Source organism: Lissotriton vulgaris, chromosome 8, assembly GCF_964263255.1.
Source record: "Lissotriton vulgaris chromosome 8, aLisVul1.2, whole genome shotgun sequence".
NCBI lineage: Eukaryota > Metazoa > Chordata > Amphibia > Caudata > Salamandridae > Lissotriton > Lissotriton vulgaris.
In genome coordinates this window covers 586,885,706-586,957,794 of record NC_141696.1, presented here as the reverse complement: position 1 = coordinate 586,957,794, position 72,089 = coordinate 586,885,706, and positions in this window count along the sequence as shown.

Genomic DNA, 72,089 nt, shown 5'->3' with positions numbered 1-72,089 from the left:
AGGAAACCCTGGATATAGATAATTCTCTAAGAAGATTCATGTTCGAAATAACAGTGCTTTGGACTGACCCAAGTAGGTCTGCTATTCGTTTAACCCTTTCTACGAATGGGAGCAGTAAGGATTTCAGCAGATGCTCTATGTTTCTGAGGAGATCCTCTGAAAGTGGGACGTTCAGAGGATTGTGATCGATTTTACCTTGTGTAACAGTGCTAAGAGTTTTGGTGGGCGTTGGGAGTTTTAAGGGTTTAGGGTTTTTTGCTCTTGGGTCTTTTTGTTTATTTCGTCCCCTTTTTCTTTTTACGCAAAGGATGGCATAGGTGTTCGAGCACTAGCAGTTCTAACTGGGAGATAGTCTTCAAGAGAGCTATCCGTGGGGGAATCGATTATGATGTTAGTAGAATTACAAACCCCCAAGTTGGTCGAAGATAGATCTTGAAGTTGGGACGGGATACCAATGTCCGTTAGTAAGACAGAGACAGAGTGTGGCAAGGATGGTGATACGGCTTTCTGAATGGCACCTAAGGAAGAACGTTTGTTGTGCCATTCAGATGAAATACGCCGTTCAGCCTGCTCTATTTCTCTTTCTACAACAGAAACAGCCCTAGTGATATAATTATCTAGGGTCCCTTTAAAGGAAATGCTAAAGTCTTTCCACCCAGGCTAGCTTTGGCAGTCATGTTGAATAAGGGACATACAGTGTTAAATGCAAAAGGTTAAACAGAATTTTTCACAACAGGTCTTACTTCAAAGTCCAAGGTGGGGATAATAGTTGGCTAAACGAAAGGGGGGTGGCCCAGCCCAGCCTGGCCAGCCCCGGACGGCCACAGATGGCCTGCCCTTTGCCTGGGCATAGCCCGGCGTGACCTCGTGGGGCGGGGGACCAGGCGTGCTCTTATGCGCCTCCTGGCGTGCGATGACCACTCGTCCTGCCCCAAAGGATCGTGGTACTTGCTGTCCTCAGCGGAGCCAAGCCCGGCCGGACAGCAAAATGGAGCAGGGATGTCGTCAAGGGGTGGAGGGGCGGAGCCAAGCCCAGCTGCCGTGAACGGGTAGAAGGTTCAGAGGGGCCCAGCAGCAAAAGTCGACAGGTAGGGAGTGCTCAGTTTCGAAGGGTTTTGCATAGGGCTCAGCACCAGGCGTGCTCTTATGTGCCTCCTGGCGCGCAATTATCACTCGTCCTGCCCCAAAGGATCGTGGTACTTGCTGTCCTTAGCGGAGCCAAGCCCGGCCGGATAGCAAACTGGAGCAGGAATGTCGTCAACGGGTGGAGGGGCGGAGCCAAGCCCGGCCGTGGTGAAGAGGTAGAAGGTTCAGAGGGGCCCAGCAGCAAAAGTCGACAGGTAGGGGGTGCTAGTTTTTAAGGGTTTTGCATTGGGCTCAGCTCCAGGCGTGCTCTTATGCGCCTCTTGGCGCGCAATGATCACTCGTCCTGCCCCAAAGGATCGTGGTACTTGCTGTCCTTAGCGGAGCCAAGCCCGGCCGGACAGCAAACTGGAGCAGGGATGTCGTCAAGGGATGGAGGGGCGGAGCCAAGCCCGCCCGCCGTGAAGGGGTAGAAGGTTCAGAGGGGCCCAGCAGCAAAAGTCGACAGGTAGGGAGTGCTCAGTTTCAAAGGGTAGCATCCTTGTTACATCGCAGCTATGTGTAAGGACATGTACTTACCATGGTTTTCCTAATTGTGTATACTCATGCGATTTCAGTATTCACAAATGTGTCCCCATAGTTCTGTACCACAGACACTGTCTACGAACTCTGTGGGGATAGGCCCAGTCAAACTAGGAAGGTTGCTGCCGCTGATGCTTCCTCCATTCTGTAATTGCCTGATTTGTTTATCTGTACAGTATCACACATCCCTCAACTCAACCCCATTCGCTTGTACCTGTACATGACTCCTCTAGTGGACTTTCTGTCACATTGGGATGGTAAACAGATGATCATTTGACTCTCATTCGACGCCAACACCCCAATGTGAGTCACCATTTGCAATTGTCCAACATGGCTGCCTATATCTGAGGGCTATGGCTGAAGCTGGGGCTACCATCTAGTAGTTATGATATTTTTTGACATGTACCCACCCAGGTTGTCCACACAAATAGGCCTATACACATCACCCTTTAAAACATCACTAAGACCTGCCCATCATCATGGAAACATATCTCATCTATTCACTTCACAATTCCCTGTTTGACATCCTCCTTCTTTGACATATGTGGCATAGTCAGACATTCTTTGGGGGGGGGCATTATATAGTGCAAACTAGACACAAAGGTGTCAGAGAGCTTTAAATGTAATGACAAGTAACAACCCCAGGCAAACCAAAATTCCAAAGTGCAATGAAAACCAGCAAATTAAAAATGACACTTTACTAAAAAACGATTTTTATAAAAAATCATCAGAGTATTTAATAATTTTCTTAATACAAATTACACAAAAAATGCATATATTTTCTAAAATACCATATACATAATAATTAAAACAGACATGAACATAAAATTTAAAAATGATGGTAAGGTAGAAGTAGTGACGGTTTCTTCAACGCTTTTCAACACCAAGTGTCTTCGTCAGGAAAGTACCATCATATAATTAATCTGAAAAATTGAGCTTACGGCACTGCACCGTCAGGTTCTGATTTGTCTTAGTGATATTTGTGGTAATAGGGCAAGTGTGTCAATCACTATGAAAACGCTAAAAATATTAGTACGGAGATTCCGCTGTTAACGGGGCTTGTCGAACATTCAACTGTGCAGCACTCTGGCTGTCGTTTTAAAAGACGGTCACGAATGTCTAATAGGCCAAATAGACCTTTGGAGCTTTTATATATTGCCAAAATATTAAGGAACTGCGCGGTGATGAATCGCGGTCAGCTTTACTGTTGGCAATTTCAAAGCAATCTACAAGGGGCAATGATGGCCTTCTGGTGATTCCTCTTCTCTGGTCAGTGCCGGTTCGAAAAAAAAAAAACCCGGGTTTGTTTTTTTGGGGTTTTTTTCCGGCACTGACCAGAGAAGAGGAGTCACCAGGAGGCCATCATTGCCCCTTGAAGATACACTTTGAAATTGCCAACAGTGAGTGCTTTGTGTGTGCCAAAGCAGCCTAGTGTCACTTTGGCTGCACTTGTGTCAATTTTCTCTGCGGCAGCAGTCTCAAGGAAAAGTCATTGTTTTTGACGCACCATGGGACCTTACGCCATGGTACGCCGTACCGTAAATATGGCACATCCATGGCATATCAAAATGTCGTACCACATCGTAACTTTTTCTGAAGCATTGCAGCCTCGCAGCAGTGATGTCTCAGTTCTCATAAATGAGGACCCAGGTGTAGAGTCATTTCTTCCCCTACCTAAAATGAATACTGAAAAAAAGTCATCAGCCCCATTTAAAGAACTTTTTGGTTCCAAAAAGCAGATATTAATTGATTTATTTTTGATTTTATTTTTTATGTTTTATAGAGCGCAAACTTAACCTGTGAGTGTATCAGAGCGCTTCACACGGTATACAGTGTTGAACAAACAAAAGGTTTAAAGTGCAGAAACAAACAATATCAACATGTATTGTTACAATCACCGTCCGAGTCAGTAACAAAACAAAGGGCCATATTATCAAGCCTGGGCGATAAAATTATCGCCACTTTATCGGCAGGAAACTGCCAATACAGTGGCGATAATGGGCTTGATAATATGCTCTATGGAATTCCAATCGAAGCTCATGTTAGATGTGAAGGACATTTAACATGAACTTCGATTGGAATTCCATAGAGCCTATTATCAAGCCCATTATCGCCACTTTATCGGCAGTTTCCTGCCGATAAAGTGGCGATAATTTTATCACCCAGGTTTGATAATATGGCCCGAAGTTCCTATATGTTCTCGTCATGGGGAGTTGGTGATCTGGGAAAGCGGTCTTAGAATAGTCTGGCACAATGTGTACATTTGTTTAGCAGACCTAAAGAATATTTTTGAACACTAAGGTCTTTTTAACAAAAATGCTCTAACATAGAGCTACCTCAACAGATATTACCAGGCGAAATTTGTCCTGGGAAATTACCCCATGACTTGTGATCCTGCTTCAGGTGCCAGCTTCTATTGACACACAAAAAAGAATAGCAGAGTAGAATGACTGCCTAACTATTCATGTGCGGAGAACCAAACAGAAAAACGTGACCACAGACGAAGCTGTATTTGAAGCGAATTAATCACTGTCATAGTAAGTAATATTTTGCAGTGACACATATAATCTCTCGCATTGATTTGATTGATCCTGGTTAATTGGTTACTCTGATCAGGACAAGTGGAGAAAAGATTCATATTTGTCTTTCGTTTAAAATAAGGCTCCCAAAAATAAATATGTATGTTAAAGCTTTGTATGAATCTCTACAGATAAATTGGTAGTAGTTGGTTAAGGAATTGATTTTGAACGAAATGCGTTTTTACAGCTAGGCGGTATAGTTAACAATATATTTTCTGAGTTATTTTGGTTTTAGTAATCTATACTACTATTATAAAGAGAGAACTTGCACCTTTAGGCAAGGTAAACTCGGGAACCACAGCGCCAATCTACACACCTGATACACCGTTGAAATCGGCAGGGTGTGTAGATGGTCATAGGCTTTAAAAATTTTAAAAATAAACGTTATATAAAAAGTTAAATTTTTACAAAAAGTAGTTCCCCCAAAGTAGCGCCGGGCGCGACTGTGCGTCGTCACGTCAGGAGCAGGGGAGGAGCAGCGTCCCAGGAGCGGCGGACATGGCGCGCAGGGGAGGAGCGGTGAAGTGAGGCCAGCGGCGGAGTGGAGAGGCGGATATGGCGCGGGGAGGAGCGGTGGCAGACAGGTGGTGAGTGGCAGAGCGGCGGAGCGGAGAAATATGGACCAGCGGTGTGAGCAGCAGAGGCAAGGTAAGAATCCGGGGCAGCCAGGGTCTGGGCGGGCGGGCGGGCGGGGCACGGGCTGCTGGGGAATGTCAGGGCAGGCGGGGTAGGGGAAGCCAGCATTTCAGGTTTGCGTGCTCTCCCACCCCGGCCCCAGCCCGCCACAACATTGTCCGGGACACAGACAATGTCGTGGCGGGCGGGGGCCTGGGCGGGAGAGCAGGCAAACCTGAAATGCAGCCCCCAAACCCTTTCTACCCCAGGCAACGCTGGGGCGGGCTGCTAGTTTTAGGAAATAAAGTTAGAAACAAAGGATTTATTGCAATTGACTAAATAGTTGGATCATGAAGTCAATAGTTGATCTAGACAGTAGTTACCAGTCCCATCGGGATTAAAAAATCAGTAAGAACATCGCAAATCAGGAGTTTTTCACCAGGACACAGAGGCCCTCGTCACTACTGGGCCAAAAAAATCTGTTATGTGTGGCAACGCCTGTTACTGCTCATATCAGAATAATGAATTTAAGAATAATTAATAGCAGCTCGAATCCCCCGATGGAACATGTGGATGGATTTGGTACGGTAAGGACCATAATCTGCATGTTATTTACCAAATACTTGTGACAGGTGATCATTATCAAGATCAATAAATATCGAGTCACTTAGATGTTATGCACAAGCAGGAAAAGTTCATTTTGCAGTAGCCCATCCAATGCCAGATTTCAGGTTTGCACAGGAAGAGATAGGTAGTGGGCGTGGCCTGACTCAACGGGTCAAATAACTCTTTAAGCACCCCCACATCTCAATCCTACCTGCGCCCAAATATTCCAATCAAGCCTGAAGCAGAGCATGTGTATTATTATGAAAGCATATGCATATAATTTACTTTACCGGCCCAAATTAATTTTAGCACTACCGTCTCAGATCTACTATGAGCAAAAATATGTTATTTAAGCAGAGGATGTGGCCTTGTAGTACTGTCACACACTGTGAATATTACTCATGCGGTATTTCCTTCTGAGTACCTCAGAGCAATAGGGTGTTTGTGCAACACATGGTATTCATTTCATAAACCTGTGTTTCACAATAATGTCGAGATATTTTAGAATAGCATGTGTGACAAAATGAGATTTCACTGAGCTCGAGATGTTAGAGCTTACATCTATTATCAATTAGAAATCAGACCCCATACACACCCACATCTACACACACACATATATATATATAGATATATGTATATATAAGTATGTGTGTGTGTGTGTGTATATATATATATATATTATATATATATATATATATATATATATATATATATATATATATATATATATATATATATATATATATATATATACACATATTTATTTATATATATACATATAATCATTCTTGAGAGATATATGTATATCTCTCAAGAATGATTAATCCAAATGGCTTAAATCAATATGAGCAACCTGGCAAAATATCCATCTGATTATTATTTACTCCCGGCAGAGCTGTTTGTCAAAAAGTATGGCGAGCATGTTAGCGAAATTAATTACTTATGTGTAGACCACAGAACCTATGGGAACCAGGTCTTCAAATATTGTGTAATTTTGACGGGATTAGTGCAACATGTTGTGGACTGTAAGAATTATGGTTTAATTCCATTTTTCAAACCAAGTTAATTGAAGTGCTTAACTTGGCAGAGCGGTTACCCCAAATCCTGTTATGAAACCTCTCAGTGTTCTTCATAAAGCTTTGACGCCGCTTCGTTTCTAAAACTCATTTTCATGTGAAAATACTATAAAATATACTTATAAAACAACCGCATTTGGAAATAGCGTGAGAAAATTGGCTCTTCAAGAGGATACAAATGGATAATTGATGAAAATGCTGTCATCCTAAAGAACTGCTTTGCAAGCAGGAGAGGCGGTGGACATTTTGCAAATGTTATCCATCCAAGCTCTGTGCAAAAGACAGATACATTGATGTTTAGGAAAATGAAATGCCCTTGCTTGTCACAAAACATTACTTCATAATTAAATTAAATAAAGTGCATTTTTAGTCTTCAAATTAATTAGTTTGTGAATTAATGAATGCTGTACAACATACATCTAAAATCACTGCAATTTGTAACAGACACTTTTATGTATAGTCATCAATTATTACACATTAAAATAATGACTCCTTTGGCCATTAATTTGCAGAGTACAGTGTTTTTGAGGTGCTTAGTAGAATTCTTTATTTATTTTTTGTTCGACTAAGTTGAACTTGGGAAAAATCATTTACCTTCAATTCATTTTACCTACGCTACAGGAATGGTTTGTTTAATGTTTGGTGCGTTTGTTTTGCCAGAAACGTTTTTTGTATTTGGGAATTAATAGGTTTGGGGATCATTGATAAGTGCTTGTCAGAGTACTTTTGTAGGTTGAAGTAAGCAGGGACTCTTTCTATGCGAAGCACTTCAAGAGGTGCTACCAGATAATCAATTTATCCCATCAGCCTTATATTGAAAGTAAAAATTCAAGGAGATTTGAATTGCCATAAGTCCACTTATAAATAATTACATTCTGCAAAAATAATGCCTTCCAATCGATATTGGATCAATCAGGGTTGTATAACCTCTCATTAAGTTTGCATCACCTCATATTCATGTTTCTCTCATTTGTATATGTTTTTTGGGAACTCATAGTTTATGTTTTTCCTCACTGTTTATGTTTTTTTAAAAACATTGTTTATGTTTTTGGGAAAGAGTGTAAACATTCCCCCATGGACGTCTTGTTTCTTTAGCATAAAAAGAGGTAGATGAGCTGACAAACGTGCCTACATAATTATGGAAAGACATAGGGGCATATTTATGAGAGGCTTGCACCTGCGTTGCATCACACATTTTTAAACGACGGAGGTGCAAGCAGTACTTTATAGCTGCAAGATGACGCATGTGGCTGAATGCATCTGTTTTGGAACTCCTGCATCGGAAACGAATCTGCACCTAAACCAGATGCAGCACGCACACTGTAAAATATGCACGGTAGGAGTTCCCCGGCAAAATCTATTGCCAAGTGAATGCAGTGATATTTATGGTTTCATCAAGGTGTGCTTCATCTTTGGAAAGTGTGTGCACAGCCTGAAATGCATCATATTTCCTGCGAATCTGTAGCCCAGGCATAGGAAATGGCGCAGTGGCTGAGACATAAAAAGACAAACCATACAAAACAATTAGGCAAGTTCAACTACACCATGGAGCTGGTTATACTGCAGCTGGTAGTCGCAGGGAGACCACCAACACTGCCACCACCACCACGTAGTTAGCGAATGAGAAGGGAGCATGTGTTAAGATAATGGATTTCCCTCATTGACTGCAGGGAGGATGAGGTCATCATATTTTACAGACTCAGGAGGAAGTCCATCATTAAATTGTTGCAAAAGATTGGGCAAACGCTTCAGCCGCCAACTGCCAGGCCCAATAACATCCCTCCACAGGTAAAGCTGTTGGCAGTCCTCCACATGCTGTCATCTGGTTCTTTCAAAATCACAAAAGCTAGAATGGCAGGAACATCTCAGCGATTATTTTCTTCTTTTCTACCCTCTGTCCTGGATGCCATCATCCTGCTCACCCCCGAGTACCTCCTCTTTCCCAACTTGCACTATGCATCATGGTACATGTGTAATGCAAACTCCTAAGTCAGATATGTGAAGACACCCAAAGATACTTTGCATGGCTTTGAATTGTGTAAAAAGTTGGAGTAATGCAGCACTGCTCAAAATGCTGTGTTGCATTAGTGTGCAAGGGACGTGTCCCATGGATGTTGTGTGGGAGTTACCACGCAACTTCCATAGTTTATGACACATGTCATGAATACCAAATCACTTAAACTTGAGAATGCACCAAGTAAACAGGCCTCCCCAGGGAATGCATAACAAGGATTAATATTTAATTTGTCCAAGTCACTACTGCTTCTTATGTGTGCTGTATTCTGTGGCAAACATACATAGAGGAATATGCCTCTGTTAGAAATGGGGCTTCTGGTTGGCTGGGTTATGCACCTAAGCAAGACATAACCCACCACTCTAGTCATAGATAAGGTACACTCATAAGATAACCCCTGCTCACACCCTTGGTAGCATGGCACAAAGCAGTCAGGCTTATCCCAGAGGCTCTGTGTAAAGTATTTGAATACACACACACACACCCACACATACACACACAGTAACACTGTGAAAACACTACAAAACGACTCCACGCCAGTTTAGATAAATAGTCAATATTTATCTTAATTAAACAAGACCGAAATGACAAAAATCCATGCACAATTCAAGATATAAATTTCCAAACACTGAATACTGTTCAGTTCTTAAATATCAATGGATGTGCTTGATCAGGACAGAGCACCTTAGGTGAGCTAAAAATCAAAGATGATGCGAGGTGCAGGGTAGGTGAGGTACCGAAAAACCAGCCATTGCATTGGTTTCTTACTGCTACAGGGAAGGTGATGCATCACTTCCTGACTGCTAGGTAGGAGAGGTGATGCATTGGTTCCTTACTGCCACAGAGGAGGTACAGAGTTATTTTTGAACACGCTGACTCGGTTCCTTACTGAGGTGTGGAGTAGATGAAGAAATCGGCGCCCAGGGACGATGCATCGAAAGTAAAGTCACGCTTGATCGATTCCACAGCAATGAAGCAGGCACTGTATCACAGTCAGAGCAGTGCTTCATGGACTTCGGTGATAGGGTGCTAAAAACTCATGAAGTGGCATTTCTTCTGTCATGCTTGAACCGAAAGCCAGGGCCTGCATTGTAAGCCGCGATCATTGTATCAAGTAGGGACCATGCTCCGGTGCAGGTACCGGTGTGTCGAGTTGTGAAGTGATGTATAGGTTCGAAATGAAGCTGAGAATAGATGCGTGGATCTTTCTTCTTGTTGCACCAAAACTCACTTCCAAGGACCCAGGAAATGGATTTGGCACCGCTTGGCAAGACAGGACTCTCAGCAAGAGAGCTCAGGTGTAGGTAGGTGAATTATTTGATGGAAGGAAACCTAGGGCGAACAAAGCAAACACAGGGAGATGATGGAAAAAGCGCTGACATTTCTCAGACACCCACCACCAGTCACAGATCTGGGTTGAATCCATTATCGTTTTTTAGCTCACTTCGCCATCCCAGTTCAGACATAGCTATATGTAATTCAGTCTTCACCCTGTGCCTCTTGGGAAAATTCCAGCAAAAACAGCCAAGCTATGTCTTCCGTGGACTGGAAACAATCATCCTGGGACTGGTTTCAGGCTAACAGCCCTCATCAGCCAGGCTAGCTTGAATCGAGTGGCAAAGTGAGAAAGGGACCCACTTCTGGGCATGCCCTGCCAAATTAGGGCAAACAAAGCAAACACAAGGAGATGATGGACGGGCCACTGAAACTATTCAGACACTCACCCCCAGTCATTCTTTGATGGCCCTGAGAATTCTTAAGAAGAGCAAGCTCAACTCAAGCCCTTGGAGATCCTTGGAAGCTGGATGTAGAAAGCAAAGAGTCCTTTCACTCCCAAGACAGAATCATCAGCAGCAGGCCAGCACAGCAAAGCAAACAGCAAAGTGGCACTCTCTACTGACGGCAATCCAGCTCTTCTTCCTGGCAGATTGTTCCGAACCCAGAAGTGTTCTGAGTATTGGGTGTCAGAGGTCCAGTATGTATACCCATTTCAGCCTTTGAAGTAGCCAAACTTCAAAGAATAGTCTTTGAAGTGCACAAAACCCTTCCATTCTCTGTCCTGATTGCAGGCACACTATAGGGGGTGGGTGGAGACTGCTTTGTGAGAGAACAGGCATAGCCCTATTCAGGTGTCAATGTCAACTCCTTCCACTACTCTAGCTCAGGAAGACCCATCAGCCTGTTGATGGGCCATCAGGATATGTAGGGCAACCTCAGCTCCCTTTGTGTGACTGTCTAGAGTGAATGCACAAACCGCCAGCAGAGGCATTTTCAGAATTGCAATTTAAAAACAAACCTCACTAAAATATGTGTTTTTATATTGTGAGTCCAGGGACACCAAACTCCAATTTTCTATCAGCTCCCAATTGGTAGATACACTTGTAATATGTTACATGGCAGCAATGTGAACCCATGGGAAAGATAGGCCTTGCCGGAGTGAAGAATAAGATTGGCAGCATTTCGCTACCAGCACATGTAAAACACAACAGTACATGTCCTACCTTTCAGGTACACTGCCCACTGCCCATGGGGCTAACTTGTGCCTTCCTTAAGGATACCTTAAATGTAATAAAAAGGAAATTTGGGGCCTGACAAGTGGGTACACTTGCCAGGTTGAAATATCAGTTTAAAATGCACACACAGACACTGCAGTGGCAGGTGTGAGACATGTCTGCAGGGCTACTCAAGTGGGTGGCACAATCAATGCTGCAGGCCCACTAGTAGCATTTTATTTACAGTCCCTGGGCATGCAAAGTGCACTGTACTAGGGACTCACTAGTAAATCAAATATGCCAATCATGGAGAAACCAAATACCATTACATGTTAGACAGGGAGCACTTGCACTTTAGCACTGGTCAGCAGTGGTAATTACCCCAGAGACCTAACAGCAGCAAAAACAAAATGCAGCTCACTGTCAAAAACAGGAGGTTAGAGGCAAAAAGACAGGGGAAACTACACCAAAAGATGCAAGGTTTAACATGTGTCTACCAGAGCTGAAAGTGGGGAGAGATACCCAACCTATTGGGAGTTCCCATCACTAAGGTGGAAGATCCTGGAAAGACCCTCAGCATTGGTGTGTTCTGTTCCAGGGTAGTGTTCCAAAGTAAAGTCCCTTCCCTGTAGGGAGAAGGACCACCTCAACAGTTTTGGATTCTCACCCCTCATCTGTATTAACCATCTAGAGGGGCTGTGGTCTCTCTGAACCCGAAAGTGAGGCCCAAACAAGTAGGTCCTTAGCTTCTTCAGCTCCCAGACCACAGAAAAACCTTTCCTTTCTATTGCACTCCATCTCTGTTCCTGGGGAAGTAACCTTCGACTAATGAAGGTTAAAGGTTGATCTTGGCCCACTTCATTTACCTGTGAATGCACAACTCCCACACCATGCTCTGAGGTCTGCACCATCAATTCCTTGGAGAAACCAGGAATCAGGCACATAGCCTCCTTTAGGGTACCAAAAGCGGTCTGGCATGCCTCTGTCCATATCACCTGATGTGGCTGCTTCATGGAAGTCAGCCCTGGCATGGGGACAGCAATGGTGCCATACCTCGTGACAAATTTCCTATAGTTCCCAGTGAGGTCTAAACCGGCTCTCGCTCCTGTGTGGGTCTTAGGGGGTGCCCAAGCCAGAATGGTATCAATCTATGGCTGTAGGGTATGCACCTTGCCACTCTCTGTCTGGTGTCCTGAGTACACCACAGACCCCTGCCATATCTGGCACTTACTACCCTTGATAGTGAGGCTTGTACTCTACAGGGCATTCAACTCCTCCTGAAAATGGGGCAACTGGTACTCCCAAGTGGAGGTGAAGACTGCAATGTTGTCAAAGTAGGCGGCACTGAAGTTCTTCAATGCAGCTAGAACCCGGTTGACCAACCTCTGGTTAGTGGCAGAGGCATTCTTCAACCTAAAAGATATGACATTGAACTGGTAGCAGCCGTCTGGCATTGACAACACTGACCTCTCCTGTGCCCCCTCGGCCAAGGCAATTTGCCAGTACCCAGATGTTAGATCAAACATGCTGAGGAACTTGAAAGCTCCAAGTCGATCAATGAAATCATCAGCTCGGGGGATGGGGTGTGTGTTACTATTAGTGACTGCATTGAGCCCACTGTAGTAAACACAGAACTACAGTTCAGATGTGACTCCGGGTGGGCAGCTCTCGGGACCAAAATCACTGGGCTGCACCAAGGACTGTTGGAGGGCTCAATCATCCCTAACTCCAGCATTTTTTAGACTTCCTCCTTAATGCTGCTTCTCATTTTACCAGACAACTTGTAGGACTTGTGCTTAAGAGGTAGGCTGTCCCCAGCGTAACAAATGTGGGTGCACTATTGGATGACTCCAGGGATGAGTGAGAACAGAGAAGCAAACTATCCCAGCACCTGGTGACAGTCTCTCTGCTGTGCTAGGGTCAGATTAGGGGAGAGGATCACACCCTCTACTGACTCATCCCAAGACAGGAAGTAGGGCAGAGGTTTACTCTTCTCTTCCATCCCATTATCTGTGACCAAGAGCATGGTCAACTCAGACCTCTCAAAATGTGGCTTGATGCTGTTCACATGTAGGACCCCCAAAGGGTTCCTGGGAGTCTTCAAGTCCAACAGGTAGGTGACACTACTTTTGCACTCCTTCACCTCAAAGGGCCCAGATCAGCGGTCTTCCAGAGCACTGTGCTTTACTGGAGCCATCACCCACATTGTCTGGCCAGGCTGAAATTCAACAAGAGTGGTATTCTGGTCATACCAACATTTCATTTCCCCCTGGCTAGCTTCCAGATTCTCCGGGGTGAGTTTCTGGTAGCGGCCTGCCTGGTCTGGAAGGCAGGCATGTAACTGAATACATTCTGAGGTGGCTTCCTACAAGCTTTCTCCCAGCCCTTCTTTACCAGACTGAGAGGTCCTTTCACAGTGTGCCCATACAGAAGTTCACAATTGCTGAAGAAAACCCCCTTTCTGTGGTACCTCCCTGTAAGCAAATAGAAGACATGACAAGAGGATGTCCCACTTACACCTCATGGGTTCTGAGATACCCATAATCATGCTCTTCAGGGTACGGTTGAACCTTTCAACCAACCCATTGCCCTGGGGGTAGTAAAGAGTGGTAAACTTGTAACACTGCATGCCTTCCACATGGCCTTCATGTACTGAGATATGATGTTGATATCCCGGTCAGGTACCACCTCCTTGGGGAAAGATCCCCATCAGTTAACTGGACATGGTGGGCACAATTACTGTTCTCAGAGGGATAGCTTCCAAGAACTGAGTGGCATGGTTCACTAAGACCAGGATGAACCTGTTGCTCATTGCTTTCTTGGGACCCAGAGTCTCTACAATGTTGATGCCCACCCACTCAAAAGGGGTGCTTACAACAGGAAACGGTTGGAGAGGAGCTTTGCACTTCTGCCAAGATTTGCCACTCACCTGGCAGGTGTGACAGCACCTGGAGAACTCATCTGCGGATTTCCTCATTTGAGGCCAATACAAGTGGGTGACAGGCCTGTCAAAGGTCTTGTCCTGCCCCACATGACCTGTTGGAGGCACATCAAGAGCCAAACCCTGTAGGAAGGCTCTGAAGCACTGGGGTACCACCAACACATGGGATGCCCCATGCTCAGCAACCTTAGGCTCGTAATACAGGAGATCATTCTCCCAATAGATGCTAAGGCGTTACCAACTGGCTGATTCTCGGCCTATTTCCAAAGACCCACAAGAGTGGGGCACTCTTTCTGCTCTGCACAGAATTATTCCCTAGTGGGACCTCCTTCCTGCTGTCAATGGGTCAGCTCAGGCAGGTCCCCTGGTACACTAAATCATGCAAAGGGAGAGATCAATCACATAAGTGGGCCCACACCAGCCCTTACTCACATGGAATAACACAATAATGGTGTGACACCCTGGGACTTCACTCATTGCCTAGTTGGCGTGTGGTGAAAGTGCACAAGCTTTTGTGAAGCAATCTCTGCCGTCTATCCGAACTACCTTATTATTTTCCTGTATCAAGGCAATTCCAAGAATTGGATAAGGATGGCTCACTCACCTAATGTGACATGCTTCATCATTTGTAGCCTCGTTCTACCCTGGTAAGATGGTACTAGTACGGCAGATTCAACCTCAGGAGGGGGCTGGACTGAGCAAGGTCTTAGAGATTACTTATCTTTTCTGGATGATGCTCATATCCAGTACTTTTATTAAAAGAGACTTAGGAGAAACCGTGAGTAAGCCATCCTCGCACAATTCTTGGAATTGACGTGATACCGAAAAATAATAAGGTAGTTCGGTTGGACAGCAGGAATTGCTGCACGCTTAGCCTGTGTACTTTCGCAACAAGCCAACTAGGCATCAAGTGATGTCCCAGGGTTTCACACCATTTTTGTGTTTTGATAGGTCCCCTAGTTCAGCCACACCATCCCCTGTAGTTTCCATGGAGCCCCCACTCAGGCTCAGCCTCCTCTTGGATTTGGGGATTTCAAGAGTGGGTTTCCAATGTCTCTCCTCTTCCTGGCAAGCACCTGGGCCACTGTTTCAGTCTCCAGTTCCTTCTGATCACCCTTTCTGACTGCCATGGACTCTCTCAGGCACACCCATTCTGGTAATCCCAACATCTCCAACCGTGACCTGAGCTGCACTATGCTCCAGCTCATTGCCCAGCAGACAATAAACAGGCATGGATGGACTCACAGCTACGTGCAAGGATTCTGAACCCCCCACTCAAAGAAAACCTGAGCCACCACACATTGAGCGCACTGTTGTATACAGCATATTGGACCATATGTCAGTGCATATGTGCACTGACATATGGTCCAATATTGGTGGACCACATCAGGGACTACCTGCTCTTCAGACACCAGATGACAGCGGTTGTCATACTGGTACCTGTGTCTCACAGAGCCTCCACCTGCCTCCCAATTGATGGTCACCCACTGTCTGTACTTCTTAGTGTTATCCGGTATGAGGTTTCTCTGGACCCCTCGTCCTCAGCCAAGGAGACTAGGGTCCTCTCAGCTGGCTCCCCACACTACCGGGTATCAACTCCTCCCCAAGTTTTACACTGGCCATTTCCTGTGATTGGCCACTGGTGGGGGCCATCGTCCACTTAGGACACCCTCTAAAGTGTCCTTCCTGACTACAATCAAAACACTTCGAGTGTCCCTTCCCTCTAGGCTTTCCTGGCAGGAACCAAATCTTCTTCTCAACAGGTGATTGGGAATTGTTACCCTGGGAACTATTTTGTGGCCCTTTAGAGAACTCCCTCTTTTTATTCCTGCCCCCCTCCTCCTTATTCTGTTGGGGACCCAGCCCACCTTTGGCTGAGTGTCCAACTTACAGCTTCTTTTGGACCCTTGTGCTGAGCCAGTGGTCTGCCTCCTGAGCAAGCTTCCTGGGGCCAATAAGCTTATTGTTAATCAAGCATTGGCGCTGCTCTGGAGAACAATGGCTAGACAAGTGCTCCAATGCAATCAAATTGTACAGCCCTTGATAGTCTGTTACCTCACTGCCCTTCACCAAACCATCCCGTGCTCTGCAGTAGAAATCATCACACTTAACCCAAGTTTGAGAACAAAGTTTAGTACTCTTTCTTGACTTCAACCTGTAACTCTCTGGTGTGAGGCCATTCCTTCTAACTAGGGCTTACTTCATGGCAGGGTACCCCGTCTGGTTTTCTGGCACTAGCACCAACAGGGAGTACCTCCTCTCTACAGTGAAATGCTTCCACAGGCCTGTCCCCCAAGCTATCTTTGGTACTCTCTGCATCTTTAAAGCTACTTCATAGCCCTTAAACAACTTATCAAAATCTTTTCCCCCACATAATTATTCACCAAATCCTTGGGTATTTTTACCTTTCCCTCTTAGTGCACCAAAAAAAATGCTGCCACCATATGTGCTGGACTTGGCCTTCAATTCCAAATCCTTTAAGCTTAGCTCTTGAGCTAAGATCAGTTTTTTCTCCTCCATGGCCAGTTTATCCTTCTCTGCTTCCTTGCAAGTTCTAACATGAACTTTCTTTTTTCCCACCTGTACTCCAGCTTCTCTGGGGACAGACATTTTGAAGAAATACTGCTGCTTGCCCTGGTGGGTACTCTCCCCCTGGCAGATCCTGATTCACAAAATCACCATGTAGGCTCTGTTCCTCATATCAACATTATCATTTCCATCCTCTGTGGACCCACCAGTCTCATTGGCTGCCAACCTGGCCCTCAGCGCCTTTTGCAGCTCCTCCTTCCTAGTGAGACATTTAAAAGGATATTTGAGCTCCTTGCACAATTTTCTGAGCTTAGGCACCATATAGGATTGCAGCCTCTCCTACTCAAACCATAAACCTGAAGAACCCCCAACTGGCCAGTGGACAAGGTGACCCAAACAAGGAGGGATTAAAAGTAAAATTCCAAAAGTTAGTAAGGTTAAAAAATACAGGAAATGGTCAGGGGGTGGTATGGGATTGCGCTCCAGAAATATCTTGACAACAACAAAATCTTAAGGGGTTTGAGAATTTTGATCTTCCCCACTTTTGAAGATCTCAATGAGGAATCGTTGAAGGAGTGAGAAGCCCATTTTCTAAATGCGTCTTCAACCATGACGCACATATTGATTAAATATGCTGATAAAAAAGTCAATAAACTTCAAGTAGAAATAGAGAAGATGGAGAAGGAAATTGAGGCCTCTGACTTGAAAGAAGAAGTAAAAAAGAACTATGAAATCCTAGACACAATAGTTGAAGACCATCAGACGTACTTGTGTGACAAAAAAATGAAGAAAGATCAAACGTGATGACATGGATTATAAAGAAGGGAGGATTTAATTGTTTGCATGCAAGTATGACAATATAATAATTCCAGCGGAAGGAAAGAGAGGCCGTAAGGAAACAGCTGAATCTATATCAGCCAGTAGCAGCACTCTTGCTTCCCTAGATAGAAATATATCATATGAGGGAGCACAATCTACCCCTAGTGCGCAATGTTCATCCACTTTTTTAGTGGAAATGGAGTTAGTACGTTTGGAGATCAGGTCAACAAGAAGAGAAAAAAAATCACAAGGGTGAGCCGAGATGGAAAGAAGTAACAGGTAGAAACCACAGAAGTTCAGATACGATCCAAAAATAACTAATTGGACATTTGGTTGTGGGCTCACCAAGCACTGGTGAACAGGACGTTACAGTCAGCTTGCCTCTTATTAATAAATTAGTCATTGTTAATTTGTCTAATCGTGTTCTGAATGTGACTGAACACAATGTTTTGAGCAAGGGGCTGGGTTTTTGCCCTGCATATATGGGTGACCCAGTCGACATTTCTGTTGACTTTTAAAAATTTACTGGTGTATTAAAATTAAAAGACTTCTTAAATTCTGATCCTGTGAGACCTATTGCATCTTTTGAACATGTTAATCCACTGATACAGACTGTATACGATTTGCATGACTTACAAGCACTAATGTCTGTTTCTAACGATGATTTGATGTGGATATTTTGCGAATTGATTTGTACATTGTAGAAAATACAAAAATTGACAGCAGGTTGAAGTCATGGTCCAAATTTACACTTTCCAGCATGCACCAAAACAGTCATTTGTTCAGGTAAAGGGTGACCAAAGACTTTTACAATTTTTTGAACAAACCTAAAAAACAAATATGTAGACATTCAAACCTATTAATTGCAGAAAGAACATAATTTAAAGACCTCAAAGCAGATGAGATTATTGTATTCAGAGAAGCTGATAAAGGAGGCAATGTGGTTATTATGGACAAACTTGACTACACTGGAGAAATAAATAGACAGCTTTCAGATTCAAGCTGCTATGAACATGTAACAGATAACCCCATTAAGGCCCTTGCCTCACATTTCAACATGAAACCAAGTGACACGCACAAGAGTTGCCTTATCTCTGATGATGAATATAACTACTTCTTTGTTAAAGATCCGTAGTCTCTGTGCATGTACATTTTACCCAAAATCCACAAGGGGGGTGATTTCCCCCCAGAGAAACCAATCATTTCGGGAATTTTTGCTCCTACAGTGAGGCTATCAGAATATGTGAATACATTCCTTCAAATCTTTGTAACACTAGCCTTTATACAGGAGAGCAAAGACATATTGAACAAGTTTGGGGATTTTGCCTGGTCATAACACCTTATGGTTGTGATCATGGACATCGCCAGTCTCTACAATTGCATCCAGAACAATTTGGCATTAGGGCCGTTGAGACATTTCCCAAGACTAGAACTGCAGACCATCCACAATATAATGACATGTTCATGGAAATGATAGCTATCATTCACTTCAAAAAGTATTTCCTCCATGATGACAGGTGGTATTTTCAGGTGCAGGGCACCACAATGGACTCTAGGTTTGCTCCCTCTTATGCCGGCCTTTTCATGGGCTGGTATGAGCGTCAATATACCTGGGGACATCATGCCTCCCCCTGGACAGACTGTGTAGTATTCTAGGGTAGGTATAAAGATGGCATCATTATGCTGTGGAAGGGATTATTGGACCAATTGTTGGAATACCATACTTTTCTTAATGACAATCCCTACAATGTGAAATTGACACTCAATCACAATAAGCAAAATATTGAATTCTTAGATAGAATGTTCTATGCATAAAAGGACACTATACAGATTACTATACACAGAAAGACTACAGTGTGCAATAGCACACCTCATGCTACCAGTGCCCAACCACAAACTAATATCAACAATAAACCATTTGGGGAAATGGTATGTATAAGACTGAACTGTAGCTCTAGTGTACATGTTTTACCAATATTTCTGATGCCAAACAAATATCTAGAAATCTGGGTAATGATGAGACCATTCTCACCAAATCAGAAGAAAGAATTGTAAAAAAAGGCATTGGGAAACACTGAAAAAAGAGCCCGAACATGCTTGAAGAGGAAACAAACATAGCCCCTAGGAATTCATCACCCAGTGCACTATAACTAGTAATTAAATCTACAACATTCTTAGAAAACATTGGTTCTTATTCACTGAGATCTCTGGGCTCAGGGACAGTACATCTATCAAGCCCAAAGTAATCTTTCTTAGAGGCAAGATCATAAGAAATTGGCTATGTCCTGGCTATGTAAAAAACAACAAAAAAGACTATTTGGTTTATGTCTCCTGTTCAGGGGTTCTACACATGTCAGGAATGCAACATGTGCAGATTTGGTAAAAAACAAAAGTATATGATTCTGTTATAACACCACTAAGATGTACAAGATTCGACATTTTATCAATTGCAAATCTAAATTTGTTGTTTATGTAATTGGTTGCACCTGTGACAGAATTTATGTGGGCAGCACTGTAAGAACACTTAAAAATCACTTTCAAAAAGATGTCAGGGCTATACACAATAAGGATATGAGATACCCAATGATATTCCACGTGATGGAAGACCATGCTGAGAAAAGTGAAATCCTATTTTTATCGCATTTATCATGTACCCCAGGATCCTAGGGGGGATGGAGAATTGTCGCTACACTGATAGTAGGCATGCTTGGATTTTTCACCTGCGCACTGTGGAGATGGGTCATAAAACTGATGAAGAAATGCATTTCCTGGTGTGAGGTCTATCTAGGATTGTATATGCAACATAAGATGGGGACTTTCTTCCATCTATACTCTTTCCAGATATCTACTTATCGATAGTGGGAATCACGTAAGTTATTCAATCCAGTATTTTAAATCGCATGCATGATATTCATGGTATATGTTCTGTTTTTAAAAATTCCCATGTATTCTACGTTATATTTGAGGAATTTATGTTTTGGATTTTCTTTTTCTCTTCTTAACTCTTCCTATTATTTTTTCTTATCTTTTCCCTTTTTTCCTCCTGCTTGTATGTTTCTATGCCTTTTTGATTATTAATAGACCAAATATGTATTTGACATTGGTTTGATATGTTCCCCAGCTTTGTTGGGAATATTTCCCTTCACTCTTATCACGGTTCATACGTCTTGCTCATTTATTAGTTTATAACACATATTTATAAATGTTGCATTATACTTGTGTTTTTTCCAATCTGCCAAAGAGGACCCCGACCAGTTACAATTCTACATTATGCTTGAGTGTAGGTCTTCTTTAGCATATGATACTATTTCGGCAGCAGACCGAACTCACCCCAGCGAGAAATCACAGACTCTCAGGCACTGACCCTTTAATTTTTTTAAAAACAGAAACTATTTTTTATTGTAACTTTTAAAAACTGTACTTGCCACGCCGCACTTTACTTGAAAAATTTGCCCTTGCCAACATCATAGCTGCTCTCACCTCCTGTGTCCTTGGTGTCCCCCTGGTCCATTGCGGTTTGTGCCAATTGCACGGAGGGGCTAAAGCACCATCTAGGACCACCAAAGCACTCACTTCCTTGCGTGGAACGCAAGGTCTGCATTCCACACATTGCTGCTGCGGTCCCGACCACTCCCTGCTCAAAAGCCAGTGCGCCGAGCAGATGTGCGCAGCAGACCGAACTCAGCCCAGCGAGAAATCACAGACTTTCAGGCACTGACCCTGTCAGGTTTTTAAAAACAGAAACTATCCTTTATTGTAACTTTTAAATACTGTACTTGCCACACTACACTTAACTTGAAAAATTTGCACTTGCCAATCTCATAGCTGCTCTCACCTCCTGTGCCCTTGGTGTCCCCCTGGTCCGTTGCGGCTTGTACCGATTGCACGGAGGGGCTAAAGCACCATCTTGTACCATCAAAGCACTCACTTCCTTGCATAGAACGCAAGGTCAGCATTTCACACACTGCTACTGCGTTCCCGCCTACTCCCTGCTCAAAACCAAGTGTGCCAAGCGGCCGTGCGCAGTGGCGCGCCAGCGGCGCGCCGAAGGCAATCCCATCTGCGCCCGTCCGTGCCTGATCGTCGCCAGTCGCCAGGTACCCTGTCCATTTCAACCTAGACTCCTCTGACCACAGATGGCCATCTTTAAATATACGTGTCAGAAGCTCCACTCCCTAAACACGGCCCCCCACCACCCACAGGGAAGTCCCCCACCCCTACCGACTGACGGCCACGCAGATCAGGAACCTTTCCCACTTAGTCGGCAATATAAAAATGCAAGCAGAAAGAATTCCCCTGGCCTCAAATTCACAAATGTATGTTCACAACACCTATACCTTGCATCTCACAATGTTATTAAATGTAACATTCATTCATCCCCCACTTAAACACCCCTGTAGGAATTCACCAACTGTGTCATAAATCTAAGACCAAACCAAAAAGTGGTGCTAGTATATATTTATTTATAAAAATACCAGAAGCGTGCTTGCTTATGTGCAGATATTACAAAGCTCCTTCAACTGTTTTCTCAGAGGATACCATTAAAGTTAAAAAAATACAGTATATAAAAAATAAAAACATTGATTTAAGACATTTACCAAACACAATGATTAAAACACAAGACCCTACGACCTCAACCTCACAATCGTAATATACAGTTGTGGTCAGAATTTGATCCAAATCTAATGTGTAATACAAGGGTTATTTCAGTAAAAGGTATATTGTTTATCCAGAAGTCCCTTGAGGCTTGGATTCTCTAAAAAGTGTGTTGACGCCTTTCAGTGATATCAGAACTCACTACCCAACCACCTTCTTCAGGACAAACAATTATAGACAGAGGGTCAATGTTCCATATTTGCGATGAGTTAATCTGTGCAAGAAAAAACAGATATCAGCCTAATTTGCAATGTTGTCCACCCCCCAAACACTTAAACACCTAGCTTGCCTATACCTCAATGCTCGGTCCCTTCCTAAACACTCACTAGAAATCTGGTCATTGTTAGACACAGAAAAACCAGACCAATTTTTTGTCACAAAACCTGGCTCCAAGACTCATCTCTACCAGACATCGCAGTAACCCTCCCCCTGACTATAACATATCCAGTTCTGACAGGACTGGAAAAAGAGGAGGGGGCACTGCAATTGTCCATAGAACTAATATCAAACTACATGTCATTGACACGCACCTAGCGGACTGGTGCGAAATTTGCATCTTCACCATAGAGATGGGGTACAAGGAGTCATAGAAAGGCGCCCTTCTTTACAGGCCCCCAGGAAATAAAGAAAACTTTGTAAACAAGCTCATGGAGATAATAGCTCCACACGTCCTGCTTCCGCTAACTTTCATTTATTAGGGGTTTTTAATTATCATGCAGAACTAACACAAGATCCCCACACCAACGAGCTTATTACCATCATCAACACACTAGGACTAAAAATGCTAGCGACTGGCCCCACACATATCGCACACCACTCTCTAGCTCTCCTATTTACAAATTCACCGAAAGTAGAGGTCGACCAGCTACTCCCTGTCCTATGTTCAGACCACCATGTCATCAGGTTTAGCATTCTTATAAACCCAGCCCAACCCCAATCTAGAAAAAAAGGGAAATTGAGCAGACCCTGGAATAAGATCAGCTTGGATTCCTTTTCTAGTCATTTTTCTCCCCCCTCATCACAGAGCTTACCCACCCTAACAAGGCAGCAATCAACCTAGAACGCGTCATTACCTCTACTTTAGACACAATTGCCCCTAGGAAGGTAAATAGATGTCCTAATAAACTTTCCCCATGGTTCACCCCAAATCTAAAAATAACCAAACTCGCTGCCAGGAGAGCCGAACACAAATGGTGACAAACAAAAAACGTAACAGACAGACAACAATACAAAGAAGCACACAGACTTTACATGAATGAGATAGCCATAGCAAAAAAAGTCTATCTAGGGAACAGGATAAACCAGGCAGCAAACTCACATAGAGAGCTATATAAAAAAGTAAAAGAATTTACAAATCCCCCAGCCTGTCAGCCCACACTCACTGAGTCCCAAGAATGGGTCAACTCCTTTTCATCCTTTTTTAATGACAAAATTAACGACATCCATAAACTTTTCCACCAACCAACCGACGAGACTGAAACCGACTTACCGTCCGAGCAAACTTCCAATGAATCTTCTCCCCCCCACGTCACTGTTCTTAAAGAATTCTGAATATTTGCAGAGGAAAAAGTAGCCCTCGCAATGAACAGAATTAAGTCAGGATCTCCAGCCGACCCAGCCTCCTCTCAAATTCTATCAAAAATTGCGCCGGCTCTGCTTCCCGACCTGACGAAAATCCTCAACCTCTCACTGTCTCATTCTACTGTTCCTTCTCACTGGAAAGAGGCCATAATTAGACAAAGTTTTTTTAAAAACCGCAGCCGACCCAAAACAGCTTCTCAATTATCGCCCTTTCTCCCTTCTGTCACTGCTCGGAAAGGTCATGGAATCCTTAATAAATAAACAACTATGCAAACATCTAGAGGACAACAAACTGCTGGATCCAACCCAATCAGCATTCAGAGCGTTTCATAGCACTGAAACTAACTTACTCGAGATCGTGGACAATATAAGGCTGACCCTCGATGCAAGACAATCCACCATCCTGATCTTGCTCGACCTGTTGGCTGCCTTCGACACCATCTCACATAGCATTCTCTTAGAATGCCTGGCTGAGATTGGTGTCGAAGGATCAGCCTTACTCTGGATCAAAAGTTACCTGACTGGACGGCGTTCAAAGGTCCAAATAGGATCATTTTCCTCAACAAACCAGGAAAAGAGAAGGGTGTCCCCCAGGGATCAAAATTGAGCCCTACACTTTTTAATTTATATTTATCCCCACTGACAAAGGTAATCAGAGCACATGGTTTGGAAACCATGTCTTATGCAGACAACACACAGCTACTAATCACCCTAGTCCCAGACCTCAGTGACACCAAACTAAGACTCCAACAATGCATGTTCTCAATAAAGGACTGGATGACTAAAAACTATTTGATGCTCAATGCCGGCAAAACAGAGATAGTGCTCTTTGGAAATGCCCACAAACATTGGACAGACGAATGGTGGCCACCGGCCTTGGGTCCCTGCTCCTCTCCTAAGACCACAGCCTGGAACTTGGGGGTTACAATTGATAACAAGCTGCCCATGACTGACCATTTTAACAAGGTAATACACACCAGTTTTGGACTGATATGCAGCCTTAAGAACATTTGTTAATGAATCCCCCTTCCGTCCCGCATGCCCCTATTTCAAGGCTTAATCATAAGCCATATGGACTATGGCAATGCGTTGCTTGTCTTCATTAACGAAAGCCTCTTGGCAAAACTCCAGGTCCTGAAAAACACCGCAGCCAGGATGGTGCTTAACCTCCCCCCCATACCCCGTTTGTGCCCAGCCTCATGACACTACACTGGCTTCCCATAAAAAAACGCATCAACTTCAAATTATGTTGTGTAGTCCATAAGACCATCAACGGTCAAGGGCCAAAATACCTAGAAAAAAAACGTACGGACTATTGTCCAACCACAACCCGCCGATCCACTAGCAAGCTTCTCCTAACTGTTCCCAAAGTCCGCACTATTAGAATTGGCAACAGATCCTTTTCTAAAATAGCCCGGAAACCTGGAACACTCTGCCTCTATACATCAGGATGGAACCCAACCACCAGAAATTCTGAAGAAACGTTAAATCCTGGCTTTTCTAGCTCTGCCTGGCTATCTGTTTCCTCACTTGAGCATCTGCTAGCACTATGAGACCTACGGGTGATTATTGCGCAATACAAATACAAATACAAAATACAAAATTCTTATTGTCTTCCTGAATCCAAAGCTGCAGGTTTATTTTAGATAAATGGGCTCACTGGGCTAGTATAGTATGCAAAAGTCTCACTTTTTTGGACATTGAGAATGCCGATACGGTTTCATCAAACTCTTTATATGGGCACTATATGTGTATTATAGTGTGTAAACCTAAAACTCTCACCAACTGCTGGTGCTATGAGCCTTGCTAAATGGGCAGCAGAACATTATGCTCAATTAACATAATTATCTTTTGGATCACTACATTTCTGTTTCTTTACATACCTCTTTAATTAGTGGTTTTTTAGTTTCATTTATGTTTCTTTTTTGCAAACTTGTTATAGATGTGCCACTTGTGGCAGCGTGAATAGACAGTCCCTATTCTTAATTATTTCTATTTGTCCAGTTTACTTGGGAGTCATTTGGGGGGCTTTCTGACAAGTTATGGACTTTGATTTAACATAAACATAGTTTGCTTTTCCCTTATTCCCCTGGATAGTAGTTGGGAACCGCAAGGTTATTGAAATATCTATTCACACCCCATTGCACACTTGTATTCATATTTCTTTGCCTACTCAATATATGATACGTAGGAGCGGCCCGTGCAGGTAAGAGCAGTGGGGTGGAGGACTCGACATGCGACAAGTGAAAATAAAATATTTAATTTTCTCTCATCGTCTGTCAACCCCTTCAACCCGCCCCACAGCTCCTACCTGCACAAGCCACCCCTGATGATATGATATTGCTTTTTCTGTCCTTGACCTTTACACATATTCTGTGTCATACTCATTTTATCTTCTGTCTTGTTTTATTAATATTCTTTTTTCAATGTCCTTTCGTACATTCTTTATTTTGCTTATTATATATTTTTTCATGTTTATAGGTGCTTCACAGGGTTGAGTGGCCCGACCCTTCTTTGTTTATACCCCCCCCCCCTCTCCCACCAGGGGATTATTTTTTCTTGTTATTTCCAGTCCAATGGTGATATCTGGATTTGAAGGAAAGACACTGCTGGGTAGGTACATTTGTTTTACCTTTCTGTGTCATTATATATCTATTCCCTGGTGTTATCAGTTTTCTGTTCATAGTCCTTATGACTGGGCTGATTTATTTCTGATAACTACTATTCATGCAATGGCATGAATTTGTGCTGTTGTTTCTTATGTAGCGAGACATATGACCTGTAAACAATTTTGGGGGCGCTTCTTTGTAGACCATTTGAATGACACTTTTTGATGCTGTACACTTATGGTTGAGTACCTTGAGTGAATATTTTGGTACGTGATAGTGAGTCGAAATTTGTTATCATTTGTATGGTCATTGAATAGGGCTCTGTTTGCCTCCCTGCTTGCTGCAACAGGACATAGAAACATGACAGTGTTTAACTTTTTGATTTTTCAGGCTTGTGCTGTCTCAAGTGAATTAGTTTAAGTGTTTTCTGTGCATGAGTGTATGGTCTCTTATACCTCCATATGCACATACTTATTTCTTTCCTTGCACTTTATTATTAACTCTTCCTTTTCTCAGCTTGTTTGCTCCACCCTGCCAACATATGGAGAACAAAGTGGTACAAAAGGGGGTGGTGATGGACGGAGCATCTGAACCAATCAAACACTCACACCCAGTCAACAGATCTGGGTTTAGTCCATTACCGTTCTTTAGCCCAGTGGGCAGCTGCAACGTTGGGACAATTTGTTGTGAAGAGTCCCAGTGGGGGACTCAGGGCACAGTGGTGTCAGCGCCATATTTCCTGTGGGGGCACATTTGTTTTTCAACGTCCCAGTGGGGATTAAGGACGCGATAGTGCCTGTGTCCAGCAGCTGCTACATTTAGGCCAGTGCATTGCGCACTTTTTGGATGTTGCTGCATTTGCAGCTAGGCTCTGACTTCACGGGACATAGGGGATTTGAGCCACTGAGAGAGGCCAGTCAACCTGGGGCCAGTTCCCGTGAGTAACACTGTGTTTATGCTGATTATGGCCTATGATGTTGCTGCTTATGAGGCCTATTGCCTCATGTGATTATTGCATAATGTAGTTGTGTGCTAATTATGCCTATCCTAAGGTGGTTTCTGCTAATAAGATTCATGCCAGATATGATTTAGGTGTCCCATGTTTTATGTTTTATGTTACAGGATCTAGTCCTCGGTACAGTATATAATACCAGTAGTTACTGGTTGTGCATTGTGTATGATAACCTTGCGCATTTCTGAAGGTTCTGACCGTGGCCCGATTGGCCCAGCCAGGTGTAAATAATCCCTGTAAATACTGCCTGGTGCCAGTTGGCACAGTGTAAATGTGTGATTATGTTTCTAATGTATTTATGACAATACAAAGGCTATTTTTGATTTAAACTTGTGTGGAGTTCCTTTTGTAGTGTGCCTAGTGGGTTTCTGCTGTGTGTGTGTTGCGCAAACGCTTTACACATTGCCTCCGGGATAAGCCTGACTGCTCGTGCCAAGCTACCAAGGGGTTGAGCAGGGGTTATCTTTGGCGTGTAACTCCCTTGCCCTGATTAGAGGAGTGGTTTCTGCCTGGCTTTGGCGCAAGCCTTAGCCAACCATAAATACCATTTCTAACAATTCCATTATTCATTTATATTTCATGCCTCAATATAAATATTTTTTTTCAATGTGAATGAATGTGATTGTCTGTCTGAACTTGTGATGTAGTAAATCTATTGTTGTTTTTGATCTCAGTGTAACGGTTTGGCTCATTAGTGATTTTGTATACACGTGGAGCTCACAGATTGTATATGAATCTATTATTGTTAAATATCACTACCATATATGTTGTCTCTAAAAAAAATGACAACCCCAAAAAAGGAAAATGTTTATATTTAAAAATCAATAAATTATTAATAACACTGGTCTGATGTATGGTATATTTATATCATAAACGTAGTGTTTATTTATATTTTGGAGAAGAATTTATAAACTTGTTGCACTTGTCAGTTCAAAATGGCAGTTTGAATCTGCACACAGACACTGCAGTGGCAGGTCTCAGACATTCTTGCAGGGCTACATAAGTGGGTGGCACACTCAGTGCTGCAGGCTCACTACTAGCTTTTGCTTTACAGGCCCAGTGCATACAAAGTGCACTGAACTGGTGATTTACTAGTAAATCAAATATGCCAGTCATGGAGAAGCCAAATACAATTGCATTTTAGACAGGAACCACCTGCACTTTAGCACTAGGCAGTGGTGGTAAAGTGCCCGGAGTCCTAAAAATGAAATGTTTCACACAGTGAAAAAGAGGAGGTCAGAGGCAAAAAGACTGGGGAAACTGTACCAAAAGATGCCAGGTGTAACAGCCTCTAAGGGTATTTTATGTGCAGGAAAGTACCCCTTCCTGCACAAAGACAATCCTGCATGCAACTCAGGCACACTTGCAACTTGATGCAGGGTGTATGTTTTTGTGCTAAGCATCCCATTGTGTGCCAGTGCAGGGTAAATGGACAGTAATGTGCTGTCTAGCCTAAATAGTGTGCACTAATACCTTTTCCCAGAGACGCAGCACAGCTAGGTCACTTCCTGCGCTGCACTGTGCCACTTTGTCAAATACCAGTCCCTTAGTGTCATGTGCACATAGTGGGAACAATGTACTGCAACATGTAGTCAATGATTTCCTATTCTGTCTTCCCCTCACTTATCCAGCAATGGCACTAGCTACAGAACATCTCTGAGTAGTAATGTGTCATTCCACACTGTGTGCATGGACGGAACCACATCATCTACACTGGTCAATGAATCACAATGAAAACCATGTGTTATGCCAGAAAATTCAATTTGAGTACAAAGGCCATGCAATACATAAGTGTGAGATGAGTGTTTCCTCAATGGCATGCCTAGTCTCGGTATCAGTTGAAGGTCTACAAATTCAATGGTGTGAGAACAAATCCTATGTAAGTGAGTAAGTGTGTAACACCTGGGGGTATACTTGTATGTTGACTGAAGTTTCAGGAGCAAACCAGGAAGAAGTAGTTGCAAAGTCCATGTGTGACATGCAATGTAAGTGTAGGGGCCAGACATGTATAAATGTCAATATTGGGTAATAATGTTATATCAACAGCACTAAACACACACATTTGCCAGGCATGATGACCGTCTTGTTACCCACATACACATAGGTTCGCCATAGTGACATATGCGACCAATGTGATTGATCAACAGCTTTATGGTGTAAATTGGTCGAATTAAATTTATATGAATCTAGCATTTTTAAACTCACAAAGCCAAACACAATAGAGATAAACATGCCATACATCAGTCATGAACATATAATGAAATGCGCTAGGACAAGGTATCACAGTGAACTCAGGATGCCAATATCAACATTAATTGGCTACAACAATGATCGCAGAATCAATGCATAGAAGTAAAGAAACCCTACAAGTTAGAGTCATACACATACATTGAAAACGCAATGTATTCTGTCCAGCTGTGTAGTCAGAAGCACTTGTAACAACCTCAGTGTTGTACTTCAAGGTTGCCCATGTTGCACGACCTATTTGGCAATCCAAGTGTATCATGACAACTTGTCTGACAAAAAGCAACAGCTGAAAGAAGCCAAAAAATAGTTAAACTAGCCATGTTACATTTTTAAAATGCACCAAAGGTACTCAGCAAATACACATGCTAAAGTAAGTGGAGAATTTAAAGGCTGAATCAATGTCATGCAGGCCAGCAACATCAGAGGATACACAGAGAAATATGTATGAAAGAGTGTCAAACTTGTTGGCATTCTCACAACCTACCTTGGGATGAACATAGGCAGTTTTCAGATCAATAATGTGTTCAATTTCACATCTAGTAAGTGCACATAGCATAGAGTGATCAAGAACTTTTCAAAATGCCTATCACAGTAAGCTACTGGCTAAACATTAAAGTCAGCATGCAGGAGTGGCAAAAGTATCAGGGAATGGGCAGCATTTGCAATGGCACACAGAAATGGTAGAGACATGTCTAAACCATTGGTCAACTGTATATGTAACACATATTGTCAAATACTAGTTGAAATGTGTATGAGTTCCTCAGTACACATAACACACATGGACAGGAATGTCACTGTAACAATGTGCACTATCATTTACAGTTGTATATTATTTCTACTTTCAGCTGACCAATGATATGGTCTGTAGCCAGGGGTCATTCACCCAATTTGCACATCCCAAAATGGACCTAGAGCTCTACTTTAATTCAGGCGTTGAAGCACAGCTGGGTAGCATTCGGCTGCCCTGCTGGAAACCCAATAATGAAGCATGCCACCAACTAGGTTGGTGGGTGAGGGTTCTTCTTAAAAACCTATGCGGTTCCTGGCACTCCAATATTTATAGCAGAGTCGGTCCATGTTGGGTTCCTCCACGTTGTTCTTGAGCATTTCCCAGGGGATAGGGATGTACCCCGTTCATAGTCCTCGCTCTCTCTTTTGTTTCTCATCTTTTGTTTGCCCTACACTATTTATCTTACCCACTATGGGCTGCCATATTGCTTCTTTCTTTCCCAATGGCATTTTTGAGGTGACAACAAGACAGTCACCTCAGTAATTAATATTTGGTTATCCTCCTCACTGAAATTGTTCTTCTTCTTCCCCTGGGATTCTGTTTGGACATGTTGACTGGTGTTGGGGTTGTTGCCCTCACTGCTTGTGTTTTTCAGCTCCCTCCATTTCTTTCTTTTGCTGTTTTGGCCAGGTGTTTTGTTAGCAATGGATCGTTTTTTTAGGCTTTTCGACGCATGCAGCACTCCAATGTGATGCTAAGCTGATTTGCTGCACCTAAAAATTGCTTTACAAACTGCAAATCATCTTAGCGTCACTTTGGGAGCAGATGTATTACAATCCTTTGCGCCGTCTGTATCATGGTGTGCTGTACCATAAATACAGCACATCCATGCCGCTTTAAAGTGTCATACTGCAGAGCTACTTTTTCTGATGCATCACTGCGTTACCACGGCGATGTGTCAGTTCTCATAAATATGCCCTCTAGTTTTTGAGAATCTTGAGAAACTTTAGCAGCTCATCTGAGAGGGGTAAAGAGCTCGAAACTAAGGCTGACCAAAAAGTCTCTTCTGACTAAGGTGGCTATCCTGGTCCGTGAAACACATATCAAAGCTCCTCTGAGCGCAGGTATTTATTGGGAGTGTGAAAAGGATTATATTTTAGAAAAGGGCTATGCTTAGTTTTGTACAACATTTTATGAACTGAAAATACCGTAATATCAAATCAATAATTTACAAAATGTTCATCTCCAGATGTGCTCTTGCTCAATGTAATCAAACAGGCTACACGGAATGACAGACAATAACTAGTCAACATTTAAAGCCATGTTTAAAATCCTAAAATGTATAGGGCATTAGATTCAGATGAACAGTTCAGTGTTTAGGTAATTAGCAATTTTCTTTTTAATCGTTTTGACCATAAAATTGAAATCTCACAAACCTGTTTCTGTTGTTGGGGCATTGCCTTCCTAAGAACTTGAATTGTCATTCTTAAACTGGCTACCTGGTAAGATAGTTGATATTTTCGTTTGCTTACTCAATCAACAAAACAGTAACATTTTTGCCAGTGTGATAAAAAGAGAGTGGAGGGATTTTTCGTGTAGGAGAAAACAGTTGTAAAGATTTAAACTCTATAGAAAAATATAAATCTTGAAAAAAATCAAGATCCGTAAGCAAAATGGCTGAAAATACTAAGTTAACATTCCTCAGTATTCCTTTTTGTATATTCACTGTTCTCTGATTCTTAAAATTATGCAGGATTCTATTGACCTGTAATTGGGAGTTAGTTACCTGTAATAACAAGCACTGATAAATACATTTGGTTTTGCCTATGAGGCTAATAGTAAGCTGCTTTTTGTTGAAAGTTTTAGCTTGGTGAGCAGTTGTAAAAGTGTTAGGGAATAGGGAAAAAAGCAGCTGCCATATGTGAAAAGTTGCTACATCAACAATGGAGGGCTGAAAAACAGGAAGTGCTGAGCAGCCAAGGTGCACAATGGAGAACTAGAACGCTGATCTTTGTTGGTATCATGGATATGGTGTTGAAATAGGGCGAGGTGGTACCAATTACAGTGGATGGAGTAAGTAAGTGGGAGGAGGAGGGATAATTAAGCAAGACAACAAGTGTGGCGTTTACAGTGAAATATTCACTAGGCAGGAGTGTGGCTGTCATTGGTGCACCAGGTGCATATTAAACCAGAGATTAATCTTGCCATTGTCCCTGTGCCTCTCCAACAGTTTGCAGAACCCGCATTTTCTCAAAAGAAGCAGGAAAATATTAATTTTGGTGATTGCGAAAATAAGAGCTGCTCTCAAATTAGATTATTTTGGGCCCACAACCTTCACATTTAGGCAGAGAGCAAGGCACTTGTGTATATGAGGCGTGTCTCATATCCTGTCCGGAATATTGGCTTTGCAACCACATGACTTACCTATGTGTGAACTGTCGCACGTGGCAGTGAAAAAGCAGGTGTCTTCTGGAGCCCGTGGGTTCTTTGCACGACAATATTTGTTGAACACTGAGGTGCTTCTCAACTGGCAGCCTCTCCTTTGTATCGGCTCCTGGAAAGAAGTGGATTCTTTCCTCAACTTTGCTTCACTTCATGCCATCATCGCGTGTGCAGAGATGGAATAACAACTAGAATGCTGACCTTCGACTCACAATGACACACATACTGTGGTGAACGAAGGGTGTCTCTTAACCCTTTGCAGTGACGCACACACTCACATCGAAGGAAGTCTCTAAACCCTTTGCAGTGACGAGCACATTTACATCAGAGAAACGTAATCCTGCTTTTCAAAATGATTGCTCTTCTACATGATATCACCGGGTGTGCGGAGGTGGTATAACAAAAGAAGTGCGGCAGATGAAGAGGAGAACTTGGACAATGATAAGAGCAAACACACAGAGCAATAGGAAATGATGTGCAACAGCCAATAGAAGCGGAGGAAAGATAAGTGGCAAGCACATGACCCAATAAAAAGTAAGGGCGGGGGCGTGGCCAGCCAGCACCCAAGATGGCCGCAAAGGAGTAGAACTCCGATCGACAGACACCTAAATCCCCCTAAAATCCATAAAATTATCCGCATTTGCCAGTAAATTCTACCTGTCCCATGCTCCCTGACCCTTGAAGGAGACTCAGACCGAAAACGACGAAGTTCTGATGCCTTCACATAGAGCTGTTGCAGCTGGCAACAGGAAGCGCCGGGAGACAAGAGGGGTCCCGGCGAAAACAAAAGTGATTGGAGCCTCACGCCACTTGGGTCCTTGGAGGTGAGGCCCGCTCGATCAGATTTATGGCCTGTCTGTGCGGTTCGCTCGGCTGGATTGTGGGCACAGCTACCTCTTCTCCCCAAACGGACATCGTGGGAGACGCGTAGAGACCTGGGGGGGGGGGCATAACGGCTGGCCGGTAAGCTCATGCGGCCCCGTGGTGTCCTGCCTGGTGCTCCGGGGCACATATGGCCTGGCGAGCTCATTGAGGAGACCGGGACTCTCATTGCGGGGTGAGTGTGGTATCTCCCTTCCTTTTCCCACAGCGCCTGATTCTCAGTGCTTAGAGCGGATAAGCTGAGTCGAGGGCTCAACCAGAGAACAGTGTGCTCTTCCTCTCTCCTCCCAAATCACACAGTGGCGTAGCTATTGTTGTACGGGCTATCCTGCAAAGCGTACTGGGAGAGTACGTCATAATGAGTGCCCCTCCTATAATCCTGTGCACTCACATAAACCGAGGCTTGACAGTTTTACTTTCGGCTAAGCAGACGTGGAGGCTGGGGACCATATAAGACTTATATAATTCTGTCTTTGTCTGAGGCCTGTTGGTAGAGTCGCTGCCAGTGACGCGAGTAACTCGTACAATGCAGTGTGGAGTGATGGGCCCTGACAACAATAGTGGGCCAAAAGAGTTACAAACAAGTCCCTATATTTTCAAAAAAGAAGGGCTGACTGTTGTATCCTAGACCAAATGCCACTCTATTAGAGCAATGTTCCCTCAAAAACCAATAATAATACTATTATCACAAAACATTCATTATATTGTTCACCACACGTGACAAAACCTCAAATATTATTCACAATTCAAACAAAAAAAGATGAGTTAAAAAACATATTTATTTAATTTAAAATGATGCGATAAACTGTATATAGGGACAATCATTATTCTCAAACAAAATCATAATATCATTCCTCTCAAATTAGGTTACAATCTAATCACAACTATTTAAAAAGTCGACGCAGCGTTTCGGTGATCTCTTGAATAAATCCACCTTCCTCAGGACTAAAATAGTTTCAGCAGATCAAAATTTCAGAAAAGTGCACATCAGTTTTTTGCACACAGGTGATTTAGCAACATGTCTACTCAACATTTCCCACTAGGGTAATATCCTATCTTATCTTTATTTTATATATTCATTAACACAAAAATGGTCTGCATTCATAAAAAACATCTTCAGTTTGAGGTATTTTTCAACATTTTTAAACACTTAGTCCAATAGTTCATTCCTAAATGCCCTGAAGTCTGCTACTCCAGGCTTCTTTCTTTTGCTATTTGACTGTTATAAAAGTCACTATGCAATTTAAATATACAATCTAAATGTCATCTCATTTAGGTATTTACATCATATTCTTGTCGCAAAAAATGTCGCTCGACTTTATCCAATTAGCAACGTTTTTATGTATCTAAATATTAGATCTCAAATTTCTATTGGATATCTGCGTGAATGCTTGTTCACATACCTTACAGTTTCTTATACAACAAACTTTAACTGTTCCAGTTCAGGAGGATTTGTTACTTCTCCTGAGATTCAATTGTAAATGGCTTATAAATTAGCCTAATAAAAACAAAGTTCATATTTGGATTCTATTGCTGTTTATCGTTAGTGTTTTCTTAGAGAAACGAAGGCTTATATTGTTTGCCTGAATGTTAAAAAGATATTCACAAAAAATATTCACTTTAGGTTCCGCAGGAGCCACTGTTTTGATATGTCAATTGGGGTGATTCAAAAGGCCGCTGTGGACAGTTCTTGACTTTATCTATATTCAAAAAGAAATATGGCGCAAAGACTTCATTATTTGGTCATCTTGTATCCAATAGTGGGCCGCCATTTTTGAAGCACTGAAAGAAGGGATCAGCTACCCGTTCAGAACTAGCTCTAACGCATTTAAGTGGAGCATTGGGAATTGGTGCTTGCTCCAGCATTGTAGAAGCGCCTGAACCATACGCTTACGGCCTCCACACTCCGAGTTCTGTAGGGGCACACACAGAGTATATTTAAAAGCGATGACTCTGCCACCATGTCGAACAGCGAGAGGGTCCAAGCAGACCCACCAAATGAAACTGGATACATTTGGACAGACCAGAGTTGAAAGCACAGAGGAGAGAGGTGCAGCACAAGAAACGAATCAACAATCTGAGGAAGGGGCTCTGACTTTAGTGAACATAATGGAGGCCATACAGGAGGCCTGCTCAGTGCTCGAACACAAAATCAACCCTGTAACGGCCAAGGTAACCCTCATGCATTAAACCTATGAAATTTGGGAGAGAGGCTCAAAGCGACCGGGAAGTCAGTGTTGACACTCCAACTATTTGCAAAAATGCTGGAAATAACCATCAAGTGGCTCCAGGCGCAAATTTCGGACCTGGAGGCGAAACTTCAAGACTATGGGGGTCACGCATGCAGGAATAATGTGCACATTTTGGGGCTCCTGGAGAGAGCGGAGGGGCAGACCATGGACCTCTTTGTGGAAGACTTGATTCAGAAACATCTACAACCCCAAACTCTTTCTCAATACTTCTCAGTTGAATGTGCTCATAGAGTTCCTGGAGGACCCCTGAAACCAGGTGCACCTCCACGTCTCATCTTGGCTAGAATATTCAATTATCGGGATAGAGAAATTATCCTTCAAATGGTGTGCACAGCCCCCCTTCTCTCAAGTTCAAAAATTCGACAATTACATTCTTCTTGGTCTTCACAGTGAAAGTGCAAAAGATGCATAGATCCTTCCTGGAGGTGATGTGAGCGCCCCGATAAATAACTTGAAATACGCAATGCTCTTTCCGGCCAAGCTGCAAGTACCAGCGGCAGGGAAGTCCTGGTTCTTTCAAACCCCGGAGGAAACCTGGGAATGGTAAGAGGGATGGAGAACCCCTGGCACTCATAAACCTAATTCTCTGAGACGTTTGCAAGGACACAAGCGTCGCCAAGGAAACTTGAGGAGGGCATTTGAAAATGTACAAAGGTGAAAATAAAACAAAGACTGGCTAGCCCTCAGCAAATTGAGAGGCAATATTGATTGCTGGAGGCTCAACAAATGTGGTTCTGGCCCAAAGAGATTGGGGTGAATATAACATGCTGGACGCTGGACAGGTTGAGAATTGTTAAGTATACATAACTTGTGGAAACAGGCCTAACTTGGCCGGGCCTCACTGTCCAGCTCTATGATCCGTCAGGGGAGGCGGGATAGTAAATAGATGCAATATATTAGACAAAAGACAAAGACTAACGTTTGCAAATTGTTACATCGCGGGCTGAAGGGTCAGGAATACAGGGAGATTTTGTTTCCTTGTTCAGAAATCCCCAGCAGTGTAGCGTTCCCCTTCACAAAGTTTAATGGGTAAGGGTACACAAACACTCTGCAAGTTTGGTGGGTGGGCAGTTTTAAGTCCATGTTGCAGGGAGGCAAGGAGGGGGAGGCTTGAGGTGTTCTATGTGGGATAGTTGTAGATTGGTTTTGATTTTATGGTGCAGCTTTAAAGATAGTGTTGTGTTACCCCGGTGCATGGGGGAATGACAGTCATGCAAGAGGACGATCAGTATGGAAATGGTTCACGGTGTCAAGGGTGTGGTCCCCTTGTGGGTGTAGGATTGTGGCTGCTAAAACAGGTACTGGTTTTCTTTAAGAAGGCCCAAATTCCTTCTCCCCAGCGATCTTTTCCCTGACTAGATCCCCAATCTTTGGAATCCAGATAGGTCTTGCTGGGACAGGTGGTTTTTCTTCAGTGGTCTTTGGCTTTTGTGTTGTGTTACTCAGACTTCTTCTTGTTTCATTTATCTCCTGTAAAACAGTCAAACGGTCTTTGATATAAAAGGGTTTTTGTTCCACCACTGAAGTTTGACAATCAAGATCCTGGATGAGCATTCTAGTACCAAATAGTAGTTCATATGGAGTGATTCCCCCAGAGAATTTCTTGGCATATTATTAAGACTACGTTGGACACTTATTAGATGTTTGACCCACCCATCACCCAAGCCTAATACCCCAGCTGTTATAGATTGCTTTATGTCACAGTTTTTTCGCTCCACTATTGCATTTCCCTCAGGATGGAATGGACTTGAGTACCGCAATGCAACGCCCAAGCTGGCCATGGCCTCTTTGTAAGCTTTGGAGCTAAACCCAGGACCCTGGTCAGAATGTAGCGTGCCGATTGCGTATGTGCTGATAAAGACTCGCAAATCTTTTATAACAGTTCGGGCATCAGCCGAGTGCTGAGGCCACATCCAAATGAATCTTGTCCTAATAGTTGTGGGAATGCATTCGTCCATGGTGACGTCTGTGTGTAGAAAGTCTAATACTGTCTAACAGTGGTGTCTGGACTGGGCTGGCTACACTGTAGTCAGGTACCTGCTGGCTTTCAAGGCTATGATTTCTGTAACAGGTATCACAGTTAATACCGAATTTGTAAACTTTGATGCTCATTCCTGGCCACCAGTATATCTCTTCTAATTCTATTAGAGATTTTAAGATCCCTTGATGTGTCAGACCATTTACTCTGTCCCCCTCTCCAGGGATTCGAGCAAAAGGAATGGAGTTTGCATCAATTATGTATGTATACATGAGTGGATAGTTTAGAGGTAATGCTGCATAGCTACCTTCCATCGAGACTTTGACTGCTAGCAAAGTTTCACCGTCTATTTCTGTTTTTGAACGAGTGATTGCAGCTACGGAAGCAGTTTGCACAGCTGCCTTCGCGGCCTCACCTGCCAATTAATTCCCTGCAAAGTGAACGCCATCAAGCTGATGACTCAGTGTATGAATCACGTGAGTCTTTTGTAGTTATTTCTGTAATAGAATTACTTGTTTCCAAAGCATTGTATGCTTAATTGTGCCACCTTTTGCGTCTTTGAAACTGTTTTGAACCCAGTTCTGAAGATATTCATTGTAAGACTGGATGCAGTAATACGAATCGCACACTATTAGTGTGGGGAATTCGCGATCTGTATTTTCAAGAGCCATCTTGAAAGCCTGTAATTCAGCTCGATGAGCTGTACAGTCTCTGAGTGATTGCGTTTTAGTGACCATTGGTCTAAATTTACCTTCGCGCCAGCGACCTTTAACAATCGCACACGCGGCAATATAGGCGTGTTTACGCCCAATTGCGGGCTGTGCTGATCCGTTTGTATAGATTATACATCCGTAATGTTCTAGAGGTAGAATTTTAGTCGGCAGAGGACATTCTTGTTTGTATTGGAGAAATTCTTGTGTCTTCAAGTATGGGTCAAAAACGTATTCAACGTCTGTTGCAGCAAGAGAATTACCCCATTGTATCCATCTCGGATGTAAAGCTTTAGCATAGGGAATGCTTGCTTTTGTTACTACCTCTGAAGCAGGTACAGGTGTAACGATCATTATGTGTTTACCCTGCACGAGAGCTCTCTCTTTTGCTACTGCAGTTTGAACCGCTGTCAGAATTTTCTCTGTAGAAGTGAATTTCATTTCAGCTTGTGTGTACAAGTGTAATTTGTATGCTATTGGTACCTTTTCACCTTCATTAAAGGTCAGGTATGTGAATCCGCATCTTCCTGGGATGATTCTGATCACAAGGTTGCGCACATTGTCGCGTGTTTGTAATTGTGTTTTTGCTAACATGTCAGTTTGCACTTAACACAAAATTTCTGTGTGTTCTTGAGTCCAATTAGTTGGTTTAAAATCAGGTTTGATTAGTTCATAGAGAGGTCTAACCCTTTCTGCGTAATTTAGAACATAAGTTCTACCAAAATTCAGGAAACCTAGAATTGACTGTAAGTTTTTCAGCGTCTTTGGAGGTTGAAGCAGCGCACATTTCTCTAGGAAGTTTGCTGCCAGGCGCTTGCCTTCACTTGATAACTCTTGTCCTAAGAATAGGACGTTGAGGTGGGCAATTTGTGATTTCTCAAAATTGAATTTGTACCCTTCAGAAGCGAACCCAAGTATTATGGTGTTCAATCTTTTCAAGTGCACGTCCAAATTGTCATGTTTAAGATACATGTCATCGACATAAGATTAATCCTCTTCATCATACATTTGTAGCAACTCTGTTAATCTGGCTGAAAATAACCCTGGACTATTCTTGAATCCCTGGGGGAGACGGCAAAATTGTCGCTCTGTCCTCATAATTGAGAAAGCAGTCAAATACCTGCTTTCTGGTGAAATGTTTTGACAGAAAAAAAAAATTGAAATATCTAATGTGGTTTTATACTTTTTACGCACAATGTTATTCATCAGTGCTGCACTGTGTGCATTTTATACTGCAAAAGTTTTGCAACAAGAGTTTAGATGTCTGTAGTCGAAAACTAGACGATATGTATTGTCCGGCTTAGAAACAGGAAACAAAGGATTGTTCATAGACGAGGTGCATGTTTCAATCACCCCTTGGTATTCAAGTTGAACTAAGATCTCCCTGACCTGTTTTTAGCTTCTTGCTTAACTGGATACTGCCTTTGTGCAGTAGGTTGATTTTTTAACTGGATTTTATGATGAGGAGAGTCCTCATCCCATCCTACATGATTTTTATATAATAGTGGAGATTGGGCAACAGTCCATTTCCTGGCATATGTATATTTTTTATATGAATTGAAATGTGATTTGAGAAGGCTGGCTGGATTTTTCCTTTGCCATGTGGGCACTGCCTGACAAAATCAGGTGGCCAGTCTTGTTCAGCTAGAAGAATATCATAACCTTTAGAATAGCTTCTCCCAAAAGAGTGCTTTTATTTTCCTAGGTATGTCCCCCTCCATCCGGAGTATTACTTCATATAACTTGTGGGGTACACTAACCCTGGTGTCTGCAGTTTCCACTTGAATGCATTCATTCAAGTCCACTGTCTCCAGATGATCCATCAAGATCTTGCAAGCTATGGTTACCTCTGCTACGCTGTCTAGCATTGTCTGGGCCCACTCCCCGTTCTTGAGTTGTTTCCTCAAGATCCTCGGCATGTCTGTTCTTTAGACTTGCTACCTTCTTTTTTGGAAATTGGCTTTTCTTATTTTTTGGAACCTGCTGTTCGTCTTTGGACTTCACGCGTTCTTCTTTCTGTTCTGATCGTCCTCTTCTTTCGGATTTCTGCGAGGAAGTCTGAAAGGTACAAGAGGAAAATGTATCAGTATCTTGATATCTATCAGGTTTTCTCAAATTATCCCTATTTCTAAGGTTATATCTTTTTTCAGAGAACTCCTGTTGAGGAGACCTTCCTCTGGACTGAGAGCGCTTCTCTCTAGGAAGCGTCTATTTGCTGTTTTCCCACTTCTTTTTAGGAGTAGTGAGATTATTTTTAATAAAAACTTTTTCAGGAGTTTCAGTTAGTTGGGGCTTTACTGGTTTTCCACCCAAACTATCTCTACCTAGTTCTTCATACTGTTTTTCAATAATTCTGGCAAGCTCATATGGTTGCTCAGTAATATCAGTTACTTTTAATTTTTGGCGGATTGCCACGGGTGCTGCTTCACCTTTAATGTTAGCTAATAATATAGCCGAGACCTGTTTGAAATCTTTTAGTAACTTCATACCCATATTTAAGGCAGGTTCTGGTCTGTATTCATTTTGAATCTGTCTTAGGACATCTTGTATTAACACCATGTGTTTTTGTGTAGATTGAAGCAAAGACTGTACCCCAAGTGTCACAGTCCTCCACATGTGGTGCTATCCCCATTGATAAACAGATTGTCAGAATTCTGTGTTTCTCATGAGGTGTACTATCAGGGAATACTGCCTCTATTTGAGTAATTTTTTGGGCTAATCAGAACAGAATTTGTTCCCGTTTTGCGGGCAATTTACCAATGACTGACTGTATAGTCTTAGGTGTGATTTTGTTTGTGTTTCCCTGATGAGGGGTGTGCTGTGGAATCCTTACAGTTGGTTGGAGTGTTAAAGTCCGCATGACATATTGAACCAATTGTCTGTGTATTTTAATTAACTGTTTCAGCTGAGCTAACAGTTCTGGACCTGTCATACTGTCAATGTTAGGATGTGGTGTATAGCTGGCTAATACCGGCCATGTTGCTCCTGGTCTACCTAGTGGACCAAGCCTGGTAATGTGATCTTGATGTTGTAGGGCACCATTAAACCAGAGCTGATGCTCTTGGTAAGTTAGTGGAATTTCAACAGCCTAGAAAGGAACGTATTCCGCTGGAGGTTCCTCTACTTTGTAGTAGTGGAACTTGTGTGTTACTGGATTTGCTGTAGGAAACAGAATCCATGAATAGAATACCTCTGTCTGCCGATATTCATGTGCCTCTATTACAAAGATTACTTTACCACCTCTCGATGATACTCCATTTTTTGTATGTTTTATAGTTATGGTTTTACTTATATTTACTGGGATGAGTATAGCATCTGGGTCATTTTGTTGGAGATTTGTGTCATCTAAGACTGCCTGAGCTGCTCCTGCAGCTCTCTCCCTCTCGTCGTCACTTTTCGTCATTTTGTTGACCAAAAGTTTGCAGAGCAAGTTTCAAGGAAACAAAGATTAGGTGCACAATATTTTGGAACACTGTGTCCTTCAACGTTGAACAAACCAAAACTAATACATAGGATTTTCGTCCTACTCAGGTTATGGCGGATATTATATCCTTTAATCCACTCCTACGTCTATTGGAGTATTTTACTGGAAAAAGGGGTCTGTGTGAAAAGCACGACTGAGTTACTCTAGTATCTAGCGTTAAATTATCGCCTTACCAAACATTGGGCACAATCTAGTGTAGTTCCTATATTCCCAATAGGCTCTGCGCATTGGAATAATATATACTATAGATTTGAAGTAGGACTGTGGTCTACTAGGTCTCTATCGAATATACTACACTTAATTGTGAGTGCCAGCTAGCTCAGAGATCACTAGAAACGTTCTTGAATATACAAGAAGGGATTAGTTTCTGATACCCGCATAAGCATGACAACTTTGTTTCCCAAGAATAAGAAATCTAGTTCTAGAGTCGCGGAAACAATAGACAGTTGTTTCACTCAGTCAATCATGCATGCTTCATTTCACCAGAGGTGCAGAGAAATAGAGAGACAGGCGTTTTCAATAAAAGGGTATTTATTGAACAGTCTTCTTTCTCATGCAGAAGAAATGAACTGCTACAATCGTAATATTGGTAGCAAAGTACAATGCATACAGTACGAAGAGTATTATAAAATAATGCTGTTAAAGCATGATATGGTTTCTAAGCCATAAAATACATAAAATACATACACTAATAAATAAAGACTAAAAGTACTCAACTGGTGCTTCTAAAATGCGACTACCCCGGTGTACCTAACCTAAGTCTAGTACGAGGAAAGAAGTAAGTGAGGTGTAGCTTAGTTTAAGTATTCTTTGCCAAGAATCTACTCCAAGAATTCTCTAAAAGGTCTAATCAGCTCCGTACCTTGGTTTAGAATGAATTAGGTCTTGTATCTCTCTCTCAGGACTCGATTTCCTAGCAACCCGCAAGGGTAGCCTGAAAACACTGGAGCTGGATTCCTTGGCAAGAGAAAAGACAGCGTCTCTCCCAGTGCGCCAGCTGGAGGGTCGGCTTCCTTCGGAACTTGCTGCAGCAGGACGTCAGGCAAGTAGATAGTCGAACTGCTCCAAACCACCGTGTGTTTGCTTGGGCAAGTGTGGGTATATTTATACCTTGAAGGCGCCTTCTTTGACGTAAGGTTGGACATAATAATGTCATCAAAGATTCACTTCTTTGAAAACTCCATAATTTCTTGGATAAATTAATATTCAAGCAAGGAGAAGTCCCTGACTGCTGAAGGCGGGTTTTTCCAAGAAATCATTTTGGATTTTCAGAACTAGTAGAAGTGGCCGTGCCGTATTTGGACTGCATAAGCTAAGTCGAAATATGGTTATGATTTCTATGCCTATATAAGGATGGGGTGATTTATACCTAAATATGAGCATGATTCAGGAAAATTACACTAGGGTCCTAAAACGCCACACAACAGCACCTCTGAGCCAAGCTTATCAATGGCACGTTCCCCAAACACCAAGCAACGATGTACCTATGAATCTCATTGGCATGTTTGGCCACTGCAATGGTGTTGTCAAGCTGTCTCCTTGGGCTCATTCCCTGGTAGACTTAGGCTCAAGTGTACAAGCCCCTGTGTCCGAATTAGTGACATCAATCTGCAAGCATTTACCCTGCATGCTTTCGCTCAGCATTTATTGCTGTGCCATATATTTTACAATGCTGGGCTCTACAACGCTATACGTTAAAAAGCATTCCCCACTACAACACAAATACCATTATGACTCCAGGGGGCCGTTACTATGGGGAATGCATTGTAACAGTTTGCGTTGTAAAGGCCTGTGTTGTTAAATTGTCAACTGAGTGATAATAGGGGATCAAAGACATGAATATTTGACAAATTTGAGTAAAAAATGTTTCCCCCACTCGCCAGCAACGCTTTACCTATTGTGAAGTTGTGGTGGAGAGAGGGCCAGCACCTCATGTACAAGTCACTGTGCAGCCACCTAACATGTTTCCATGTGTGCTGCATGATGCAGCACAGATGAAAGTGTGAGTATGGCTTTTCCTGGATTGCTCATGTGCAGGTAGGGTAACCTTGCTGCACATTAACAAGCCTCCCCTGCCCACAGACACCCTTGCACTCTTGTGCAAGAGTGGCTATGTTTGCGCTGACTTGGGGAACTTCACGCCGTCACTGGGGAATTGCAGGGCTACACCTGATCTTTGTATATATGATGCAGCACTGTGTTACAGAAGAGGATAAGGGAGAAGCTACACCCGGAGGGCTAATGCCTCCCTCCTCCGATTCCTTGTACATGTCACCCTCAAGCAGGGTGTGTCATAGCACCATCATTTAACATTGACAGTCTCATTTGGTTGTGACAGTACATGTCACATGCCATGCATTGTCATGTCAGTATCCCCAGCATGTAGTCACTGATCCTCTATTTAACATATCATTGTCCAGGTCACTCTGACTTCACAAATGTACCTTGAAGTGTAGGCTCCCATGTTGCACTGTCCCTGTGTTTCTGAGTTAAATGGAGAACATTGACATAGTCTACAGGACTCACATTTTGTCATTACTCCTATTTTATAGACAACTTGTCGCCAGAGGAGCGCCACGCATTCCAGGTGAGGAAGGACCCGTACCTCCACATCCGCAAGGTCGCTAAGGGATTTCGCAACATGGCACAGAGGTACCAAGAAGACCGGGCAGCTGGGAGTTGGAAATCGGTGCCAGAGTGATGACACAGGGTAGCAAGAGTGGCACAGAGGCCATCCCTGGCCCCTCTGGTGACAGGCATGGCTCCCAGCATGGACAGGCATTAACCCATTCCCCTTCAATACCACACACCCAAGGGACAATGCCACCTGCACCAGCAGATCAGGTGGTGCCGTTCACTGTGCGGGACCGGCGCACTATATTGGACGACAATGTTTTGCTGGCTGAAATATGGAGGGAAATGATGGAGCATACCAGGCACCTGCAGGACATGAAGGCAGCCCTGGGTCTTCCATTAAGACTGGACAATTTGAGCCCCTTCCCCTCTTCTCCCTTCCCCCAATTTTTTATCTTGTTCTTAGTGTTAGGTAAGTATTGTAAGTGTTAGGTAGTGTAGTTGTAGTGTAGGTAAAGTTAGTGTTAAATGTTAAGGTAGTTTTAGATATTTATTATTCTCTAGTATTTGGGGATAAGTTTCCTTTTCCTTTGGGTGGAAGGTTGATGTCTTTGTTGTTGTAAAAAAAATATCTATATATATATATCTCTCTCTCTCTCTCTATATATATATATATATATATATATATATATATATATATATATATATATATATATCAATGCTCGGAGGTGTCCACCTTTGAGTAGCACACGAACAGCAGCTTGGTTTATGTATAGGTGAGGTCGGGGATCCACTCGTAGACGCCGCTCCGTTCGAGATCTGCCCGACGCGTTTCGAAGCTCCATCTGCTTCTCTTCAGGGGCTTTAACGGAAGCGGTGTGCGCAACCGCCGACCCACTTCCCCATTTATTGTATAACACACCCACCGATGGGAGGCTCAAATGAGACTGTGCATTCTGGGAAGTGTGGTCCGGGAAGCACACAATCAAGTCCTGTATGGACTCCACAAGTGGGCCCGTCCTCGATTCCAAGTATGACTGCTGCTTCACATTAGTGACCCCCAGGGTACCGGGGTGGTGCATACTCCGCGGCTGGACGGCCGCGTATAAATCAATGCTCGAAGGTGTCCACCTTTGAGTAGCACGGGAACAGCAGCTTGGTTTATGTATAGGTGAGGACGGGGATCCACTCGTAGACGCCGCTCTGTACGGGATCTTACCGACGCGTTTCGAAGCTCCATCTGCTTCTCTTCAGGGGCTTTAACGGAAGCGGTGTGTGCAACCGCCGACCCACTTCCCCATTTAATGTATAACACACCCACCGATGGGAGGCTCAAATGAGACTGTGCATTCTGGGAAGTGTGGTCCGGGAAGCACACAATCAAGTCCTGTATGGACTCCACAAGTGGGCCCGTCCTCGATTCCAAGTCAACTCCTGCTTCACATTAGTGACCCCCAGGGTTCCGGGGTGGTGCATACTCCGCGGCTGGACGGCCGCGTATAAATCAATGCTCGAAGGTGTCCACCTTTGAGTAGCACGCGAACAGCAGCTTGGTTTATGTATAGGTGAGGACGGGGATCCACTTGTAGATGCCGCTCCGTACGGGATCTGCCCGACGCGTTTCGAAGCTCCATCTGCTTCTCTTCAGGGGCTTTAACGGAAGCGGTGTGCGCACCCGCCGACCCTCTTCCCCATTTAATGTATAACACACCCACCGATGGGAGGCTCAAATGAGACTGTGCATTCTGGGAAGTGTGGTCCGGGAAGCACACAATCAAGTCCTGTATGGACTCCACAAGTGGGCCCGTCCTTGATTCCAAGTACGACTGCTGCTTCACATTAGTGACCCCCAGGGTACCGGGGTGGTGCATACTCCGTGGCTGGACGGCCGCCTATAAATCAATGCTCGAAGGTGTCCACCTTTGAGAAGCACGAGAACAGCAGCTTGGTTTATGTATAGGTGAGGACGGGGATCCACTCATAGACGCCGCTCCGTACGGGATCTGCCCGACGCGTTTCGAAGCTCCATCTGCTTCTCTTCAGGGGCTTTTTACGGAAGCGGTGTGCGCAACCGCCGACCCACTTCCCCATTTAATGTATAACACACCCATCGATGGGAGGCTCAAATGAGACTGTGCATTCTGGGAAGTGTGGTCCGGGAAGCACACAATCAAGTCCTGTATGGACTCCACAAGTGGGCCCGTCCTCGATTCCAAGTACGACTGCTGCATCACATTAGTGACCCCCAGGCTACCGGGGTGGTGCATACTCCGTGGCTGGACGGCCGCCTATAAATCAATGCTCGAAGGTGTCCACCTTTGAGTAGCATGCGAACAGCAGCTTGGTTTATGTATAGGTGAGGACGGGGATCCACTCGTAGACGCCGCTCCGGACGGGATCTGCCCGACGCGTTTCGAAGCTCCATCTGCTTCTCTTCAGGGGCTTTAACGGAAGCGGTGTGCGCAACCGCCGACCCACTTCCCCATTTAATGTATAACACACCCGCCGATGGGAGGCTCAAATGAGACTGTGCATTCTTTGAAGTGTGGTCCGGGAAGCACACAATCAAGTCCTGTATGGACTCCACAAGTGGGCCCGTCCTCGATTCCAAGTACGACTGCTGCTTCACATTAGTGACCCCCAGGGTACCGGGGTGGTGCATACTCCGCGGCTGGACGGCCGCGTATAAATCAATGCTCGAAGGTGTCCACCTTTGAGTAGCACGCGAACAGCAGCTTGGTTTATGTATAGGTGAGGACGGGGATCCACTCGTAGACGCCGCTCCGTACGGGATCTGCGCGACGCATTTCGAAGCTCCATCTACTTCTCTTCAGGGGCTTTAACGGAAGCGGTGTGCGCAACCGCTGACCCCAGTGGATCCCCGTCCTCACCTAAACATAAACCAAGCTGCTGTTCGCGTGCTACTCAAAGGTGGACACCTTCGAGCATTGATTTATACGCGGCCGTCCAGCCGCGGAGTATGCACCACCCCGGTACCCTGGGGGTCACTAATGTGAAGCAGCAGTCGTACTTGGAATCGAGGACGGGCCCACTTGTCGAGTCCATACAGGAGTTGATTGTGTGCTTCCCGGACCACACTTCCCAGAATGCACAGTCTCATTTGAGCCTCCCATCGGTGGATGTGTTATACATTAAATGGGGAAGTGGGTCGGCGGTTGCGCACACCGCTTCCGTTAAAGCCCCTGAAGAGAAGCAGATGGAGCTTCGAAACGTGTCGGGCAGATCCCGTACGGAGCGGCATCTACGAGTGGATCCCCGTCCTCACCTATACATAAACCAAGCTGCTGTTCGTGTGCTACTCAAAGGTGGACACCTTCGAGCATTGATTTATACGCGGCCGTCCAGCCGCGGAGTATGCACCACCCCGGTACCCTGGGGGTCACTAATGTGAAGCAGCAGTCGTACTTGGAATCGAGGACGGGCCCACTTGTGGAGTCCATACAGGACTTGATTGTGTGCTTCCCGGACCACACTTCCCAGAATGCACAGTCTCATTTGAGCCTCCCATCGGTGGGTGTGTTATACATTAAATGGGAAGTGGGTCGGCGGTTGCGCACACCGCTTCCGTTACAGCCCCTGAAGAGAAGCAGATGGAGCTTCGAAACGCGCCGGGCAGATCCCGTATGGAACGGCGTCTACGAGTGGATCCCCGCCCTCACCTATACATAAACCAAGCTGCTGTTCGCGTGCTACTCAAAGGTGGACACCTTCGAGCATTGATCTATATATATATATATATATATATATATATATATATATATATATATATATATATATATATATATATATATATATTCACTGAAAAAACCATAGGTTTCACACCAGTTATAGTTAGGAATTAGCATTTAAAAAACCTTTGAAATTCACTGAAAAAACCATAGGTTTCACACCAGTTATAGTTAGGAATTAGCATTTAAAAAACCTATTAAATTCACTGACAAAACCATAGATTTCACACCATTTATAGTTAGCTGGAAATTTTACTGACATAAAACCATTGAAATTCCCACGTTATAGTTAGTTGGACTCACTATAACTTGCGCGCCTGTAATGCACTGCTGATGACGTCACATATTACATCACTCATGACTTGGTCAGTGACATCACTCATGACATCACTGATGACACCATCCAGTGAATGTGTGTCTTTCTGAAAAATAAATTTGTTTTATATATGTTTTTGTAAAGGTCGATGGAAGAATAAATGTTTAAATAAGTGTGTAAATGGATGTTTTTTTAAAAAAAAATTGGTTGGGTAACTGGCTTATTACGTGTATCTTAGTGAATACATATATTAGCGAGTATTGTTTAAATATTTAAATGTTTGTATCAGTGTTTCTCTTTGTGTATAAGTGGCTGCAGGGGTTGGTGACTGACTCACTGTTTGTATGTGTTTTGAAGACAGCATATGTGCAGGACTGTATGGGTGGATGAGTGTGTATATGTGTATGTTAGTGAGTGAATGACTGTCTCACTAGTGTCTTCATTAGTAACGACATATGTTTTAATCTAGTATATGTGAGTATTGATGTATATAAGTGAGTATAGTATATATAGTGAGAGATTGTAGAAGTTCCTGTTTAAATAAGTATGTGTTTCTATAAGTGATTGTTTAAGAGAGTAAGTATGGGTAAGTTTCCTTAGAAGTAAGGTGGTAGTGTGTGTATAAATGTATATGCAAATAAATGGATGTTCAATAGTTTATTTGCATGTGTGAGTATGTGTGTGAGTAACTTTTGGATGACTGCTGATGTGTAACAGGATGTATAGGTGTATCACTACATATGATGAGTGAGTATATATATGAGTGACTATATAGAACTGTTGGTGAATGAGTGGATGTGTATATAGATGGTGGAATTACTGAATTGGTTGTTGTTACTGGTTTGGGTATCTCCATTTTTTTGAAAATGTTTGTTTCTATTTTTGAATATGTGTTTCAAGCGTTACATTACACTGAAATTAGGTCTGTCACTCTGTCACAAGGATGGTGTCATCAGTGATGTCATGAGTGATGTCACTGACCATGTCATGAGTGATGTAATATGTGACGTCATCAGCAGTGCATTACAGGCGCGCAAGTTATAGTGAGTCCAACTAACTATAACGTGGGAATTTCAATGGTTTTATGTCAGTAAAATTTCCAGCTAACTATAAATGGTGTGAAATCTATGGTTTTGTCAGTGAATTTAATAGGTTTTTTAAATGCTAATTCCTAACTATAACTGGTGTGAAACCTATGGTTTTTTCAGTGAATTTCAAAGGTTTTTTAAATGCTAATTCCTAACTATAACTGGTGTGAAACCTATGGTTTTTTCAGTGAATTTCAAAGGTTTTTTTAATGCTAATTCCTAACTATATTTGACCTGAAAGCCCACCAGGAATCTCCAGTATGCGCCAGGGGACTGCATTGCAGAGAGGTGTAATGAAGCCACAACCCTTTTTATACCTCTCTGCAACGCAGCCCCCGTGCATGTTTGAAGAGGGGGAACTAATTCCCCTTGCATACTGGGGGCCCCTGGGGGCCAATTAGCCCACCTGGAACCTCCAGTATGCGCCAGGGGCTGCATTGCAGAGGTGTAATGAGACTATGCCCCTTGTTACACCTCTCTGCAACGCAGCCCACTGCCGCGTTTGCAGAGGGGGAACTAATTCCCCTTGCATACTGGGGGTCCCTGGGGTCAACTGGTCCACCAGGAGCCTCCAGTATGCGCGAGGGAGCTGCATTGCAGAGAAGTGTAATGAGGCCACACCCTTGTTACACCTCTCTGCAATGCAGGCCACTGGCGCGTTTGTAGAGGGGGGAATAATTCCCCTTGCATACTGGGGGTCCCTGGATCATATCTGCCCAAACACCGATATTCCGAACGATTGTAAATTACTTTTACTACTCTCTACTACTCACTCTACTATTCACTCTACTACTCTCTACTACTCACACTCTGCTACTCTCTCTACTGCTCTCTACTACTCTCTACTACTCACTCTCTACTCTCTATTACTCACTCTCTACTCTCTACCTCTCTACCTCTCTCTTCTTCTCTCTCTACTAATCTCTACCTCTCTACCGCTACCTCTCTACCTCTACACCTCTACCTCTCTACCTCTCTCTACACGCACACATATACACATATATGCATATAAATATATGCATATGCATTTATATATATGTATGTGTATGTATAAAAAAACAACAAAACATTTTTTTTTTTTAACAGCTACTTTTAAAACTGTCATTCTTTTTCCCCATGGTACGCTCCCCGGTACGCTTACCGGTGCGCGTACCGGTGCGCGTACCGGGCGCTCACCCCGGGAAAATCAAAAAAAATTTTTTTTTTTTTTTGCTCCGCGGGGCCCTTTTATGGCTCCCACATCAAACCTAGGGGGTCAAGGGGGGTCTACTTTGCCCCCTTATGGTCATTTCCCTCTTTGTTTTGGCCACCTCGGGTGTCTCGATCCTACCGAGACACAAGATGGCGGCCGCTCCGGACTGTTTAGAATGTTTACAGACACCCCAGAGCCAATCAGCTTTCCTCAGGCAAGTCGCGTGGCGCGCACGGTGCGCGTACCGGTGCGCTTACCGGAGCGCGGCTATAGATATATATATTTTTTTGAACCTTAATTACTCAAAATCCACTGGAGCACATATCTTGAGACATAGCAAAGGCACATCGGGCTACCAGTCCCTACAATTTTGCCAAGTTGGGTGGAAATCCATTCAGCCGTTCGGGCTAAAAGTGAAATCGACCGCCCTATGGAAATTAACATGGGGAAAACGCGTTTTGGGACCCCCCTTTTATCTCGGCCCCCGCTTGACGAATCCCCCCCAAACTTTCAGGGAAGGACCGAAACGCCGCGAGGCCATTTTGAGGAAATTTTGAGGCAGATTCGTCAACCGGCGCCAAAGTTATTCCAAATAGAATTTTGAGATTTAACATTGAAAAAAATCCTAACTATAACTACCTACTGGCGACCGCCAGTAGGTAATATATATATATATATATATATATATATATATATTACCTACTGGCGGTCGCCAGTAGGTATATATAGTTAGGATTATTTCTCTATGGAACTTTTGAAAATTCTATGTCTATTAACTTTGGCGTTTGTGGACGGAATCGGCTGAAATTATCAGGAAAATTGAACATTTTGTTTCTGAGCAGCCCCTGAAAATTTGGGGGGGTTCGTCAAGGGGGGGCCGAGAAAAAAGGGGGTTCCCATGTTAATTTCCATAGGGCGTTTGGCCTCACTTTTAGCTCGAACGGCTGAATGGATTTGCACGAAACTTGGCAAAATTGTAGGGACTGTTAGCCCGATGTGCCTTTGCTGGGTCTCAATATATGTGCTCCAGTGGATTTTGAGAAATTAACGTTTTAAAAAATTTATATATCTGTGACAGCGTCCCAGATAGCGCTCCAGATCGCGTACTTTTCGCGTCACGGAGCTTTGCGAAGCGATGCTGATTGGCTCTCCGGTGTCTGGCAACATTCTAAACAGTCCGGAGCGGCCGCCATCTTGTCTCTCAGTAGGATCGAGAGACAAGAAGAGGTGAAAAACGAAGGGGGAATTTAATGAAAGGGGGCAAGGTAGACCCCTCTTGACCCCCTAGGAATGATGTTGGGGTTATTAAAGGGTCCCGTGGGGAAAATAAAAAAAAATTGATTTTTCACGGTAGAAGCGCTTCTCGGTTCGCGAACCGGGTCGCAAATTAACGGCTGAATGGATTTGCACGAAACTTGGCAAAATTATAGGGACTGTTAGCCCGATGTGCCTTTGCTGGGTCTCAATATATGTGCTCCAGTGGATTTTGAGAAATTAACGTTTAAAAAACAGGTATATCTGTGACAGCGTCCCAGATAGCGCTCCAGATCGCGTACTTTTCGCGTAACGGAGCTTGGCGTAGCGCAGCTGATTGGCTCTCCGGTGTCTGTCAACATTCTAAACAGTCCGGTGCGGCCGCCATCTTGTCTGTCGGTAGGATCGAGAGACAAGAGGAGGAGAAAAACGAAGGGGGAATTTAATGAAAGGGGGCTAGGTAGACCCATCTTGACCCCCTAGGAATGATGTTGGGGTTATTAAAGGGTCCCGTGGGGCAAATAATAAAAATTTGATTTTTCGCGGTAGAAGCGCTTCTCGGTTCGCGAACCGGGTCGCAAACTGGTAGCGAAACGTGAATTCGCCATTTTGTGTTTCGATTTCATTAAATTACTAGGTATAAGGGGGTACGGGAGACGTATCCTGACCCCTTTTGTTTTCTGAGGGTGGCTGAGGAGGCTCATATATGTTGATACATGTCTTCTAGCGGCTGTGCGTGAGCGTTTTTTTTTTGTTGCCTGACGTCTGTTAACGTTCGATTCAATGGAAATCAGGAACTGTTGACCGCCATTTTGTCACTGCGAGTAAATATTTTGTTTTAAATAATTGTTATAAATTAATCCTTATTGATAAACATTGTCTGCGCCATCTTGTCTTTTTTGCAATGCCACACTTTTGTTGAGCACGGCAGCCATTTTAGATGCCATGACCAGACCCACCCTCTGCACGCCGCCGATCCTCAGCATGGCTCCCCACCCTCGCAAGCATCTCCCCCACGCACTGGTCACCCCCGCTCTCTCTCTCATGCATGGGCCAGAAACCTCCTCCCATGTGCGCTGCTCTTCCCTGAGAATCAGACCCTGTGCCCGCCCGACACCACCCTTTCACCCTATTCACTACCGCACCCTCTGACACTCCTCTTCCTCTGTGTCCGATTGTTCAGGCCGGTCCCAGGCTATCACCTAGCCCTGCAGATGTAGTTTATGGCCCCAGCTGTAGAGAATCACCCCTCTTGAAAGGAGTTACAGTAGATCAAGGCCCCCACCCGATGAGATCCGTCACACCACACGCGTTCCTACTATCTGATAACCATCCTGTATTGTGCTTGGGGAGGGGATTCTCACTGTGAGGGTGTGTGGGACCGAGCCTGAAGCGGAAGATTCCAGGGATGCCTCTTTGTACATCAAAGTTTTTACAATTATGTGTCACATTATAAATATATAGCACTCCAACAAAGTAGGATTATAACACTTTAATAACTTTTAAATATATAGAACGCAACAAAAACAGTAAATACATTTAAACATTTTTTTGAAAAAAGAAGCAACAATGGTCAGTAGCTGTGTTTTGTGCGAATAGTCCCAAGGCAGCACAACGTGCTGAGTTCTGGACGGCACCCAGGTGATGTTACCTGGGTGCCGCACTGGTTTTTGGTATCCTACAATGCAGCTCCGAAAAACGGCGTGGGGCGTCCCGAGGGGTGCGCGGGGAGGCCTCGTCAGTAGCGGTCTGTTGTGCGAATAGTCCCAAGGCAGCAGAACGCGCTGAGATGTGGATGGAACCCAGGTGATGTCCAGTAAGTTGTCGCACTGGTTTTGGCATCCTACAATGCTGCCCCTTTACCGTTTCAGTTGCCATTCCGCCCGCTTTTGCTACACTGTGCCTCTTCCGCCATTCAGCTGTTTATCGCCCGCTGCTGCGGCTACAGCGTCTCGCTCACCATGTAGTTGAGTTGCGCCCACTCTTGCGGTGCAGCGATAGGCGGCTGCCACAGGACTCTTAAAATGGCGGACGGCTCTTCGGATTTGGGCCTGGTCCACTAAAATGGCCCTGGGACACCTTGGAACTCGGACGTCCCCTGAGCCTTGAAGATTTTACAAAAGTCTTGGGGGCTCCCGACTCCTGCAGGCTTCCGGTGGGGAGCGGCTGCCATGATTGCTCGCGGAATGACCACGACGGAGCCACGAGATGGTGGTGCTCTCAGGCTGACACCAGCTTCAGTCTGAAACATCTAGAAACAAGGTGGGGCTTTCATCGTTTGGGAAAAAAAAATGTTTTAATCCAATGAAAAGTGTTATTTTTAGGTCATATCATCAAGCCTTCCATCATTAGGAAACCAAAAGTAAAATGAACCAATGAAAAGTTTTATAAAGAAGTCACATGACCTGTTATGCTTATGTTACGCGCTGCTATAAAAAGCGTAGAAAATCCGTTGGCACGTGAGGCGGCGTCAGTAGCGGACCGATGTGCGAATATCCCGAAGGCAGCACAACGCGCCGAGATCCGGATGGCACCGAGGTGGTGTCCAGCAAGTTGCACTGGTGTGGCCAACCTGCAATGCTGCGCCGAAAGTCGGCGTGGGGTGCCTGGGGGGGGGAGGTGGCGCAAACTGGCCTCTCTCGCCTCCCCAGGTGGAGGCACCTGATGTGCAGTGCGGCGCCCCTTATCTTTTCACTCGCCGTCCAGCAGAGTTGCGCCCGCACTTGCTGCTACAGTAGGCCAAAGGCAGCACAACGCACCAAGATCCGGATGGCACCGAGGTGGTGTCCAGCAAGTTGCCGCACTGGTGTGGCCATCCTACAATGCTGTGCCGAAAGTCGGCGTGGGGCGCCCCGTTGGCCTGTGAGGTCGCGTCAGTCAGTGGGGGCTGCTTGAGAAAGCAATGTGATGCTGTGCGTCGCCCCCAAGATGGAGGCTCCTCGGCTGCAGTGGGGCGCCCCTTGGTGTTTCACTCGCTATCCAGCTGAGTTGCGTCCGCACTTGCGGCTACAGTAGGCCGAAGGAAGCACAACGCGCCGAGATCTGGATGGCACCGAGGTGGTGTCTAGCAAGTTGCCGCACTGGTGTGGCCATCCTACAATGCTGCGCCGAAAGTCCCATGGTCCGGCGGAACTTTTTTCCTTTTCCTTTCTGCATCTTGTCCCACAATTCGTTTGACCTTTAGACACGACCAGGTCCCTGAATGTGTGCAGGGGGACGCTATTGATTGAATCAAAATGGCGGCTTCACACAAAGCTGACTCAAGCGTTGCTGGTGATGCTATAAAGACAAAAAATGGTTTTCAGTTTGTACATTCTTCAGGATTTTTCCATCCAAGTCTGCTTGAGAGTTTGTAGAACAATGGCTTTAGATCTTGCCCTCCCCTCTTTTGACTGTTGGTCTTGTTGCCTATCTCTTCTGTTGTCATTTAACTGAACCTTTTTTGACTGCCGAAAGGGGTTCTGGTCCGACCGCTGGTTGGTGGAGACATTTTGACTATATCCTGGACCTGCCCGGCCTCGCCCAAAATGGCGCCGGTATAAATGGGACTCGTAACTTCTTGTTGTGTACTGGTTGCACAACCTTGATATCACGAGATACGTATGCAGTTTTGAAGCACATGGCGGGCGGGAATGAGAATTGATTGAATATTTCGACATCCCTATTGATATTAAGTTCTGATGTGTTATTGATTACTGTACTATTTAAAGTTTGAATTAACGTCACCCATGGTACTAGCCCGCAAATGTATATCTAGATAATTTTATTGTAAGTGGCCCTGTCGTATTTTAATTACAAAATGTACGTCCACCGATTCCGCAACTGTTAGACACCTTAGTTCTTGCAACCTAATGGCCCGCTCGTTGCGTTCCTCTACAGTGTAAATGTCTCCTCATCATATACGATTCCAGTTTGCTCCGTGGCCGGCCCACGTGGTCATAGGCCCGTATTTGTATACTGACATTTTCACAATAAAGGTTTTTAAAACAAAACATGGTAGTAGTATTTACATTGGTAAAGTTTTTAATTTTAGTCACTGTTTTCGAATCAGTAAAAGGCAAGTGAAATAAAGCAGTCCAATTACATGACGGATAAAAGGTATAATACGCAGGAACGCAGTAAAGATAAATGGTCAAGGGCTGTTGTGTTTTTTACTCCTGCAACATAAAGTGATCAATGAGAATCTGATATTCAGGCGTATCGGCAACTAAGACAGCAGGCCGAGCATCTTTTGCTCAACGGCTCCGTCATGGGACGAAGAAACGCCCTTTTTCTAGAAAAAGGAATATATTTTACTTGCAGGACAGTTGTAAATTTTCCGGGAAAATACATTAGCCTGGAACATTATAATATATATGTTTAAGAAAAAATAATGTTCGAAAGCAATAAAAAGCGTAATTTTTAGGTCATATGACCAAGCCTTTCATCATTAGAATAACAAAAGTAAAATGAACCAATGAAAAGTTTTATTAACAAGTCACATGACCTGTTATGCTTACGTTACACGCTGCGCGCCGCGCCCCGGATCCCTTCCGGGAAGCTGCGCTTCGCGCACTGGAGTACTTCCGGATGCGCTAACGCGGCGTGTCATATAACGCATTACACGACAACGTAGGTCCAGAATATAGTCAAAATGTCTCCACCAACCAGCGGTCGGAACACAACCCCTTTCAGCAGTCTAAAAAGTACTGTTAAATGACAACAGAAGGGACAGGCAACAAGAACCATCAGTCAAAGAGGGGAGGGCAAGTTCTTCCCTACCGGGTCACGTTGGGGCGCTACCGGAACTGATCGAATTGGTAGTCTACAGTGTTTCTGGATGTTTCAGACTGAAGCTGGCGTTAGCATGAGAGCACCACCATCTCGTATCTCAGTCGTGGCCATTCCACGAGCAATCATGGAAGCCGCTCCCCACCAGAAGCTAGCGGGAGTCGGGGGCCCCCAAGACTTTTGTAGAATCTTCAAGGCTCAGTGGACGCTTTCGAGAATGGGGCCCAAGCCCTAGCAGACAAGCATCCGAGTTCCAAGGTGTCCCATGGCCATTTTAGTGGACCACGCCCAAATCTGAAGAGGCGGCCGCCATTTTGAGAGTCCTGTGGCAGCCGCCTATAGTTGCATCGCAAGAGCGGGAGCAACTCAACTACATGGTGAGCGAGACGCTGTAGTCGCAAGAGCGGGCGGTAAACAGCTGAATGGCGGAAGAGGCACAGTGTAGCAAAAGCGGGCGGAATGGCAACTGAAACGCTAAAGGGGCGCCCCACTACAGCGTGTCTTCAGGTCAAACAGGTTGTGGGATAAGGTCCAGAATGGAAGAGTCATAAAAAGGCAAAAAGTTCCGCCGGACCCCGGGAGCCGGCCGCCTATGTCGGGGGCGATCTTAGGCCACGCCAGGGCAACACGACTTGGGGAGGGGGCAGAAGTCAAGCGCACCCTCCCAGTCCGCGCCACCACACCGTATGTTGAAAATCTGAAGCCATCGTTCTACAAACTGTCAACCAGCCTTGGATGAAAAATCTTGAAGAATGTACAAACTGAAAACCAGTTTTTGTTTGCATAGCATCAGCAGCAACGCTTGCTATCAGAGTGCATGAGTTTCATGCTCGATCGATTGAGCTAGCCGGATCAGGCAACAAAAAGTATAAAATAGTTATGTAAATAGTTATTTAATAAAATGTTTTACCCTGTTACTTTGCTGGTGTGTTGTATATATTTATAATATTTGCATAGAGTTTATCGTTATTTTGGGCGGGGTGGGTGGCGGAGCCGAGCTGTCTTGCAGCCATCATGGTGTGGAGCTCAGTTCATCTCACTAGTTTCGTATTTCTCATGAAGGGTTGTTCCTAATGTTTCTATTTTAGCGAGGTCAAAAAGAGATCCCATTAGTGGCCTACTGATTTTGCTCGATTTTTTTTTTTTTTTTTTACACGATTTTTCACTATCTGCAAAGACTAAACAGAGTATTGCGGCTTTGTGCTTGTTAGTAAATAGAGAATGAACCAAAGAGAATAAATTCTAAAATAGTAAATGCTTGGATAACAATCAATCAAATGGAGAGACAAGCAGGCACGACGGATTACAACGGGGGCAAAGGCCTGCGTTAACTACCCTTCACTATCTGCAAAGAGAGAGTACTTCTAAGAGAAAAGAGGGGGGGGGGGCAGCATTTAAAGCACATCAGCGTGCATAAACACGAAAATGTTTTTACCTATCACGTACTTGACATTTGACAGCTTTTGATATTTGTTATTAAAAAACCATTGAAATTCAATGAAAAAACCATAGGTTTTAGCCCATATATAGTTAGGGATTAGCATTTACAAAACCTTATTTTACTCGCATAAAACCATTGAAATTCGCATATATAGTTAGTTGCGCTAACTATATATCGCGCACCCGCAATCCACTGCTGATGATGTCACATATTACATCATTCATGACATGGTCAGTGACATCACTGATGACATCTCAAATGACATCACTGATGACATCACTGATGACATCTCAAATGACATCACTGATGACATCAATGATGACATCTTAAATGACATCACTGATGACATCACTGATGACATCTCATTTGACATTACTGATCACATCACTGATGACATCATTCATGTGATTATACGATGAACCTCTTCAGACTCTGATATAACCTTAGATACACTCAGTGTAAACAGACACTCACAGACTGTCACTCATCCATGGAGTTACTCACACACCTAGTCAGTCATGCAAAGAATCAATCACACCTCCATTTCCTCAACTATACAGTTATACACATCTTACTTATTCAAACATATACTAACACATATTTACTCCCTTATACAATCCCTGATACAAGTTCACAATGATCCATACAGCCACTCACACATTCACTGGCTCTTATGCACAGTTATTTATATATGTCAACTCTCACATGTACTGTGTTTTACATATGTACTTACTTTGACATGTAGCACTGAGATATCCATTCACTCACCAATACACTCATGCACACAGTCAACCGCCCATACAGCTGTTTCCACATGCACTTTTGAACCCATACATCTAGTGAATCAACTGCTCACACATCTATGCACAGAGTCATACACCTCCCAGCCACCCCCACACACACTCAGTCTCCCATACAAATACTTAGGCAACCAATCAATAAACCATATAGTTACTCATATAGCTACTGATCAACACATGCAGCTGTTTACAGAACAACAGACATAATGATGCACAAATTAAGACAGTTTAGTCACTAACCCATGCACTCAGTGAGACACATTTAATCACTCACTTATACAGTCAGTCATGCACCTACTAAATCCTTCATCCAGACACTTATACATCCACTCATTCTTCAATATGTAATACATATTTTAACTTTACAGAAACATACAGTCACTGGATAATGTCATCAGTGATGTCACTGACCATGTCATGAATGATGTAATATGTGACATCATCAGCAGTGGATTGCGGGTGCGCGATATATAGTTAGCGCAACTAACTATATATGCGAATTTCAATGGTTTTATGCGAGTAAAATAAGGTTTTGTAAATGCTAATCCCTAACTATATATGGGCTAAAACCTATGGTTTTTTCATTGAATATATATATATATATATATATATATATATATATGTCTGAAAGGGTCCCCTCAGTTGTTAGGGAGAACACAGAAGACTCGCATTCTAGGGTTCGTGTTGGAAATATTTATTGGTGACATATATATATATATATATATATATATATATATATATATATATATATATATATATATATATATATATATATATATATATATATATATATCTTTGTTTAGGATAACTGTGTAGTTAGTTTATGTTTAGCTTAGATGTCTTTGTCCGGTCTCACAATGTGCTTTAATGGTGGGAGGCGGTTGATGTCCTAGATATGTTGCTGCATGGTTAAGGTTAGTTATGGTAGATAGTTTAGGTTATCAGTCAGTTTGCTCCAGTTAGTTTAGAATATATTAGTTGTAGTAGTGATTAGTGTTAGTTTAGGGTAGTTTATTTTGTACTTTAATAAATATTGGTTACTACTTTAGAATACTGGTTGCACTTATGTCAGGGGTGATGTGGTGGGCTTTTTACCTTGTATGCAACTTATACTATCACTGGGCAATCCATTGAATGGGTGCATGTGGTCATGACATGTTACTTAGCAGGATAGATTGTGTTAGGATACCTTCAATGTGAGCCCAGTAAACTTGCATGGATAAGGGGTGGCAAGTAGGATTTACGGCCTAGTCTAGGGACTCTCTTTTGTGAAGTTTAACCTCTTGAGTGTGACTCAAGGGAGTTGGACAGCACATTGTTGCACATTTACAACACAACGTAGGTTCAAGGCATTGAGCAGATATTGATGTTGCAACTCTCATCCATCATGTTGATGGATATATGTGCCGGGTAACACAGATTTGGTCCACCTCCTGTATAGCACATGAGCCTGGTACTGAGTCCATCTACCATGCACAGCCCTTGGCACACTTGCTGCATAGTGCAAGTGTGTCAGCATTATTTGAATTGCATGTTCCTGTGCATGGAGGTTCAACCTCCTTCCCATGTAGGATGTTGTCATTTTGCATATCTATATTAAATGGCATATGACAAAACTGTGGGCCTGATTCACAAAAGTAATCTGTGAGTACGTCCTAAATGTGCGACTTTCTGTATTCACAAACGGCATTTAGGAGTAGTAAAGTTATGAATACTAACTTTACTACTCCTAATTGCCTTTTGTTAGTATTCCTAACTTTACTACTCCTAATTGCCTTTTGTGAATACCGAAAGTCGCAACATTAGGATTTTGTCTCTGGTCACTATTGTTAATCGGGTCCACAGTTCTGCTGCATACATAAGGGGAAATGTAGCTTTGCTCCCTGTAGTGCCAGTGTCATAGCAACTTCTCCCAGCTGCTACTTTTTGCATTGTCTCATAGTGATGCCACCCTTGAAATGGTGGTACAGGATCTGACTACATGCACATTGCAGTGCTCTACATATCCCTGGACACATTGCCCTATCTGCTCGCAGTGGTCTTAGCATGAGTGGCTTCTTTATTGATAAAGTAATTGTCGGTCCACAGGAAGGGGCTGACTGAGGACTTGCACTTTGAGAGAAGTCCCTTTTGCCGACACCACTTCACTGAAGCAGACATTGTGGTTCCAATAGCGGCTAGTAGACATATGCCCTAACGATTCTTCAACTATGTGAATATGGTGTGCTATATCTTTGAATGTGACATGCAATGTGCACATCACAACAAGCTTTGTCCACCCCGTAGAGTGTGAGTCGATCTGCCAAGTGAGACTTTGTAGCAATGGTAAAGGGAGACAATACTTGAGGGGAGAGGTGTGGCGCTGTGGCCAGGGCGACTGACACCAGCCGCTGGGGTTCACGGTTTGTTCCCCGGCACCGGTCGCAGGTCAGTCCAGCACCATGTGACTCTAGGCAATAGTTTGCTTAATCTTCCCGACGGCCCCCTGCGCCGGGATGCCTCCGGGTAGCTGTGCACTTTACAAATACTGGATTTACATTTTATTTTTATTTTACTTGTGGCATGCGAGTGACTTGGACAAATTTGCACACATGCCTATTTCCATCTTGTATATAAGGCTAAGTTGGGATCTTGCTAGAATGTTGTATTTGAGCAATGAGGGCATGGCTGCTTCACAAATACCCGGTAATCTCACTGCTTATATGTGACACATTTACACATGGACATTTCTCATATGTCCCTTTGTGTACGTTTTTATGGATTCACTTGCCCAACATTGTTGCAGATTTCTATACTTTAATGGTCATAGACAACACACACCTGTGTAACTTCAATAATTTTAATTTAATGCTCATTGTCTCTGTTGGAGACTGGGCCAGGACTTTGCTCAAACAAGCAGCACATTCCATGGATGCCCAGTGGCGGGCCTGACAGAGTACTTCCGAGGTGACATGTCCAGAGGAAGAGGTTGAGTTCAGTCAGCAGGCTGATTGCAGTGTCATTGGGAACAGCACAAATCATGGCAGTCCATACTGAGGTCCAAGGTGAGTGTCAAAGAGTGCATCTGTGGACAGTGGAAGCAGATGTTCCGAGGCATGATGCTAAGCACTGATCCAAGGCAAAACAGTCCATTTGGCATAGATAGATGCTACTGCTTTCTTCTTTGCAATAATGCAGATTCCTCCACATCTTCGACCTCGGATGTGTCATGTGCCTCACATGTGCGTGGTGGTAGATTGGCTGCAGCACCAGGAGGCACTGACATATCAGGGGCTGAAGATGTAGATGTAGAAGCAGCAGCAGCATTCATCTGTGCCAAACCTTGATGCAGAAATGCAGTGATGATCATCTGCAGGGCATGGAAAATCCCAGCTACCTCTCATTGGTGTGCAGCCGTGGCAGTCATTTGTTCCGCTTGCAGCTGCCTCATGTTCTCCATTATCATTCACATGCTGGCCAACTCCTGGCTGACATCGATGGAGCCATTCTGACTGGACAGTTGTTCTTGTCTCTGAGTCATGACTCAAGCAATGTCAGCCATGAATGTTGGAGAGCGTGGAGCGTACTGTGGGTGTCGGTGATGTTCTGTAGGTGGTCCCGAATGGGACTCAGACACTCATGTATGGTATTGAGTTTGGCCGCCAGGCTGGCAAAACCCACCCACAACAGATCAGCCATCTCCTGCTGGACCTCTACCGCACGGGGTTGAAATTCTAGAAGTGGGTACTCATGGTCCTGCCAGACAGCTGTGGTGGCAGGTGCTTGCTGGTGGGTGGTTTGTGCAGGGGGTGGACTTTCCACACCACAGCTGGATGGCTCTGCTTCCGGAGGTGGTGTGCTAAATGAGTCTAGCAGCTGTTGGAGGGTGTCCTGGTTGATGGAGGAAAATTCCTCATCTTCAAAAGTAAAGAGTGGGACAGGCTGCTGTACAGGAGGTGATGTTTCGACCTCTGCGATGTAGAGACTGACTGAGAGCATACCTGCGGTCCCACTGGTGCGGGACCTGAGACACCTGACTGCCCTCTATCCTCTCTCCTGAGGGGATACCGCTACTCCACGCCACGCCACGCCACCTCTTGCAGCACCCGCTCCACGGGTGCCGCTTTGCGAGGGTAGCGAGGGGCTGCCCGTGTCTTCTCTCCCGTTTGCGGTCAGCGGACATTGGGAGCAACGAGGAGATCCTGGGAGGCGGAGCAAGCGCAAGCGCCAGGGACTACACAGCCCAGGAGCCCCAGCGCAGTGCAGGAACTGACACCGCGCCCCCTGGACACCACGCCCCCCGCCAGACCAGGTGTAAAAGACCGGGGCTTTTGCTAAACAGGTGGGGAGACTGACTGAGAGCATACCTGCGGTCCCACTGGTGCGGGACCTGAGACACCTGACTGCCCTCTATCCTCTCTCCTGAGGGGATACCGCTACTCCACGCCACACCACCTCTTGCAGCACCCGCTCCGCGGGTGCCGCTTCGCAAGGGTAGCGAGGGGCTGCCCGTGTCTTCTCTCCCGTTTGTGGTCAGCGGCCATTGGGAGCAACGAGGAGATCCTGGGAGGCGGAGCAAGCGCAAGCGCCAGGGACTACACAGCCCAGGAGCCCCAGCGCAGTGCAGGAACTGACGCCGCGCCCCCTGGACACCACGCCCCCCGCCCGGCCAGGTGTAAAAGACCGGGGCTTGTGCTAAACAGGTGGGGAGACTGACTGAGAGCATACCTGCGGTCCCACTGGTGTGGGACCTGAGACACCTGACTGCCCTCTATCCTCTCTCCTGAGGGGATACCGCTACTCCACGCCACGCCACCTCTTGCAGCACCTGCTCCGCGGGTGCCGCTTCGCGAGGGTAGCGAGGGGCTGCCCGTGTCTTCTCTCCCGTTTGCGGTCAGCGGCCATTGGGAGCAACGAGGAGATCCTGGGAGGCGGAGCAAGCGCAAGCGCCAAGGACTACACAGCCCAGGAGCCCCAGCGCAGTGCAGGAATGGACGCCGCGCCCCCTGGACACCACGCCCCCCGCCCGCAATGCCTCCGTAACTTAGGATCGGCACTCGCGAAGCGGGACGCGAGCGGGATGCCGAGCAAAGCCCGGGCAAAGGGCAGGCCCTCTTTGGCCCTCAGTGGCCGGAAGAGGACGGGACGGGCCACGGACCCTGGCTCCAACTTAAGGACCTGGTTCATTCAAGTGAGATATTGGACTATTCATATTCCTTTTTAATTCGTTCTTGTATTGTGGACAACTGTTGCATCAGACTGAGGTAATACAGGTCTCTCATCGCCTACTGGGGGCTTGGGGCATATTGTTACAGCTATAATGCCCAAAATAATTGCGGATCCACCAATAGCTGGCATGCTTACCATGGATAATTTCCTGGTAAAAAAAGTTACTCAAATAAACAAAGACCGTAGGGCCTCACTAGGCAGTAAAGGTCTTCCCCCCCTCATGGATAATGTGCCCATTGAAACAACAGAAGGTTCAGAAGGCATCTTAGAAGATGCCCCACATAGTACAGGGGGATCCAGCATAGCGGTACAGGCACAGGTACACTCTGAGAAGCCTGCGGACCTGCACAACACATCGGAGGAAGATTCAGATGTGGAAGAGTTAGTAGAGGCCCTTCTACACAAAGACCAGTGAGGAAGTGTAGAAAGACTCAAGGGAGGCGCGGGGGGAAACCTCTAAAAATTAAATCCCATACTAATCCACTTAATAATTGCAAAGCCACTAACGCTAACAGCGCTAGTAATCCTGTCATAGAAGAAACCAACCAAGAGAGTCTTAATGAGGGAAGCCTAATCTTATCTGCCTCCAATCTAGAAACATTGATAAACACAATAGTAGGAAAGCTGGAGGCCAAAATTATAGATCTAATCAGCCCAATAATGTCTAGATTGGATGTAGTAGCCTCTGAGGTAGAAAGGCTGGGCAGTTTGGTGGCGGTACATCTGACCCCCGCCCCAGTAGTTACAGCCCCTAAAATTATTCCTGTTAGGGGCGGGAAGGAGAACGCAGCCAGGGGGCAGTGCGGGCAGCAGCCGAATCCCCAAGGTTTGGCTGGCGCTGGCGCTGGGGCTGTGATACCTACAGCACCAGTAATCCAGCCAATTCAACAGGCCCCTGCATCCTTGGGTACTCATGCAGCTGCTCCGCAGAGGGCTAAACTTAGGAATGTAAATCTCCCTCCAGATTGTGTGCCATATGTGGTGGTGCTAACCAATGTTCCATGCTACGAAGAAGTACCAGCTCAACCACATGGAGAATCTCACGATTCTCTAAAAAATAAAACGGTGGCGTGGCTAAACAAAAATTGTGGTTACCCAACTCATTACTATGACCAAATTATTTCCACTGAAAGGGTTAATTGGGTTGGCCCTGCGAGGAAGGCGACTACGGGGGATTGTGTGGTTGTTAATTTCCAGCATCCCCAACATGTCGCGACAGTATATAACGCAAACAGTGTCTGTGTGGGCCCTCTGGGCTACTTCTATGCTCCTGACCAGAATTCCCCTAAAGACCCTCGTAGGTATAGGCTCATATCCCAAGCTCAGACCCCTATTCCGGTAGTACCTTATATGTATAACAATAATACCAATGGGCTGAATGGTTGCCAGACACCGGCAGCAAATTCTAATGCTGTCAATCAGAGTATGAGAGGGTACAATGTTCCCACACATAATCGCTTTGAAATGTTTTCAGGGCTGAACGCCTGCGACTGACTGAGGGTCTCGGATGGTCAGAGTATTGTACAGTCTCCTGTAGGACAGCCGTCAGAGGTGAATCCACCAATAACACTTAAAAACAATGTTATTTTCTGGAATGTGGCGGGCCTAGAAAACAAAATGCAAGATGAAAGCTGGTTATCATACATTAGGGGCTTTCAGATTATTTGCCTTCAAGAGACTTGGTCTGTAAAATGTCAAATGTATATATAAGGTTATAAGGCATATTTTGTACCTGCTATACCAGTAAACCGGGGAAGGCCAAAGGGTGGTATCTCGGTAGCACTGACATGTACAATCGATAGCAGGGCATCAAGCAACCCCGGTATACAAGGTCTAGTTTTATCTGCTGGCAATTGTAAGGCTGGCCTGATCAACTTTTACAATTCTATCAACAATGGTACAGCTCATGGCAACTTGGAAATTTTAAATGATTATATAGGCACCTCAATGAGGGATTGTTCACAGAATTTGTTGATCATGGGCGATTTCAATATTCACCCGTGTGGTGACCCCCTAGGGAAAAACCTTCAGGAATTACACTGCCCCAGACTTAACGGTCTACATCTGGAACATACCATGGAAGGGGCCCGTTTTAATAATTTCCTTAATGACCATGGTCTAACTCTAGCAATGGCACTATGTGACCTCTCAAAGCGCTTTCTCACCCCAACTTTTAAAGGGCATGGAAAGGGGACTATTATCGACTATATGTTGTTAACCTTGCCCATGCAGGTCTTTGTGCGTTCATTTTCTATAGATAATAACGCACTCAGTGACCATAACCCACTCACCATACATTTAAGGGGGCCTTGGGTGGCTAGCGTAAGTCGCAACCTGGCCAAGGGAAGGGTAACAGCAATGGATGGCAGACGCCGCCTAAAATGGTCTATGTGTACCCCGGACCTCATATATCAGAATATCCAAAATAACTGTAGTGACATAATCATTAGATGCACCTAGGATGATTCTGATCCAACTCAGGTCCTGTCTGATTTTCAGAGCTTAACAGATAAAATAGGTATTTTAATGACAGAACCTTTAAAGAGTAGAGGGAGGGAGGGCCCGAGATGGTTCAACAAGGAATGCTCTAAAGCAGCTCGTGACCTTAGAGCTGCCTTGTCGGCAAAACCAAGAAACAAGGAATTAGTACAGAGATCACGTAAAGATTACAAATCAGTCATTGCCTCACGGAAGGAGGTATTGAAGAATGAGGCTTGGGCTGAGATCCTGGAACCACAAACATTGAAAAATAGTGCTAGATTTTGGGCGGTGCTTAAGAAACCCTTCCTGGTGCAAGATTCGGGTGAGGGGTTAGAATGTGTTATAACAAAAGATGAATGGGTCGCACATTTTAAACAATTGTATGGGGGTAGTGAGGTCAACGCTGTATTCTCTGAATGCACCAAAGGGGGCCCATGCCTTAATGTAAGTATAGGAGAGGTTTTAGTAGGAATAGAGCGCTCACAGCGGGCAAATCACCAGGCCCTGATGGGATACCCCCGGATCTCTTTAAATCTGATCCTAATTTCTGGGCCCCGATTATTGTGGCGGTTATTAACGCAGCCGCGAGAGTCGGATGCCCGTTATCCTGGGGGCTCTCCACTATTGTGCCTATATTTAAAAAGGGGGATAGGGATAGCCCCCTCTGTTACAGGCCTATCTCCCTAATTAACTCCATGGCGAAACTAGTGGGGAGAATTGTACTGCGGCGTCTCTCTGAGTGGACAAGGGACAACAACATCATATCTATTACTCAATATGGTTTTTGTAACGGCCGCTCGACCACAACACAATGTCTAAATCTTTTCTTAATACTCAGTAAATATACTATTGCACAAAAGGGTACAGTCCACCTTGCCTTCATGGACCTATCCTCAGCTTTCGACTGTGTGAACAGGGGGAAGCTGTGGGGGTCCATGAGGGACAAGGGAGTAGACAGCGGTATTATAAACTTTTTGGCTGACCTCCATAGCAACACAAGTGCAAATATAAGGTATTGCCAAGACCTGTCAGTAACTGATGATTTTAGAACAGGGAAGGGGGTGCGGCAAGGCTGCATATTAGCTCCTTTCCTTTTTAACCTTTACATAAACGAGCTGGATGGCGTTTTACAGGAGGTGAAAGCAGACAGTCCAAGAATGGGGAAAAGAAGGATCCCTGTCCTGTTATACGCAGATGATGCGGTGCTGTTAGCAAGAACTGAAAAAGGCCTTCAATTACTACTTAACGCATTTAAAAAGTTCATGGAAGATAGAGATCTGTTAGTGAACAACTCTAAATCTTACATATTGCAAGTTGGGAAACAGCCAAAGAGACAATATACCTTCAAACTAGATAAGGCAGTAATACCGTTTTCTAACACATTCTCCTATCTAGGAGTTCTCTTTGACTCTAAACTATCCTGGGGCCCACAACTTGCAAAGAAAAGATGTGACGTGACTAGGGTTAATGCCTCCATTTTTAACTTCGCTTCAAAACTTGGTAAAAAGCCCACGGCTGCTATGATAAAACGATATGAAGCTAAATCTGTAGCAACCGCAGCCTATAGGAGTGAGCTTTGGGGTTACATGGCGGGGGACCAACTTCAGATCACAGAAAATTCTTTCTACAAACGGCTTCTGTGTGTCCCGGCCTCCACCTCCAACTTTGCAGTTCACGAGGAATTAGGAGTGGGGTATTTGAGCGATATCCTGTCCCTACGACCTCTGATATGCAGGTTGAAAATGTGGTTATGCGCAGACATTCCATTAACACATTTAATTGTTAACGATTTCATGGCTCATGATAATGCGTCGGGCACTCCCTGGTTGAAGTATCTAAAAACTTGTTTTTCAGAGATGGGTCGTCCTGATCTGTTTGAACACCCGTCAGGTATTGGTAGGGTGGACATCGATCTAGTCAAGCAGGCCTTTCTTCTGCGTAAGAAGGCCGTGAGGGAGGGTGTTGAGCTACAAAAGGTAAGTGTAAGGAAATTTATTATGGTTAAAACCTGTCTGACAACAGAACCTTACCTACTCTGCACTCTTAGCACTCACGACAAGTTCTTATTAACAAGATTCAGATTTAACCTGTTTCAACATCTGCTTATCAGACCTAAAAAGGAGAGTTTCTGTAAAAATTCAATATCCTGTGGCTGCGACGGAAAGTCTACACAGGATATATGCATTTTATGTTTTTATATGCAGATTTTATGAATTCCCACGTAAACGCTTTTTAATTGCTCTTTTAAAAAAAATGAATTTTAATCAGATACGACCAGCCTTTTTATATTTACAATTGCTGCACAGTGATAGTGTCCTTCAAGTTCTTGAATTTTTAAAACTGTCTCTTAAACTGCGAATTTGTTTGGACCAATGAATGAATTAACGGATTTAATGTAGTTAGTCCTTTTACTACCTGTAATCATATTTTACCTAATGTCATTCTATGTATGTACTGTATGTTTTATGCACTTTTATGGTTGAAATATACTGAATAAAGTCTTTTCTGATTTCTGATATAAGGCTAAGTTGGGATCTTGCTAGAATGTTGTATTTGAGCAATGAGGGCATGGCTACTTCACACATACCCGGTAATCTCACTGCTTATATGTGACACATTTACACATGGACATTTCTCATATGTCCCTTTGTGTACGTTTTGATGGATTCACTTGCCCAACATTGTTGCAGATTTCTATACTTTAATGGTCATAGACAACACACACCTGTGTAACTTCAATAATTTTAATTTAATGCTCATTGTCTCTGTTGGAGACTGGGCCAGGACTTTGCTCAAACAAGCAGCACATTCCATGGATGCCCAGTGGCGGGCCTGACAGAGTACTTCAGAGGTGACATGTCCAGAGGAAGAGGTTGAGTTCCGTCAGCAGGCTGATTGCAGTGTCATTGGGAACAGCACAAATCATGGCAGTCCATACTGAGGTCCAAGGTGAGTGTCAAAGAGTGCATCTGTGGACAGTGGAAGCAGATGTTCCGAGGCATGATGCTAAGCACTGATCCAAGGCAAAACAGTCCATTTGGCACAGATAGATGCTACTGCTTTCTTCTTTGCAATAATGCAGATTCCTCCACATCTTCGACCTCGGATGTGTCATGTGCCTCACATGTGCGTGGTGGTAGATTGGCTGCAGCACCAGGAGGCACTGACATATCAGGGGCTGAAGATGTAGATGTAGAAGCAGCAGCAGCATTCATCTGTGCCAAACCTTGATGCAGAAATGCAGTGATGATCATATGCAGGGCATGGAAAATTCCAGCTACCTCTCATTGGTGTGCAGCCGTGGCAGCCATTTGTTCCGCTTGCAACTGCCTCATGTTCTCCATTATCATTCACATGCTGGCCAACTCCTGGCTGACATCGATGGAGCCATTCTGACTGGACAGTTGTTCTTGTCTCTGAGTCATGACTCAAGCAATGTCAGCCATGAATGTTGGAGAGCGTGGAGCGTACTGTGGGTGTCGGTGATGTTCTGTAGGTTATCCCGAATGGGACTCAGACACTCATGTATGGTATCGAGTTTGGCCCACCCACAACAGATCAGCCATCTCCTGCTGGACCTCTACCGCACGGGGTTGAAATTCTAGAAGTGGGTCCTCATGGTCCTGCCAGACAGCTGTGGTGGCAGGTGCTTGCTGTTGGGTGGTTTGTGCAGGGGGTGGACTTTCCACACCACAGCTGGATGGCTCTGCTTCCGGAGGTTGTGTGCTAAATGAGTCTAGCAGGTGTTGGAGGGTGTTCTGGTTGATGGAGGAAAATTCCTCATCTTCAAAAGTAAAGAGTGGGACAGGCTGCTGTACAGGAGGTGATGTTTCGACCTCTGCGATGTAAAGGGGGGATGCCGTTAAATGTGTGTTTCAAGAATGATCATGCATTGGATGACTGTTTAGTAGGAAATGTCTATTAGATGCCGGATAGTGATTATTTGTACATCACAGATGTGATGTTGTAGTTGTACATTATCATCCCACAGTTTACAGCTATGTCAAATGTGAATGGCCCATTTCTATACGCAAGGGCACCAATTGTGTCCTCGCTCAGTAGTGGAAGTGATGCAGTTTGTACCACATAGTAGTCAATGTTGATTAGCTTAGATGTGTGTGTCTGTGCACTGCAGTGTGGGAGAGTCTCCCCTGCAGCTTTGGTTTTACTGCCCCCTATCCCTTTCAGCAAGTGAGCCTTTCACTTATGTGCATTTACAATGATGAGATGTTGCAAACTGGAGTAAATATGTGTCTTGATCAGAGATGCAACACTTATACATCGTTTGGCAGCAGAAGTCTTCTTTACATCGGGGGTTGTATGTACACGAGGAAGTGTCAGAGTATGACCTGCTCCTTTAAGGTGAACTCCACACTCTGCCACTTCAGTGACCATAGCCTGCACCATGGTAAAATGTTTATGGTGCAGGCATGCAATTCATCATGCACTGTCACTTGCCTTGTCAGTGTGGCTCACAGACAGTCAGGTTTGCTGGATAGTACACATGTGCATGGGTTTGGTCCGAGAATGGTTATGTGTAATGAGGGAACCCTTTAGGCAGATTGGCAATGAGGGGCTAATAGCTGTTTCTATGTGTGCTGCACAATGCAATACAATTCACGTGAACATCCAGGTAGCTTTGGCTCTTGTGATGTTTCTTGTGTGCATGCCGTCAGTCATGGTTTTTCTTGCATGAATTGCTTACTGCCCTCCTGTTGGCTTACCCATTGTGAGTATGGTGTAGCGTGAGATTCTATTGTTGGTGCAGGCTGAACAGACAGTGACAACACCCATTCCCCTCAACGTTAGCCCCATGTGTGGTGTGAAAGTGGGTCTAGATTTGATGGATATGGATTTCCATAAGCGTATTAGTAGTGCTCAGGCCCTATCACCCCCCTCCCATCAGATGCAAATGGCAGGCTGATGGTGTTTGTGTATTTGCCATGCAGATGGTCACATGGATGATACATGCTGTCCTGGTACAGATTATTGAATGCTGGGGTTTGCATGTGGATGATAACAGACATGACTGGATATTTGTTCACGGACACAGTAGACTTACCAAGCAGACAGGTTTACATGCGCATCATTGTGTAATGGGCAGTTCACACAAGGACTGAAGTGGAATGCTGTTTTTTGTATGGCATGTGTACACCTGAGAGTGGAGGAGTGCATTTTGACACATGGAGTTCTGGTGCCATTTAGCTACTCGTCATTATTTGGTGCTACTTTACTATTCTTGCTTGTAGTCATACTTAGGTTGTCATACTTCTTTACAGGGACATTGTAGTTCTGTG